The 72,089-nt window shown below is 45.9% G+C and overlaps 1 protein-coding gene across 1 annotated transcript; it reads left to right on the top strand.

Moving 5' to 3' along the window:
* The first annotated feature begins 34,644 nt into the window (after nucleotides 1-34,644).
* Nucleotides 34,645-40,560, top strand: LOC127298878 (extra-large guanine nucleotide-binding protein 1). Its single transcript, XM_051328739.2, has 8 exons — nucleotides 34,645-35,760; nucleotides 37,589-37,726; nucleotides 37,803-37,907; nucleotides 37,995-38,165; nucleotides 38,391-38,568; nucleotides 38,741-38,988; nucleotides 39,167-39,330; nucleotides 39,665-40,560. Exons 1-8 carry the CDS (start codon nucleotides 34,771-34,773, stop codon nucleotides 40,269-40,271), a joined length of 2,601 nt encoding a protein of 866 aa, XP_051184699.1. The 5' UTR covers nucleotides 34,645-34,770; the 3' UTR covers nucleotides 40,272-40,560.
* Nucleotides 40,561-72,089: the final 31,529 nt, after the last annotated feature.

Here is a 72,089-nt window from a genome sequence, read left to right as displayed (position 1 = left end):
TCGGAACATCCTGTTTAGGACTTGCGAACGCCACCCTACGTGCCGCTGGATCCTCCACCCCTTTGTAAGGCCTAACTATTGCAGATATTAAACTAATCCTTGCAGAACAAGGAGCAATCGTAACGGATCAGATCTACTAAATAAAGATCAAGCGGGGTGCCGCCCCCACACCTGAGATAGGTGTGAGGGCGGCTAGACATGCAAGGGTTGCACTACGTAAGCATGTTATACGAAGAACTATGCTAACCCTAACACATCTATGATAACTACGTTGCTCGCCATCAAAGACGCTTCAGTACGAGCAACGCATGAACAACGTGGGGCTTGTGCTGCCTAGATCGCAAGATGCGATCTAGGCAGCATGTCGCTTACCTGATAGAAACCCTCGAGACGAAGGAGTTGGCGATGCGCCGAGATTGGTTTGTTTTGGGTTGAACGTGAGTTGTTGTTTATTTCATAAACCCTAGATACATATTTATAGTCCAGGGGACTTTCTAATTCGGACGTGCACCTAACCGTGCACGAGTAAAACTCTAACTTCTAACTTAAGATACGATCTAATAAATTACAGATACACGGGCAAACTAGCCCAAATTCTCCGTGCAAGGCCGCTTCAGAGATCTTCCACGTGTAGTCTCCCAAGCCCATCTCTCTTACGGCCCACCTCTGGATTTGTCCAAAATCTGGTGATAACACCTACTGCTAGTCTAGCTACCTAGGAGGCCAGCGGCCTCCCGGCGACTCGCCGTCAGGGTCGTGGATTTCACTCAACACGGCGGTTTGTACGCGTGAGGATTCCACTCCAGCTTACCAGCTGGGTGGTGCGGCGGCGGCCTTCTTGCGGCATTCCTCCGTGGCCGCCCTCCTCCTTTCCGTCCTCGCAGCTTGGGCGCGCTCCGCCTCTTGCGGTGTGAGGATCCGCTTCCCGCACAACGCGAGCTCGCGCGCGGCGGCACATTCCACAACATCTCGTGCCTCCGGGTGGACGCGGCCGGCGTGCTGGGCCTCATGGTTCTCCTGCCGACGACGCAGGCGCTCTTGGCTACACCTGGGCAAAGTTCGGGCCGGGCCGGGTTTCGGGCCGGGCTTAAAAAGCCCGCGGGTAAAAAGTCAGGCCCGAGCCCGGCCCAACCGCCGGGCCTGTAAATTAAGCTCGAGCCCGGCCCGAACGAGCAAAAAGCCCGGCCTGGCCCGAACGAGCAAAAAGCCTGGCCCGGCTCGAGAAGCCCGGCCCGACCAGGCTAAAATGCACAAAAATGAAGGCCCAAACCCGGCCCGGCCCGACGTTCGGGCTCAGATTTCAAGCCCAAACCTGGCCGGAAGTGCAAGCCCGACCTGGCCCGACCCGGGATTTTCGGGCCGGGTCGGGCCGGGCCGTCCGGGCCGGGCTGCCCATGCCCAGATGTACTCTTGGCGGCCGCGCTCCGCCGACGCAGCATCCTCCCGGGCGCGCCGCTCGGGCGAGGGCAGCTGGAGGAGGTGGCGGGCTACTTGCAAAAGCGAGGAGCTCGTTCTTCCGGCCGATGAGGTCGCCTAAATGGAGGCGACCGGCCCGGACGGAGGCCTCGTTCTCCTTCGTCACGTGCGTGAGCTCGGCGAGACGCTCCTCGATGGCGACGTTGAGCTTCACCATCTCGAGGTCGTGGAGGTAATCCTCCGCGTCGACGGCCGCGATGGCATCCGCCTCCTCCGCGGAGGGCTCCGATCCCTCCTCCGCGGCCTCGTACCAGCTATCCACCGCCTCGTGCCAGCTGTCCGCGGCCGCCTCCACCAGCTCTGCGTCCTCTGCCTTCTTCGCCGCCCCATCGGCCGCGATGCGGATTGCCTCGTCGTCAGCGACCCACCGCGCATCCTGCCGCTCCTCCTCCTCCGTTAGCGGGAACCTGCACGGGCGGCGAGGGAGACCTTGACCCACGTGGTATGTAGGGTCCACGGCATGGCGATGGAGGAGGAGAGGGCACCAGAGATGGTAGAGGGGGAGAGGACGGCGGAGCGGGTGAGGTCTGCGAGGCCACGCGTGCCATCTTTTATAGCCGGTGGCCTTGGCGGGAAACTTGGTCCCGAGCGCGCGCCCTTGGCCTTTCCCGCGCGTCTCCCGCTCGCCATTACTGTCCCGTCGAGGCCTGCCATGGCGCAGCGCCGCCCAGGGACGACGAACAACGTGGCGGGTTTTTTGGTCACCGTGTTGGACACAGCGTGCGACCCAAATGGACACACTGACGCGGCCGCTGTCCGCTGTCCGCGTGTCCGCGCAGGCACCCGAACGACCCAAAACGGATAGCCTAGCGCGTCCGTTTAGGTTGCCGCGTTGGAGATACCCTTCAAGTGCACACACAAATGGCTCCCAGGCTACCTCTAGCTTGTTTTTAAATAAATCGAGAATCTCGTACAAAAGTTTCAAAAAGCATGGAACAAAAATTCCAGGTGTAGATAATAATGAACTATACTAGTGTGCCAAGAAACCAATCCGAAATTCATTATATTTTAAGCTCAGAAAAAATGACAAATGTGTGAATCAGGGTGCTATATGAACAGTGCATAAAAAACAGTGCATATTTTCACAACATGGACATTTGTCAAATTTGTAATTTTTGTGTAGTCTAAAATACAAAACGAGTTTTGAATTTAGATTTTGCACGTTGTAGAGTTCAACATTACCTACACCTGGAAAAATATTATAATTTTTTAAAACATAAAGATATTGGTTTAAAAAATTTTAAAAACCCAGGCCACCATGGAGCTCGGGCTCCATTTGTGACTTCCGGTTGCTTACAGAATTATTTTTTTTGAAAAGGGGTGAAAACGCCTCAGCCTATGCATCGTGATGATGCACACGGCCTTTATTAAAAGTTTGAAAGGTCTCACAGAAATATACGATACACCACTCAAGTATCACTCATGAACAATACATCAATCGAACATGAGAATATCATAAAAACTGGCCAACTAAGCATCTTGTAGTTGACTAGTGTGACACCAACCAACCTGGGACAAGATATCCTCTGCAACCGTCTGTAGATGGTTGCATCCAGTATCCATAAACGCCCGCTGGTCTTGAGGAAGGAGTAGCGCCACAGTTACACCCAGTGGACCACCATATGAATAACCTGGATGTTGTTAAAAGAAGTTGAATTGTTAAACACAATATTGTTACGACACCACCATATTGACTAGCATAGAGCGGACACACTAATGCGTATCCGATCCTTTGCTTTTTTGTCTACTCCATTTAACCAATTACCGAACATATTGGTAATATTAGTTGGAGGTGGAAGGTCATAGGCAAAAAACACCATCCGCCAAAGTAATTTTGCAAACGGGCAAAATGTAAATAAATGTTCAATGGATTCTTGAGCACCACAAAAACAACACTTCGTACAACCCTTCCAGTTCCTTTTCGCAAGATTATCTTTAGTTAGCAACACCTTATTATCAAGAAACCACATAAATATTTTTATCTTTAGTGGAATTTTAAGTTTCCATAGATATTTCCGCAAGAAAGGAGTATGATCATTCATTAGGTCTTCATACATATATTTGACAGTGAAAAAGCCTGTGGTAGTTAGGTTCCAAACAAAGCTATCCGTTTGATCTTGAAGGGTAACATTCATGAGACATCGACACAGATGCAACCAATCCATCCATTTATCCCCATGCAAAATCCTTCGAAATTGGATATTCAGAGGAACATGAGCTAACACATCCGCAACCAAGACATTTCTATGATGCGCTATATGATATAAAGATGGATATTGTTGTGCCAACGTTTTATCACGCAACCAAACATCCTCCCAAAATCTAATAGTTGAACCACACCTAACTTAAAGTGTTCACGTGCAAAGAAATCATCTTTCACTTGCATTAGTCCCTTCCAGAAAGGAGAATCAGATGGTTTAGCTTGAACTGGAGAGAGAGTCTTTTGGGATAGATACTTATTATGTAATAACTCTTGCCAAACCCCTTCTTCATTCAATAATTTGAATAACCACTTACTTAGAACGCATATATTTTTTAACTCTAGGACCTCAATATCAAGGCCACTTTGATCTTTTGGTCTACATATAATATTCCATTTTGTTAATCTATACTTCCGCTTTTCTTCATCCCCTTGCCAAAAAATCTAGATCGATAAAAATCAAGTCTCTTTAAAACCCCTTTCGGAATTTGAAGGAAAGACAACATAAACATTGGTAAACTTTTCAACACAGAATTGATCAACACAAGTATATCTCCATAAGATAAGAGCTTACCCTTCCAGCAACCCAATTTGCCTTCAAATCGAGTTTCTACCCGATACCAATCTGAATTTCTAAGAGTTTTGTAGTGAATAGGAACTCCTAGATATCTAAAAGGCAAAGAGCCCACTTCACATCCAAAAATATGTTTATATTGTTGTTCCTCTTCCTTGGCTTTTCCGAAACAAAAAAGTTCACTCTTATGAAAATTTATTTTCAAACCCGATAGTTGTTCGAAGATACAAAGAATGAGTTTCATATTTAATGCCTAAAGAATTATTGACCTTCGTCCCTTGAAGAACGCTCATTTCGGTCTTTCCACCAGGTATGCAAAGGTGCACTATTAGGCATTATATTGTAATTTCCTTGTATACTAACATTTATAGGGTTAGAACTTTGTAATTTGTACATTTGTACATCATGTAAACATCACATGGAGGCCACCTCTTTTGGTAGTGCCCAAATCCCCCTAAATCCCTAACCTCTAATATTGTATCAGCCTAATCAGGACTTCCGTCGCCGCCTCTCCCTACACCTCCGTTGACCTCCTTCGAGCGTCACTTGCTTCCCTCTTCCACGTCCTGATTGACGCCACTGTCTCCATGTGGTGTCCCATCGGCACCTTCTCCATTTGCTCCATGTTCTCGAGCCTCCCATCTTTGTCCAACATTTTGGCCGCCTCTCCTCAACGTCCGCTTTTCCGCCGGCTACAACACTAGCATTGACACCTACCACGGTGCCTGCATTCGCACCGGACCCGGTTCCCATCATTGCATCAGCCAAGGCGTCTGCCTATGCTGATTCTAACTTCATGTTGTTGTCATACGTTGCACCCTATAGTGCGCTGGTTGCATCGGTCACTGCCTCTTTTGGCGAAGCGTTCATTGCATCGGCCATGTATGCGTCGCCTTCTCTTGTTGTCGTTGTGGCACATGATGTTTCTCTTGTTGATGTTATTAGCTCTAAAGTGCATTCGTTCTACTTTGAGCACCTCCTGACTATTCGGCTCTCCGCCGACATTTATTTTGGCGTGCCTAGATTATGCCACTCCTCCGAAGTCACTACCCTCTCGGGTTCGTTGATTGTCCGCTCATGTTCCCCCTTCGATGGTCCATGGCGCACACGGACCTGAACCCAACCCTGCTCACTATGCATGGATGGCTCAAGAGAAGGCGATCATTGTAGGGATTGCATGCATGTAAAAAAATCGTTCTACATGAGAACCCAAGATCTATACTATGTAGATACGATAACAAGATTCTGGCACGGGCGATCCCCGCATCTAGGCGTATCCTCCCAACCGCGAGGACATCTCCACCTTGCTCCAAATAATCGAAGTTACGATTCATCTGTTGGTATCCACGTGTACATAGGTGCAATCCGTGAGGACTTTGCCGTCCAGGGCTTAGCTCTAGCGGCAAGAGTAGTGCAGACTTCCAACATATGTGGAGAAGACAAAAAGAGATTGCCAGCCTCGGTGCCTTTGATCTACATAGAGATTATGGTGCCCTTTTGGAAGAGGGGGCCTCCTCTTATATAGAGGAGAGTATTTCGCATTTGCCACCATTGCCACCTTCCTTGGCACTTGCAGTCGTTGCCCCCTTCCACAAGAAGGTGTGCCCCCCACCCAAAAAAAACCTAGGGCTGGCTGCCCCTTGGGCTGACCTTGGCCGACCCCAAGTGAGTTTCGGAGGCCCTGCCGGCCACCCCCTCTTCAATCTCCCCTCTGAGGTTATCCAGACACTCAGAATTTACGGAAATATGATTTCTCCTATACGAAGTTTCATCAGAACAATTCTAATAATTATCATATGTATATCGTAAATCTGGAGCCTTTCTGATGATATTCTAAATCACTTTCAACAACCTCTAAACAATTCCAATAGTTTCTCTCATATTCAAAAAATGTCCAAACTACTTCCAGAATGTGTCAGAAACTATTCCAAATAATTTCGCTCAACTAAATACCATAAATATTCCTTTTCCCCCGCAAAAATATAAATAAATACCATAAATAGAACTCTCACAACAGATTGTATAACCCTAATCATGTGACCCTGGCAGGTTCGTTAACACGCAGACATGACTCCAAACACATTCAGATCCATAACCAACATTGGGACTGGGACATCTCTGATAGCTCATTTGCATACTCGAATAATTAACGAATGCACCTTCCATGTTATTGCATACGTTAATCTCTTTGTTTCACAATAGGTTGATAACTCGAGGTGAGACTTTTAGGTATCCCCATGAATCAACTCATTGATCACGATACTAGTTAACCTCGATCTGGTATCAAACTTCTTTTCTTGTTTCATTGATGATGTCTTGACAGTAAGTACTTTTACATCAGTGTGGAGTCCAATTTTAACTCAATAGCTATACATTTCTTATTTCATCATAGTTCTAACGATGCATCTCATGAATTGTTCACGCTTATTAAAACACTATGTATGTCTACATTGTTTCATTAGGTAAGCAATTGTGAGAGCCTTCTCATAATCACTATGATATATTCACCAAAAAATCTAATTAACTTGAAGACAATTCAGTTGCTTAAATTAATCCTCAATTAATCATTCACTTCATCTCCGAAACTATGAAAATTTCAACTTAAGTAATTGGTGTGTGAGGCCTGCATGAATGTTGCGCCGCAATCATGTATGTGTAGGAAAATTTTAAACTTCAAAATTAATAAAAGACAAAACTGCAACAATCAAGATTGTCGATCGTTTTATTATTGTGACAGATGCTACAGGGGTAACTTCAATGAGGTGGTTGACGATGGCGACATTGGATCAGTTGGATGAGATTGGTACACGATACGATGTACCTAGGTTCAGCCCCTCACAGTGGAAGTAAAGATCTAATCCTGCTTGCTTGTATTGATGTCTTTATGGATACAAGTGTCGTGAAGGCGTAGATGATTGTTATGAGAGCTATGGAGGCTATGGCGGCTATGGGGCGAATGTTGATCTCCGCTCTACTTTATCCTGGTCAAACCTTATATAGATGACTTGACAAGTAGTGGATACAAACATGTTTCCTCAAGACTAAAATAAAACTTACATGCATCAATAGAAAAGCGATCGTGGAAATGTATAGATGGGTGTGGTTCCCTATATGGTTCGCTAGACTTGTGGACCAGGGCATCAGCGAAACAGATCCGGTGCATGCACTTTAGGAGGTGAAGCGGGTTAGGTGTGGTGCACGAGGAAGTTATCGAGTTATATCTGTTGCGGTGAAGCTACTCTCGTGATGTGGATCAGACTAGAGACCGCGGCTGAATGGCTCCGACCACAACCTACATCCATGCCCCGGTCTTCATGGTATGTACAGTCAGGAGCAAAAAGAATATTGTGTGCAAGAAGGAGCCTATTTGAATAGATTTTTATTTTATTGTCAATCTTACATTCAAGACATCTATGTGAGATATCACTAGTGCCGTACTCGCAACCAATTTAAACTAGCTTGTTCCTCGTAACGCGACAACTTCAAGCTAGGACACAATTTGAAATTTTTCTACAAAATTCCGCTTCTTTCGATGTTCGAAACCCATTGCAACAGTCATGAAACCACAAAAACAACTATCAGTATTTCATGTAGAATTCCACAAGCTAAGGATGGTGCATTAAAGTGATGATGTCACGCACATCTAAGGCCCTAGATAATTGAAACATATGCCATACTTTATTATAAGAGCATCTCCACAGACGCGCTCCAAATAGGCGCCGGCAGCGCTGCCCTCTCAGCGTCGCCTATCACTTGTGAGACTCCTCGTCAGGGCCGTCTCCAGAAATTCGGGGCCCCGGTGCGAAACGCCAAACAGGGCCCTGAATTTCAAAATTTCCACATAAAAATAATAACTAAACCATTTTTCTTTTATTATATAAATGCAATATGCGTTGTTTCACACTAAAGGATACCAATAACTCACCTCATGTTCTACCAAATAGCATTATTAACAATATATGAGCGTCTCCAACTTGAGCCTTGACCTCTGCTGTATTATAATCATGGTCATCATCAATATTACCATGTGGAGATTGATTTTGAGAGCTAACCTGGGAATCCTTCACAATAAATCTATCAACAGTACCTTTTTGAGACTCAGCAGCTGCGTCTAATCTTTTTCTCTTACTACGCTTTGCAGCACCGGAATTAATCCCCATGATTCTTCCCATTTGTAAACAAAAGAATAATCTAAATAATTCCAATTTAGAAACAGCTAAGGATGTAAACGGATCGGATCGGATGGGATAATGCTCTTACCATATCCTTTACCATATTTTTATAACGGATTCGGATCGGAGCGGATAATGGTCGGATGCGGATTCGGATGCGGATTATATCGGATTACGGATATGGAGCGGATTTGGACCGGACTCGGATCGGAAGCGGATTATTAAGAAAATTTACATATAAAAAATTGATGTATGCTTTTTTATGTAAAATATGTTTGTAATTATATACTATAGCTAAATGTACACACTTGTTCGTACAACAAAGCAAATTGTGTTCTAATAGAATACATATTTTGACCATTGAACTAACTATATTGTCTAAATATTAAGGGTTGGGCTAGTTTTCTCGGATTATCCTCTTTGTACACCTCGGATAATCCGCAAAAAATGGCGGATAATGCGTATCCATCGGATAGTATCAATACCATATCCTCTATCGTATCCGCCGGATATCCGCTTGATCACTATCCGCATCCGTATCCATATCCGGCGGATTTCTAAAAATGCATACCATATCCTCAAAAATGGATACGGATGCGGATTCGGAGCGGAAATTATCCGTACCATTTACATCCCTAGAAACAGCAGATGGATTTAACTTCACAATTGTCGAGATAAGTTAGCAGAAGAAACAAGAAAGTACTATGAACCTGAAAGTTGATTGGCCTTGAGTTTGACTGTTTGGTCTGGAAGATTGAAAGGGCAATTCCCAAATTTGAGCGATTGTATTGGGGCACATGGAAACGAGACTGGCGATTTGGCGATTGCGCGAGTGGTCTGATCGCGAACAGGGTCTGGCGCAGTTGAAATCCATCAGAGATTTTTCTTAAGAGAAGAGGATCAGGCGATGAGCCGATTGGAAGTTGGAGCCTGGCTCGAACCAGGACGTGCTACGATGTGAATCACGCTAGCATGGTCGCTCTGATCGACAAAGACGCGCGAATGGGTCCGGTCCAGGAAAAAACGCGCACCAGAAGCTGGTCGGCGGACGTGGAACTTAGTCTGGGCCTAAAGTTGCAGATTAGAATATATAAATATGGGCCATATGCTGGGGAAATGGGCCCCCCCCCGGTTTCGGGGGCCCAGTGCGAGCTGACGGGCCCGCTCCTCGTTCTGGGCGAGCCTCGCTTTCTCGGGGGCGGCCACCTCGGCCTGGCGCTGAGCGTTGAGCTCACGCAGCCTTTGCTGCTTGGCCACAGTGATGAGACGGCTCGCCTCCTCCGTGGCCGCTCTCTTGCTAGAGATCTCTACGGTGTGCTCGAAGTTGGCGCCGTTCATCTCCTGCAAGGAGGCCAAGATCGCAACTTCGGAAGCCTCCGGAAGCCTCCTGCTAGAGATCTCTCACGGAGCCTCCGGAAGCGCTACGCGTTGAAGGAGGCCAAGATCGCAAAGGCTGCTCCTGCCCGTCTCACTCCGTCGCCTCGGCTTCCGTGTTTGCTATTAAACGCCCTCGCTCGACTCGACGAATTGTGGGTCCTCGAAGTTGAAGTCTGGAAGCTCGAACTCGTTGCCGAGCTGCGGCAGGGCGACAGGCTCCGGCCTAGCATGCTGTACGTGGTCGCCAGCTTGGCGGATCAGATGAGAGCGGCTCTATTTTTCATTTACTTTGTTCTTCTTTAAATTTCTTCTATTTTTTATTTTTGCTCTTGTTCGATTACATGAACACACGTGTTACAACACGCGTCAACAGCTTCGAACCAGTAACTAGGACCGACCATTTGTTCACAATATGCATGAGCCTTAATTATTTTTTACATCTGTGAAAATTTGATTTGATAAACATAAGCATGACGCATGAGCATGTACTTCGAATCACATAAACATTTATTTCGCATACATGATGAACACCTACCTGCACCAACGTGAAAATAAATATGTAGCACCCGCTTCTGCCTAAAAGAAAATACTAGTTCGCAGACGTGGAGCCTCAAATAGGGGTTCCCACATGATTGAGTTGTGAGACGCAGCCCAGGCCCGTTCCCAGTCCAGGGCCCGCCAGCATCGAACGGGAATCGCATCCGTAGTCCTTGCAATCTTTGGCTCGCTCCGCCCACCAACCCTGTTGAGTACGGCCGATCCCAGCGCGAGCGAATCATTTCCCGGCCGCTGCGAAAAAAACAATCCCCACAAATATCCGGTTGGCCCGCCTGCCGGGGCGACGTGGTCCCACCTGTCATTGTCCCTCCCGCCGGGTAGGAGCAGGCGAGCCACGCGGGCCTGGTCGGGTCAGGGTGACGGTGAGGACCGGTCTGGTCAGTCCTCCCGCGGGGCCCACGGGGCAGATTCGCCGCGTGCGGGGCCCGCGGTCAATCCAGTCCACAGCCAGCGTAGTCACGCACAGTCCCGTCCGCCTGGGTGGGCGCGGTCCATGGGGCAGCTTAGCTGCTGGGGACCGTTTCACGCCGGGGTTTCGGGTTTTAAAATCAATCTGGGTCGCGGCTGGAAAGCGAAAGCGAGAGAAAAGATAGAGTACTACACGTGACAGGCCGGGCACGGTGCACGGCATGGACTACGAGTCATTTTGTATTCCTTTCGAATACGAGTACGCTCCACTACATTTTAACAACCACTGGATCGACTGCCTACATCAGTTACCGACAAAATTTTCGGAAACAATATTCAATTCCCCATGTTCGCGATTTCAAGTACAGCTGCACCAAATAACTGAAATTCCACACGAGTCGTCGAAGCTTCACAAAAAAAAAAAAAAAAACAGCTCTATAAAGCACAATGCGTCCGTGGTTCCGTTACGAGATCTTCAGTTTATAGCTTGTGCCACCAGAGCGGCAACACAATCAATCAGAAACTCAGTTCGGCTTCCGGATCCCTCTACCGTAAAAACATGTTTTCAAGTGTTAGAAAGTTTTGACAAAAGAATTACGTGTACATCTCCGTAATATAATATATGTGTGTTCATCAAGTTTCACGAAGAAATGGTATTTTTTGAGGAGTCCACGTGAAAAGGAGAAAATGAGAATCTGACATTAGAGACGCCCGCTCCCGTCCCCGTGCGAATGAGCCGAGCTGCACCGGGGCGCCCCAGATCCGGCGAGAGGCCGGCCTCCCCGTCTCCCCCGCCCTCGCCGCCACCGGTGGGCGTCGTCGGGCAAAGCCCTGGCGGCGCGGTGGCGGCGGGCGCCCTCCGGTGCGCGGGATCCGGGCGGCCCGGCTCGGCGTCCTTCTCCGGCGGTTGCGGGCGGCGGCGGCGGAAGGGGCGACGTGGCTGCTGCGCGTGGTGCCTCTTCCGACGGCTTCCTCCGTAGAGGGTGGTGGTGGGTTCCGGGCGGCGGCCCGTGGTGGCGGCCGGCGTGGCCGCGTCGGGCGGTGTTGGAGGTCCTGCTGCTGCCCTCTATCTTCTCCCAAGCCGGCATGCTAGGAGGATCCCTTGAAGACCAGGCGCGCTCGATCTGGAGCGGCCTGCCTCTCTATGCCGGCATTTGGGAGGGATGCTGTGCGGTGCTCCTGCCAGCATGGTGCTGGGCGGAGCTGTCGCCTCCGTTGTGGTTTGCCTCCACATGGTGTGGCGCTTCCGGTTCGGGTCGACGAGTTCTCCAATTCTGGCGGTCCGGTGGTGGTCGGCTTTCGGTCGTCTTGGCGGCGGTATATGCTGGCCACTGCTGGTTGGTGTTGTGGCTGCGAGGGTCGCCTCCTCTTTACTTAGCCATCAACCTGCAGCGGTTCGCCGCTAGGGTTGGCGGGTGCCGTGGTTTCGCAGTGGCGGCCATGGTGGTGACGCGCTCCCCACACGGGGGGTCGTCGTGTCTGGGTGTTGAGCCCCTCTGTCTTGCCATCAGTGGCAGAGGACGCTGCTCCTATCTGTACTGGTGTGCCCCATGGTGATGCAGATGGCGGCCATGGGTGCGGTCTCCTCTCCGATGCGAGGTGAGTCGTGGCAGTGGTGTGATGGCGTGTATTTCACACGTTCGTTGGGCAACCCCAAGAGGAATGTATGATGCGCACAGTTCACTAGAGGTGTCTCTCCCATAAGACGAACAGCATGTTGGGTGAACAAATTACAGTTGGGCAATTGACAAATAAAGAGAGCATGACCATGCACATACATATCATGATGAGTATAGTGAGATTTAATTGGGCATTACGACAAAGTACATAGACCGTCATCCAACTGCATTTATGCCTAAAAAGTCCACCTTCAGGTTATCATCCGAATCCCTTCCAGTATTAAGTTGCTAACAACAGACAATTGCATTAAGTATGGTGCGTAATGTAACTAGTGACTACATCCTTGAACATAGCACTAATATTTTATCCCTAGTGGCAACAGCACAACACAACCTTAGAACTTTCATCCATCGTCCCAGTGTCAATGCAGGCATGAACCCACTATCGAGCATAAGTACTCCCTCTTGGAGTTACAAGCATCTACTTGGCCAGAGCATCTACTAGTAACGGAGAGCATGCAAGATCATAAACAACACATAAGCATAACTTTGATAATCAACATAACAAGTATTCTCTATTCATCGGATCCCAACAAACGCAACATATAGAATTACAGATAGATGATCTTGATCATGTTAGGCAGCTCACAAGATCCGACAATGATAGCACAATGGGGAGAAGACAACCATCTAGCTACTGCTATGGACCCATAGTCCAGGGGTAGACTACTCACACATCACACCGGAGGCGACCATGGCGGCGTAGAGTCCTCCGGGAGATGATTCCCCTCTCCGGCAGGGTGCCGGAGGCGATCTCTGGATCCCCGAGATGGGATCGGCGGCGGCGGCGTCTCTGGAAGGTTTTCCGTATCGTGGTTCTCAGCATCGGGGGTTTCGTCACAGAGACTTTTTATAGGCGGAAGGGCAGGTCAAGAGGCGGCACGGGGCCCCACACTACAGGCCGGCGCGGCCAAGGGGGGGCCGCGCCGCCCTATAGTGTGGCCCCTCCGTGGCCCCTCTTCGTCTCTCCTTCGGACTTACGGAAGCTTCGTGAGAAAATAGGCCCTGGGCTTTGATTTCGTCCAATTCCGAGAATATTTCCTTACTAGGATTTCTGAAACCAAAAACAGCAGAAACAAAGAATCGGCACTTCGGCATCTTGTTAATAGGTTAGTTCCAGAAAATGCACGAATATGACATAAAGTGTGCATAAAACATGTAGATAACATCAATAATGTGGCATGGAACATAAGAAATTATCGATACGTCGGAGACGTATCAGCATCCCCAAGCTTAGTTCTGCTCGTCCCGAGCAGGTAAAACGATAAATACGAGATAATTTCGGAGTGACATGCCATCATAATCTTGATCATACTATTTGTAAAGCATATGTAGTGAATGCAGCGATCGAAACAATGTATATGACATGAGTAAACAAGTGAATCATATAGCAAAGACTTTTCATGAATAGCACTTCAAGACAAGCATCAATAAGTCTTGCATAAGAGTTAACTCATAAAGCAATAATTCAAAGTAGAGATATTGAAGCAACACAAAAGAAGATTAAGTTTCAGCGGTTGCTTTCAACTTGTAACATGTATATCTCATGGATATTGTCAACATAGAGTAATATAATAAGTGCAATATGCAAATATGTAGGAATCAATGCACAATTCACACAAGTGTTTGCTTCTTGAGGTGGAGAGAAATAGGTGAACTGACTCAACATTGAAAGTAAAAGAATGGTCCTCCATAGAGGAAAAGCATCGATTGCTATATTTGTGCTAGAGCTTTGATTTTGAAAACATGAAACAATTTTGTCAACGGCAGTAATAAAGCATATGCATCATGTAAATTATATCTTATAAGTTGCAAGCCTCATGCATAGCGTACTAATAGTGCCCGCACCTTGTCCTAATTAGCTTGGACTACCGGGTCATCACAATGCATTGTTTTTACCAAGTGTCACAAAGGGGTACCTCTATGCCACTTTGTACAAAGGTCTAAGGAGAAAGCTCGCATTGGATTTCTCGCTATTGATTATTCTTCAACTTAGACATCCATACCGGGACAACATAGACAACAGATAATGGACTCCTCTTTTATGCATAAGCATATACCAACAATTAATAATTTTCTCATTTGAGATTTGAGGATTGTTGTCCAAAACTGAAACTTCCACCATGGAGCATGGCTTTAGTTAGCGGCCCGATGTTCTTCTCTAACATATGCATGCTTAACCATATGGTGGTAGATCTCTCTTGCTTCAGACAAGACGAACATGCATAGCAACTCACATGAAATTCAACAATGAAAAGTTGATGGCGTCCCCAGTGAACATGGTTATCGCACAACAAGCAACTTAATAAGAGATAAAGTGCATAATTACATATTCAATACCACAATAGTTTTTAAGCTATTTGTCCCATGAGCTATATATTGCAGAGGTGAATGATGGAATTTTAAAGGTAGCACTCAAGCAATTTACTTTGGAATGGCGGAAAATACCATGTAGTATAGGTAGGTATGGTGGACACAAATGGCATAGTGGTTGGCTCAAGTATTTTGGATGCATGAGAAGTATTCCCTCTCGATACAAGGTTTAGGCTAGCAAGGCTTATTTGAAACAAACACAAGGATGAACCGGTGCAGCAAAACTCACATAAAAGACATATTGAAAACATTATAAGACTCTACACCGTCTTCCTTGTTGTTCAAACTCAATACTAGAAATTATCTAGACCTTAGAGAAACCAAATATGCAAACCAAATTTTAGCATGCTCTATGTATTTCTTCATTAATGGGTGCAAAGCATATGATGCAAGAGCTTAATCATGAGCACAACAATTGCCAAGTATCACATTACCCAAAACATTTATAGCAATTACTACATGTATCATTTTCCAATTCCAACCATATAACAATTTAACGAAGGAGAAACTTCGCCATGAATACTATGAGTAGAAACCAAGGACATACTTGTCCATATGCTACAGCGGAGCGTGTCTCTCTCCCATAAAGTGAATGCTAGGATCCATTTTATTCAAACAAAACAAAAACAAAAACAAACCGACGCTCCAAGAAAAAGCACATAAGATGTGATGGAATAAAAATATAGTTTCAGGGGAGGAACCTGATAATGTTGTCGATGAAGAAGGGGATGCCTTGGGCATCCCCAAGCTTAGACGCTTGAGTCTTCTTGATATATGCAGGGGTGAACCACCGGGTGCATCCCCAAGCTTAGAGCTTTCACTCTCCTTGATCATGTTGCATCATACTCCTCTCTTGATCCTTGAAAACTTCCTCCACACCAAACTCGAAACAACTCATTAGAGGGTTAGTGCACAATATAAATTGACATATTCAGAGGTGACACAATCATTATTAACACTTCTGGACATTGCATAATGCTACTGGACATTAATGGATCAAAGAAATTCATCCAACATAGCGAAAGAGGCAATGCGAAATAAAAGGCAGAATCTGTCAAAACAGAACAGTTCGTATTGACGAATTTTAAAATGGCACCAGACTTGCTCAAATGAAAATGCTCAAATTGAATGAAAGTTGCGTACATATCTGAGGATCATGCACGTAAATTGGCTTAATTTTCTGAGCTACCTACAGGGAGGTGGACCCAGATTCGTGACAGCAAAGAAATCTGGAACTGTGCAGTAATCCAAATCTAGTACTTACTTTTCTATCAACGGCTTAACTTGGCACAACAAAACACAAAACTAAGATAAGGAGAGGTTGCTACAGTAGTAAACAACTTCCAAGACACAAAATAAAAACAAAGTACTGTAGGTAAAAACATGGGTTGTCTCCCATAAGCGCTTTTCTTTAACGCCTTTCAGCTAGGCGCAGAAAGTGTGTATCAAGTATTATCAAGAGACGAAGTGTCAACATCATAATTTGTTCTCATAATAGAATCAAAAGGTACCTTCATTCTCTTTCTAGGGGAGTGTTCCATACCTTTCTTGAGAGGAAATTGATATTTTATATTACCTTCCTTCATATCAATAATAGCACCAACAGTTCGAAGAAAAGGTCTTCCCAATATAATGGGACAAGATGCATTGCATTCAATATTCAAGACAACAAAATCAACGGGAACAAGGTTATTGTTAACGGTAATGCGAACATTATCAACTTTCCCCAAAGGTTTCTTTGTAGAATGATCAGCAAGATTAACATCCAAATAACAATTTTTCAGCGGTGGCAAGTCAAGCATATTATAAATTTTCTTAGGCATAACAGAAATACTTGCACCAAGATCACATAAAGCATTACAATCAAAATCTTTAATCTTCATCTTAATGATGGGCTCCCAACCATCCTCTAGCTTTTTAGGAATAGAGGCTTCGCGCTCTAGTTTCTCTTCTCTAGCTTTTATAAGAGCATTTGTAATATGATGTGTAAAAGCCAAATTTATAGCACTAGCATTAGGACTTTTAGCAAGTTTTTGCAAGAACTTTATAACTTCAGAGATGTGGCAATCATCAAAATTCAAACCATTATAATCTAAAGCAATGGGATCATCATCCCCAATGTTGGAAAAAATTTCAGCAGCTTTATCACAGGCAGTTTCAGCTTTAGCGATTGTGAGCAGTTTTTCGCGCTTTGCATTAGAAGTGGAAACATTGCTAACACCAATTCTTTTATTAGTATAAGTAGGAGGTGCAGCAACATGTGTAGCATTAGCATTACTAGTGGTGGTAATAGTCTAAACTTTAGCTATATTCTTTTCTTTAGCTAGTTTTTCATTTTCTTCTCTATCCCACCTAGCACGCAGTTCAGCCATTAATCTTATATTCTCATTAATTCTAACTTGAATGGCATTTGCTGTAGTAGTAATTTTATTATGATGATTCTCATTAGGCAAAACTTTTGATTTCAAAAGATCAACATCAAGACAAGACTATCGACTTTAGAAGCAAGTATATCAATTTTCCCAAGTTTTTCTTCAACAGATTTGTTAAAAGCAGTTTGTGTACTAATAAATTCTTTAAGCATGGCTTCAAGTCCAGGGGGTGAACTCCTATTATTGTTGTAAGAATTCCCATAAGAATTACCATAGCCGTTGCCATTATTATAAGGATATGGCCTATAGTTGTTACTAGAATTGTTCCTAGAAGCATTGTTGTTGAAATTATTATTTTTAATGAAGTTTACATCAACATGTTCTTCTTGTGCAACCAATGAAGCTAACGGAACATTATTAGGATCAATATTAGTCCTATCATTCACAAGCATAGACATAATAGCATCAATCTTATCACTCAAGGAAGAGGTTTCTTCGACAGAATTTACCTTCTTACCTTGTGGAGCTCTTTTCGTGTGCCATTCAGAGTAGTTGATCATCATATTATCAAGAAGCTTTGTTGCTTCACCAAGAGTGATGGACATAAAGGTACCTCCAGCAGCTGAATCCAATAAATTCCGTGAAGAAAAATTTAGTCCTACATAGAAGGTTTGGATGATCATCCAAGTAGTCAGTCCATGGGTTGGGCAATTTTTAACCAGAGATTTCATTCTTTCCCAAGCTTGAGCAACATGTTCAGTATCTAATTGTTTAAAATTCATTATGCTACTCCTCAAAGATATAATTTTAGCAGGGGGATAATATCTACCAATAAAAGCATCTTTGCATTTAGTCCATGAATCAATACTATTCTTAGGCAGAGATAGCAACCAATCTTTAGCTCTTCCTCTTAATGAGAAAGGGAACAATTTTAATTTAATAATATCACCATCTACATCTTTATATTTTTGCATTTCACATAATTCAACAAAATTATTAAGATGGGCAGCAACATCATCAGAACTAACACCAGAAAATTGCTCTCGCATAACAAGATTCAGTAAAGCAGGTTTAATTTCAAAGAATTCTTTGTAGTAGCAGGTGGAGCAATAGGTGTGCATAAGAAATCATTATTATTTGTGGTTGTGAAGTCACACAACTTAGTGTTTTCAGCGTTGGCCATTTTAGCAACAGTAAATAAAACAAACTAGATAAAGTAAATGCAAGTAAATTAATTTTTTTGTGTTTTAGATATAGCAAACAAGATAGCAAATAAAGTAAAACTAGCAACTAATTTTTTTGTATTTTGATTTAGTGCAGCAAACAAAGTAGTAAATAAAACTAAGCAAGACAAAAACAAAGTAAAGAGATTGAGAAGTGGAGACTCCCTTGCAGCGTGTCTTGATCTCCCGGCAACGGCGCCAGAAAAAGAGCTTGATGGCGTGTATTTCACACGTTCGTTGGGCAACCCCAAGAGGAAGGTATGATGCGCACAGCAGCAAGTTTTCCCTCAGAAAGAAACCAAGGTTTATCGAACCAGGAGGAGCCAAGAAGCACGTTGAAGGTTGATGGCGGCGGGATGTAGTGCGGCGCAACACCAGGGATTCCGGCGCCAACGTGGAACCTGCACAACACAACCAAAGTACTTTGCCCCAACGAAACAGTGAGGTTGTCAATCTCACCGGCTTGCTGTAACAAAGAGTTAACCGTATTGTGTGGAAGATGATTGTTTGCAGAAAACAGTAAATAAGTATTGCAGTAGATTGTATTTCAGTAAAGAGAATTGGACCGGGGTCCACAGTTCACTAGAGGTGTCTCTCCCATAAGACGAACAGCATGTTGGGTGAACAAATTACAGTTGGGCAATTGACAAATAAAGAGAGCATGACCATGCACATACATATCATGATGAGTATAGTGAGATTTAATTGGGCATTACGACAAAGTACATAGACCGTCATCCAACTGCATTTATGCCTAAAAAGTCCACCTTCAGGTTATCATCCGAACCCCTTCCAGTATTAAGTTGCTAACAACAGACAATTGCATTAAGTATGGTGCGTAATGTAACTAGTGACTACATCCTTGAACATAGCACTAATGTTTTATCCCTAGTGGCAACAGCACAACACAACCTTAGAACTTTCTGTCACTGTCCCAGGTGTCAATGCAGGCATGAACCCACTATCGAGCATAAGTACTCCCTCTTGGAGTTACAAGCATCTACTTGGCCAGAGCATCTACTAGTAACGGAGAGCATGCAAGATCATAAACAACACATAAGCATAACTTTGATAATCAACATAACAAGTATTCTCTATTCATCGGATCCCAACAAACGCAACATATAGAATTACAGATAGATGATCTTGATCATGTTAGGCAGCTCACAAGATCCGACAATGATAGCACAATGGGGAGAAGACAACCATCTAGCTACTGCTATGGACCCATAGTCCAGGGGTAGACTACTCACACATCACACCGGAGGCGACCATGGCGGCGTAGAGTCCTCCGGGAGATGATTCCCCTCTCCCGGCGGTGCCGGAGGCGATCTCTGGATCCCCCGAGATGGGATCGGCGGCGGCGGCGTCTGCGGAAGGTTTTCCGTATCGTGGTTCTCGATGCGGGGGTTTCGTCACGGAGACTTTTTATAGGCGGAAGGGCAGGTCAAGAGGCGGCACGGGGGCCCCACACTACAGGCCGGCGCGGCCAAGGGGGGGGCCGCGCCGCCCTATAGTGTGGCCCCTCCGTGGCCCCTCTTCGTCTCTCCTTCGGACTTCTGGAAGCTTCGTGAGAAAATAGGCCCCTGGGCTTTGATTTCGTCCAATTCCGAGAATATTTCCTTACTAGGATTTCTGAAACCAAAAACAGCAGAAACAAAGAATCGGCACTTCGGCATCTTGTTAATAGGTTAGTTCCAGAAAATGCACGAATATGACATAAAGTGTGCATAAAACATGTAGATAACATCAATAATGTGGCATGGAACATAAGAAATTATCGATACGTCGGAGACGTATCATGGTGGTGGTGGCTTCTTCTTGCCGGTTGCTGGGCTCCGGTGTTGGGTCCTTGTCGGAGCTCTTTGGCGTGTCAAGGGTGCTCCATGTGCGAGTGCTCAATGGACGTGTTTCTGCTTTGTGATGCCCTTCGACTCCAGCTGGTGGCACACAGGCGTCGTGGCGTCGTCTCGGCCACGTGCGACCTTTCGGCGGCACCCTCGACACAGGTGGTGTCGGTGCGTAGTGTGGTCTCGGATGCGCGTGGCCCTTCGATTACGTCGATGGTGCAGTGTCGTTGCTGGGTCTCGGCGGACCAAAGCCGTTCGATTACTCCAATGGAGCCTCGAGCTGGGTTGTCCCTCTGGTGTGTCCTCAGGACTCTTCCTTGTGATCGCTGTGCTTGGGTCGCGATGAGTATTCTCATCGGCCAACTGCCCCCAGTATTGTGGGGTGGCCACTTTTCTCTCCTCGGTCTTGTGTGTTGTCGGTGTGTGTTTTTCTTTTTCTTCTCCTCTCTTGTAACCCCCGTGTACTCTGGTTCATTTGAACCTATCTTGTAGAGGCTAAAAAGCTTCATAGGCAACTTGACTGAATATTTGTTCAGGCTGGCTCACGCCCGCCGTAGTTACAGTCAAAAAAAAAGGAGAAAATTTCATCTTGTGACAAGTCTTTGTTTTAGCACCGAATTTATCTTTTTTATACACGACAAGTCGATTTTTCATGAGACCACTTTGTGAGCCCGTAGCACATGAAGATGTACGTGCGTAATTTTTTATTTTAATCTTTTTAATATTTCAAAATATATATAACATGTATTTTAAAACAAAGGCAGCATACGCTCCCATGTGACAAAACATCACTCTCAACGCAATCTCAAAACTTACATGTCATCTTCACGCACAGCGACTTTTTTTTCTTCTAAAGAGCGAGGTGGTTTACCAACTCTCTTTAACTGGTGCTATAATAATGGAGGAGTCAAGGGGCAAGCACTGAAAGGTCAATGCTCGTATACGAACATCCACAAAGCTTGGCCCTTGTTTTTTTCTAGAGAAGCTTGACTCATGCTATGCAACGGGAAAGCGACACTACACTATTTATTAAACAGCCGGCCGATTTGACTAAAATGTATTGAAAAGGTATGAAACGAATACGACAGTACATATTAAGAAAAGACTAATATGTAAGGTGCATTTCATAATTAATCTAATAGAGAACCGGTTTGCTAACCTCGCTAGATACGCCCCCAAGAACACCGCTCTCCCCTTCGTCCTCCCTCTCCGCCCCCACCCCCTCTTCTGCCCGTTGACCCAAGGAGATCGGGCCGAACCTGACCCTTCTCCGATCGGAGATGGGGAAGGGGACGCACTGGTGATGTAGATAGGGCTAGGTTTAGAGTCTTCGATAGGATGTCGTGGTCTTGGAGTCAAGCTCCAGATCTTCTGGGCAAGATCTGGTGCCGATGGTGGTGGCGGCGGCGCGGCAAGGAGCTCCGGCGGTCGGAGACGGCGGCACCCGACCATCCCCCATGGATCTTCGTCAATAAGCCCAAGGTTTGCTCTCTATCTTTGGTCTCCATCTTTACTCTGTGCGTACTCCTCCCACCGGCCGGCCGTGGTGGTGAGGGGTGGGGAAGACAGACGGATGGTGGTGGAGCGCCGGAGAAGAGCAGGGGCTCTCTCTCCCTGGTGTCTTGGTGCGGCACCAGTGATTGGTCGTGGCAGGAGTGTCGTGATTGAGGGCGGGCTAGTCGACATCGAAGGAGTTGGCGAGAGTTCATTTGTATGGGCTTTTCCGAAGCTTGGAAGCAATTTCGGCGAGCTTCATCTCGACGGCTGCGTGCTGTTTGGTAATGCCGGTGAGCTCCGACATCCTATCAACCTCCATCGGAGGCCTAATTCAGGTCAGCGGCCGTGCCCAACGTCGACATTGCAGCAAGTGGTTTTGTCCCGCGGCGGTGCTCGACAGCGGTGTAGCTGACCTCTGGCTCGGCAGAGGAGAGAGGGAGGGACCCGATTGTGAAAGTGCATGGAGCCCCCATGTGTGGTTTTGGTAATTAATGACAATCCCTATGGACTAATGTTTGCATTGAGTTATATTTGTAGGAGTTGTCCATAGGCAATTCTTGAACCATATGTTGGCTTCAAGGTTGCAATAAGAAGAAATTGATGAAGGATATCAAGTGTCAAGTATGTCTTGAAGATGAAGATGAAGTGAGCCCTCAAGCTACTTCAAGACATCAACATGATGAAGAATGAAGAAATGAAGTGCAAGTTCAAGATGAGCCATCTCGAAGAGATCCTTTGCTTGAGTCTTGCCATCCATATGGTGATCATGGATATGTGAAGATGCGCCGAAGAAGAAGCTCTCCCATGGTGGATTATGGGGGAGCAATCCACAAGACTTCGTCAAGCAAGCACAAGCAAGAAAGGCGTTCCATCTTGTTGAGGTCAAGATCGTCGTCATCGAGCTCAAGTGGAATGCGCAAGTATAAGGTTTGCTCTTGATAGGGTTTGTTTCTCACCGGTCTCATAGTGTAGTTGGAGACCGGTTTATAGTTTAGTTGCCGTACTATCAAGAGGGCTCTCGAGTGAGTAACTCGATCGTATCGTTCGGAGAGAGCTCAAACCTTTGCATCCTTGCATCATCTTTCTTGGTTGTTATTTGGACCTTATCCATGTGATGTTTTAGAGCTTGTGCTTATTCTCATGACAAGCTCTAGTTCATCGAAAACGGATTTCGCATAGATCACTTGTTGCGTTTTCGAGTTTGGTTCATCATCTTTCTTGGTTGTTATTTGGACCTTATCCATGTGATGTTTTAGAGCTTGTGCTTATTCTCATGACAAGCTCTAGTTCATCGAAAACGGATTTCGCATAGATCACTTGTTGCGTTTTCGAGTTTGGTTCATCATCTTTCTTGGTTTTATTTGGATCTTATCCATGTGATGTTTTAGAGCTTGTGCTTATTCTCATGACAAGCTCTAGTTCATTGAGAATGGTTTTTCCATGGGCAACTTGTTGCATTTTCAAGATTGGAGGTTTTACCGGTATGTCTTTTTGAGATAGGTCAAACCTTTCTTCATTTGTTTCTATCCTCCTTTGCTGGACTATGATGTTTCTATGCATATTGTTGTAGAGCTCATTGTTGTGATTTCAACGAGCCCAAGATCATCGAAATCGGAGTCCGGATGCAAAAGTTATGCCCGTTTTAGTTTTGGTGTTTCTGCAGTTTTCTTAGGCCGGATATTTTGGAAATATCCGGGCCGGATTATCCGGGCCGGATATTTCGGAAATATCCGGCCCCCGAAATCGTCTAAGGACCGGAAGAAAAGCAGCTCTGGATAGGGGCCGGATTTTTGGCCGGATTTTGTCCAGGTTTTGTCCACTGAGGCCGGATTATCCGGCCCCCGGATAATCCGGCCCCAACTTGGGCCGGAATATCCGGCCCTGTTTTTGCCCAAACGGCTCGATTTTCTTGGGGGGTATAAATACCCCCCTTCTTCCTCCTTGGGCTGTGCTTCTCTCACTCTCTCTCCCCTCCATTGTTGAACTAGAGAAGCTTGCTCCATCTCTCAATCCCTCCATGATTCTTGCCCCCATTTGAGGGAAAAGAGAGAGGAGATCTAGATCTACATTTCTACCAATCAAATCCATCTCTTTGTGAGTGGAACTCTCTAGATCTTGATCTTGGTGTTCTTTGTGAATTCCTTTGTTCTTCCTCTCTTATTCCCCCAATAGCTTTTGTAGCTTTGTTGGAATTTGAGAGAGAAGGACTTGAGCATCTTTGTGGTGTTCTTGCCATTGCATTTGGTGCATCGGTTTGAGTTCTCCACGGTGATTCGTGGTGGTGAAAGCAAGAAGGTTGTTACTCTTGGGTTCTTGGAACCCTAGACGGACTCTAGGCCTTTGTGGCGGTTTGTTGGGAGCCTCCAATTAAGTTGTGGATGTGTGCCCCAATCTTTGTGTAAGGCCCGGTTTCCGCCTCGAAGGAAATCCCTTAGTGGAACCGTGACCTAGGCCTTTGTGGCGAGGGTCACCGGAGATTTAGGTGAGGCGCCTTCGTGGCGTTCGGTGTGTGGTGTGAGTACCGCATCTTGGGGTGAGGCCTTTGTGGCGTTGGTGTGCATCGAGCAACCACACCTCAAGGTGAGCCTCTTGTGGCGTTCGGGAGCACTAAGCAACCGCACCTCTCCACCGGAGATTAGCACTCGCAAGAGTGTGAACTCCGGGATAAATCATCGTCTCCCGCGTGCCTCGGTTATCTCTATACCCGAGCTCTTTACTTATGCACTTTACCTTGTGATAGCCATCGTGCTTGAAGTTATATATATCTTGCTATCACATACTTGCTTGTATTGCTTAGCATAAGTTGTTGGTGCACATAGGTGAACTCTTGCTTAGAATAAGTTGTTGGTGCACATAGGTGAACCATAGTATATAGGCTTTGGGCTTGACAAAGTAAACGCTAGTTTTATTCCGCATTTGTTAAGCCCATCTCGTAAAAGTTTTAAATCGCCTATTCACCCCCCCTCTAGGCGACATCCGTGTCCTTTCAATTGGTATCGAGCAAGGTCTCTCATTCTTAGGCTTCACCGCCTTGAGAGTAAAGATGTCGGTTAGGGGATTAGCGCACAATAACTTGGTTATATTTGATGGCACAAATTATGATCTATGGAAAATTTATGTGCTTAATATTTTGCGGCGTATGTCTCCGGACATGGAGCGATTTCTTGGCATGGGTTTTTCTTCTCCTAAGGATCCTCAAAATTTATCTCTTGAGGAGGAGAAAAACTCTTGCCTCGATGCTCTTGCTTCTCATGTGTTTTCCATTGTTGTGAGCAATGTAGTTACTTCTTCAATCATGCCTTTTGGGAGCGCTCATGAGTTATGGACAAAAATTCAAGATAAATATGATGTGTCCAATATTATTAAGGATGATTGCATTGCTTCCACTTAGGCCGTGATGAGTTCTCATCTTCATCCACTTCACCAAAGTGTGTCAAGACACAAGGTAATGATATGGTGAGTGGTGATGAAAATTGCAATGTTGATATTAAGCTTTCTATTGATGATTCTTCATCTCTATCTCAATGCAATGTTTCATCTACGGACTCAAACACATCTAGCACTAGAAATGATTTACATGCTTGTGTTGATAGTCCTTGCATATCATGTGTAAGTTGCTTGAATAAATCTAATGATGATATGCTTGCTTTGTCTTGTGGCCATGATAAAAATGCTTCTATTTCCTCTAGTTGTTGTGTGACTAACATTGTAGAGGAAACCAAAGATTCTATTGGTCAAGACAAGATCTTGAAAGGAGCCTCAAGTAACTCCTCATCTTTATCTCACGGTTCTCATATGTGCCTTATGGCCAAGGGTTCCACGGTATCTCCTACCATGGAACCTCATACTTCTCGTGGTGATAAGGATGAGGATGTTTATGAAGAAGAGGATTGGGTTGTCTCTCTACGCGATAAGGGTAAGAGTGTATTCAAGATTATTTGCAAAGATAAAATTGCTAGCACTCACTTCTTTGAAATCTTGACTACCGCTATTGAGAGCCAAAAACTTATTTGGATGCATGAGAACACCATTGATAAAAAGGGTGCTCTTGAACGAGAGTATGCCGATGATGTAGCATCTTTAAAGAATGAACTTGAAGAAGAACAAACCATCAAGGAAGCTCTTGAGGAGACCTTTGCTCTAGAATTGTCTAGAGAAAAGGAAAACCATGATAGAGCTCTTGAGATGGCAAATGAACTAAAGCTAAAAAATGATAAGCTTGTGTTTGTTAATGCTAAACTCCTTGAGGATTTTGAGCAACTCAAAAAGGGCTCAAGGGTCATTGAGAGTGCGCTCACCAAACTCACCGAGTCGCATGAGCAACTTAAAGCTTCTTATCTAAAAGTGCATGCCAACTTGCCTTCTCCTATTGCTATTGATAATGATGCTTGTGCTACTAACTCTACTTCTTGTGAAGCATCTACCTTGAAGGAGAATGTTGAGCTAAGGGCTCAACTTGATTTGCTAACTAGCAATTATGGGAAATTGGGAGAAATTCATGGAAAGCTTTCTAGCTCCTATGAGGATCTTCTAGCCTCTCATGATAGGCTAAAGTTAGCTCATGAGGCTATAATATCTAAGGCAACACCTTGTGAGCCTCATGTGGGTACTAGCACTACTACTCAAAATGTTATATTGCCATGTGCTAGTCCTAGTAATTCATCCACTCATAATATTGCTAAATCTTGTGATGAATTATCTTCATTGCCTTGTTGCTCTAACAATGAAGGTTCTACTTCCACTAGTACTTGTGTTGTTACTAACCATGTAGAGGAAATCAAAGAGCTCAAGGCCCAAGTCTCTTCTTTGAAGAACGACTTGGTAAAGGGTCATGAAGGGAAATGCAAACTTGATAAGATGTTAAGTGTGCAACAATCCCCCAATGACAAGAGTGGACTTGGATTCAACTCCAACAACAAGATCAAGTCCAAGAACAACAAGAAGAAGAAGGGCAAAGTACAAGTCAAAGACCCGGCCAAGATCGTTTGCTTCAAGTGCAAAATTGAAGGGCACCATGTTAGATCTTGCCCTTTGAAGAAGAAGCAAAAAGGGAAGCGGCCTCAAGCTCAAACTCATATTCAACCTCAAGTTGAAGAAATGCCACTTCCCAAGAAGAATCAAGCTAATGCTCCCATTGTGGAGAAATCTAGTGAGAAGAAGGAGAAGAAAAGAACTTGCTACATATGCCGTGAGAAGGGTCACATCTCCTCCTTTTGCACTATTGGTACCTCATCCAACTCTATCACCATTGATGATGTTTATTCTCTTCGTAAGGATGAGGGTGGCAATGTGTTTGCCAAATTTGTTGGTGCTCAAAGTGGTGTCAAGAAAAGAACCATTTGGGTTGCCAGGCCTATTGTGACTAACCTCTTAGGACCCAACTTAGTTGGGGACCAACAATCCAAAACTTGATCAATAGGTGCTTGTTGGAGGGCATTGGAGACTTGGCTACATCATGAAGAGTTAAGGGATCTTCATCATTTATACTATCTCAAGCCAAGTCTTTTGGTTATCTTACTTCTATCATACACCCAATGTTCCTCCTTGCGGTAACATGTGCTCAACTCATTTATATTGAAAGTTACTCGCCCCTTTGCATGTGTTAGTTTTGTTCCTAACATGTGTTTGTATATGTTGTGCATCCTACGTGTTTTTCTTGAGAAATCAAGGCTATGTATGTTAGGTTGCACACCATGTATTTGTGCTTGTGTTGGAGCCTCTTTGCATCTTGTTGTATCTTATATGGCTCTTATGAGAGATTATTGGACTATAACATTTTGGGGGAGTGATATGCCTTTAGGAATTTCACAATCCTAACAATGTGTGTACATGAGGAATATCACTTAGAATTGATATTGCAAGATTATCTAGTCTCTATGTGGTATGTCATCTTCATGAGAAATTCAAATTCTAATGTTCATTAATATCTCTAGTTGGATCTTATTTGCCTCTTGTGAAAATAAATTCCTTATCACATTATGGGGGAGTAATAAGCTTTGTGCATATTACAAGCCTAGGAAATGTGAACATTTGAGGTTGTGTCACATAGAATTGATATTGAAGATTATCTCTCCTATGTGGCATGTTTGCTCAAACAAGCTCCAATTTGCTTAAATGGCTTCATTGCTAATATCTTTGTGGATCTTATTTGTGTAAGTTTTTCTTGGCATGGTTTTTCACAACGTGTCCCTCAATACATTTTTGGAAAACCATGTGCTTCAAGTCATACTATTAATTGCTTTGCATGTTGGTATGAATACTATTAATTGCTTTGCATGTTGGTATGAATACTATTAATTGCTTTGCATGTTGGTATGAATACTATTAATTGCCTTGCATGTTGGTATGACTAAATGAAGCTATCAAGAAACTTTCTTTGCATGATGGTTAACTCTTATCTTTTACCATATGCTTTGTTCGTTGTAAATATGATCTTATGTATACTTACAAACTACCACCGGAAATATTTCCTAATACCTCTTGTCCTAGGACAATTGGTAATCAATTATGAGGTAGATATTTATTGATCATATCTACATTGGCTCTTGTGTTTAAATTGCCTTATTTATTGCCATGAATTTGTTGTGCTTTGACTCCCATGTGTCTTCCTTGCATCTTATGGATCTTGTGTTTAAATTGCCTTATTTATTGCCATGAATTTGTTGTGCTTTGACTCCCATGTGTTCTTTTTTCTATTCAAACTTTCTTAGTTTTTTTTTTGTAGATATAGGTAGTGTGATGATCCTAGTTGTGTGCATTTTGTATCCATATTCTAAATCCTAGATAATGCACTAATCTTGGGGGAGCTCTCCTATATTTGTTATATAAACTTCTCTTGATCTTTATCAAAAATTTGGTTTTGGGAGTCATAAATTTTCTTTTTGGTACTGTGTGCCATCATAAAAAGTGTCGAGGGTTTGGTTTATTTGTTGGAACCTTGCTCTCTTGGGAGTTGGTTATCTCATTCCTTTGTGCTTAGGTTTAATTAGCTTCTTATAATGAGATAAGTCTTTGGAGTCAATCTTGTGTTGATTTGATTCTTTGATATAATTTGGACAACCATTGTCTCTTGGTTTATTTGGTGTTTTGTCCAAATTGTATCTTCCTTTGGTTCTTGAAAGTATTGTGCATGCATATTTAATATATGTATATCTTATGGCATGTGTCACTTTCTTTGATCCAATATATAGGGTAAACTCCATCAAATCCTAATTTGGCTAAGATGTGCATGAAATTCAATTTCATATCTATATGCACATAGAATTGTGGAGTTTGTCCTATATGTTGTAGTGTGTCTAACTACTTCGGACCCAATTAGTTTGGGGACCATTTTGTACTTACCTTTGTGTTAGGTACAATGGATATGCATTGAATGCTTGTCTCACTCTTGGAAAGAAGTGGTGACTCAATGGTAACGTGAGGCAAGCTAGGATGATCAACGAACACATATCTACTACATCCACACCAATGCTATCTTGGTAACAAGTATCTTCTCATGCATACTTTTCTTGTATCCAACCTTATGGTTGCATCTTGGCATGAATCTCTTGATTTGCAAATGTTGTGCTTCTTGCAAAAGTCTTAATGAAACCTCTTTATTGTGAATGTGAGTAATTTGAGATGAGTGCATGTGTTGGGAAGTATTTTAAATCATGCTCATGATTCATCCATCCCAACTATGCCTATCTAGCAATTTTGTTGCATATCAATTCCTCAAGGCTCTCACATGTGCAATATAGATGAAAGTGCAAATTTAGTTACTTCTTTTGGTATCCCCGTTTGTGATACTTGTTGCCTTTCTCAAATGCATCCCAACTATCTTCTATCCCTTGTTGATATTTGTGATGTATTTTAGTTGTTTGTGGTTGAAGTTCATGAATGTACAATAAGATAATATTGAGCCTTTGGCCATGCTATTAAGCAAAAATCTTATTGGTATATTGCATGACTTCGTCTTGGATATCATGCTATTTTTCTTGTGTATCTATTTGGTGTGTGCATGTTTCTTTGTGGATAAATATCTTTGTGATATTGTCCACTTAGAGAAACTTATACACATAAGAGATGATACATCTCCATTTGATATCTTTTTTATTTGTTGCATGTTGATTGGTCATGCTAAGAAATATAATTCATTGAAGACTATGATGATGCTTTTTGCTCATCCATATAATAGTCTTATAATATGCTTTATCATGCCTTTCACATATCTTCTTGGTTGAGCCTTTTATTATGGTGCCTCTTACTTTTTGCTCAACTATTTGTTTGTTGCAAGTGTTAAGCTTATTTCTCTATCTATGATCTATTCCAAATGTTTGTGTTTTAAATGGTAATGAGGGAGTGAGGATTCCATGTTATGCATATTGTATTCAAATACAACATTTTAATTTATGCATGTACCTTGGGGAGCTTCCTCATTTGATTTAGAGCACTATCTTGTGGTGATCATTAGAGTTTGATTCACTTGGTATCTTTTGTTTTTGAATGATATTATGGGAGTGATGATTCCATGTTTGTGCACTTTATACTCCAATGCAAATTGTCTAGTTTTGTGCACAAACCTTGGGAGCTTCCTCATATTATTTAGAGCAATCTTCTTGATCTTATCATAATATCTATCTTTCTTTTGGTATCCTCTTTGTGACTCATTTGGTTGCTTGCTTCATTTGTTGAAGCTTCTTGACTTTGTTATCTTTTTGCAATCTTTGATCCTATCTATAGTGTGATTCCTTCCGAATATTCGCCATTGGATATGTGCATTTGATTCCACTCAAATTATGAGAAATGCACACGCTATGGAGGAACTCTCACTATATTAGCCTTTTAAATTTTTCACCCATTTCGGCAATTGGTGCCAATGGGGGAGAAGTTTGGAGGGTTTAAGGGAATTTGGTTATGTCTTTGCTTTGTGCTTAAGCATGTGCCTTTATTGCATTGCATCTTGTTGCTTTGCATAGTTGAATATTTAGAGGAAACTCCACTAGGCTTTGAATGCCAATATATGCAATGAAAGTCAAGATCATTCACACATGCATATATTATGGGGGAGTTTGCTCTATATATTCAACTTATTTGTTACTTAAATTCCTTATATAAACCCTCTCAAAGAGATTGTCATCAATTACCAAAATGGGGAGATTGAAAGTGCATGGAGCCCCCATGTGTGGTTTTGGTAATTAATGACAATCCCTATGGACTAATGTTTGCATTGAGTTATATTTGTAGGAGTTGTCCATAGGCAATTCTTGAACCATATGTTGGCTTCAAGGTTGCAATAAGAAGAAATTGATGAAGGATATCAAGTGTCAAGTATGTCTTGAAGATGAAGATGAAGTGAGCCCTCAAGCTACTTCAAGACATCAACATGATGAAGAATGAAGAAATGAAGTGCAAGTTCAAGATGAGCCATCTCGAAGAGATCCTTTGCTTGAGTCTTGCCATCCATATGGTGATCATGGATATGTGAAGATGCGCCGAAGAAGAAGCTCTCCCATGGTGGATTATGGGGGAGCAATCCACAAGACTTCGTCAAGCAAGCACAAGCAAGAAAGGCGTTCCATCTTGTTGAGGTCAAGATCGTCGTCATCGAGCTCAAGTGGAATGCGCAAGTATAAGGTTTGCTCTTGATAGGGTTTGTTTCTCACCGGTCTCATAGTGTAGTTGGAGACCGGTTTATAGTTTAGTTGCCGTACTATCAAGAGGGCTCTCGAGTGAGTAACTCGATCGTATCGTTCGGAGAGAGCTCAAACCTTTGCATCCTTGCATCATCTTTCTTGGTTGTTATTTGGACCTTATCCATGTGATGTTTTAGAGCTTGTGCTTATTCTCATGACAAGCTCTAGTTCATCGAAACGGATTTCGCATAGATCACTTGTTGCGTTTTCGAGTTTGGTTCATCATCTTTCTTGGTTGTTATTTGGACCTTATCCATGTGATGTTTTAGAGCTTGTGCTTATTCTCATGACAAGCTCTAGTTCATCGAAAACGGATTTCGCATAGATCACTTGTTGCGTTTTCGAGTTTGGTTCATCATCTTTCTTGGTTTTATTTGGATCTTATCCATGTGATGTTTTAGAGCTTGTGCTTATTCTCATGACAAGCTCTAGTTCATTGAGAATGGTTTTTCCATGGGCAACTTGTTGCATTTTCAAGATTGGAGGTTTTACCGGTATGTCTTTTTGAGATAGGTCAAACCTTTCTTCATTTGTTTCTATCCTCCTTTGCTGGACTATGATGTTTCTATGCATATTGTTGTAGAGCTCATTGTTGTGATTTCAACGAGCCCAAGATCATCGAAATCGGAGTCCGGATGCAAAAGTTATGCCCGTTTTAGTTTTGGTGTTTGCAGTTTTCTTAGGCCGGATATTTTGGAAATATCCGGGCCGGATTATCCGGGCCGGATATTTCGGAAATATCCGGCCCCCGAAATCGTCTAAGGACCGGAAGAAAAGCAGCTCTGGATAGGGGCCGGATTTTTGGCCGGATTTTGTCCAGAGTTTTGTCCACGAGGCCGGATTATCCGGCCCCTGATAATCCGGCCCCAACTTGGGCCGGAATATCCGGCCCCGTTTTTGCCCAAACGGCTCGATTTTCTTGGGGGTATAAATACCCCCTTCTTCCTCCTTGGGCTGTGCTTCTCTCACTCTCTCTCCCTCCATTGTTGAACTAGAGAAGCTTGCTCCATCTCTCAATCCCTCCATGATTCTTGCCCCCATTTGAGGGAAAAGAGAGAGGAGATCTAGATCTACATTTCTACCAATCAAATCCATCTCTTTGTGAGTGGAACTCTCTAGATCTTGATCTTGGTGTTCTTTGTGAATTCCTTTGTTCTTCCTCTCTTATTCCCCCAATAGCTTTTGTAGCTTTGTTGGAATTTGAGAGAGAAGGACTTGAGCATCTTTGTGGTGTTCTTGCCATTGCATTTGGTGCATCGGTTTGAGTTCTCCACGGTGATTCGTGGTGGTGAAAGCAAGAAGGTTGTTACTCTTGGGTTCTTGGAACCCTAGACGGACTCTAGGCCTTTGTGGCGGTTTGTTGGGAGCCTCCAATTAAGTTGTGGATGTGTGCCCCAATCTTTGTGTAAGGCCCGGTTTCCGCCTCGAAGGAAATCCCTTAGTGGAACCGTGACCTAGGCCTTTGTGGCGAGGGTCACCGGAGATTTAGGTGAGGCGCCTTCGTGGCGTTCGGTGTGTGGTGTGAGTACCGCATCTTGGGGTGAGGCCTTTGTGGCGTTGGTGTGCATCGAGCAACCACACCTCAAGGTGAGCCTCTTGTGGCGTTCGGGAGCACTAAGCAACCGCACCTCTCCACCGGAGATTAGCACTCGCAAGAGTGTGAACTCCGGGATAAATCATCGTCTCCCGCGTGCCTCGGTTATCTCTATACCCGAGCTCTTTACTTATGCACTTTACCTTGTGATAGCCATCGTGCTTGAAGTTATATATATCTTGCTATCACATACTTGCTTGTATTGCTTAGCATAAGTTGTTGGTGCACATAGGTGAACTCTTGCTTAGAATAAGTTGTTGGTGCACATAGGTGAACCATAGTATATAGGCTTTGGGCTTGACAAAGTAAACGCTAGTTTTATTCCGCATTTGTTAAGCCCATCTCGTAAAAGTTTTAAATCGCCTATTCACCCCCCCCCCTCTAGGCGACATCCGTGTCCTTTCAGATTGCTTTTTACATCTTTCAGTGAGGTCTCCTCCACATATATTGGGAACTCATGTTTTACTTTATCTTTCTTTTCGGGTCCTTTGTAATATTGTATACCTCAACTGTTTGGATATCAATATAAGCTTCCAGGCTCTTCGGGGCTCTTCTTGTTAAAAAAAACCTCGGTAGATACTGCACACCACTAACTGTAGTGTGAGTTTCAGCTTAATGATTACCATATTTTGACTATATCAAGGTTCATGTTGGTTTTTCATAGTAAACTATTGTTGCGTTTCATATGATCCAATTATCTAAAACATAAAATTAGTACTATTAGAATTGTCTTGGCACGTATTTCTATATTATATAAAACTTGAATTATGGATGTTGATATTTTTCGTTACATGTTTGGTCAAACTTTAGAAATTTTGACTTTGACTAAAGCCAAAACGCAGTGTAAATAAAAATAGAGGGAGTAATTTATACTACTCCATCTGTCCCAAAAATAATGTCGCGAATTTATCTTAATCTAAATGTATGTAGACATTATGTAGTGTATAAAATAAATACATTTAAATTTATAAAAATATGCTGCAATTCTTATCAGGACGGAGGGAGTACATGGGATTGGACAGGTATAAAAGACATATGTGAAATCTTAAATATTTTCTCAAGGAGGGTACGTCGAAAGCACACCAAATCTTTATACATGGAGTAATTTTTTTTACAAGGCGCCAAAATTCCGACAACCATCATCTCGTGCATACCCTAGCAAGCAGCCCCCAAAGCTTGGACTCCTCCTTAACGCTCTCAACCAACTGATCCGTACGAAGTTGTCGAGATCTGTTAGCAAAAACCCTCACATCATGTTTGCTTCTAGATAGACCAGGTCGTTGAAGTTGTGAGGGTGTTGAATCGCCTCCTGTCTTTGTCTGTGGTACACGTATGGAGCAACGTCAATTAGAGGTAGTAGTAAAATAAATAAAAGCGGAGTTTATCATTGTAGCACAATGCCAAAATCACCTCACAGTTTTACTAACTCATAGCCGAGAAAAGAATGGCGATCAGGCAATCGTCTCATCCACGCATCCGAAACGTGTCCTTCGGCTGAAAAAAATGGAGAGCCCTTATCATCATCAGTAACGTTGTCACAGTCCAAGCAGCTACGCCTATCGTGATGGTCCACGGTGGACTGGGCGCACGACGAAAGCAGTCTTCCTTCCCCGCGACGCCTTCGTCTCCTTCCCTCGCGCCGCGCATGCTCCAAAAAGCTCCCACCTTTCCCCTCCTCCCACGCCTAGCCTAGCCTCACTCCACCCCATGCCCAAACCCTAGCCCCCCGCCTCCGCCGCCGACATGGCCTCCGCCGTCGCCGCCGACGACTACACCTTCGCCGCCGAGTACGACGGCCCGCCGCTCCCCTACTCCCTCCCGCGCGCCATCCCGCTCGACCTCTCCCGCATCCCGCTCGCCGCCCTCTCCTCCGACTCCTCCGGCCCCTCCGACGACCCCCTCCCCGTCGTGCGGCCCCTCACCCCCTCCTCCCTCTGCTCCGCCATCCACGCCCACCAGCAGCAGGCGGCGCCAGGGGGGCCGCCTCCTCGCTCCTCCTCGGGGCCCGTCGCCGACTCCCCCACCTCCGTCATCGAGAACCACCACGCCGCCGCGCACCACTCCGCCGAGCTCCCCTCCTCACCCTCCGACGCCGCCCCCTCCGACGACGAACACGATGCGGGGACGCCGTCCGTTCCCCACCAGCCCACCGCCTCCTTCGCCGAGACCAGCGGCTCCCTCCTCCAATCCTCCTCCTCCTCCCGCTCCGCCTCCTCCTCCGACGAAGCCCCCTCCTCCCCGCTGCCCCGCCCCACCGCCACCGCCGCCGCCCGGTCCAGCGGCGCCCTCTCCCCGGCCCACCTCGACAACCCCAACCCCCGTGCCGGCTGCTACAGGTGCGGCAAGCGCGGCGGCATCTGGGGGGGCACGGAGGCGTGCCTGGCGTGCGGCGCGCGGTACTGCGCGCGCTGCGTGCTGCGGGCGATGGGGTCCATGCCGGAGGGCCGCAAGTGCCTGCCCTGCATCGGCCGGCCGGTCGCCGAGGCGCGCCGGGGCGCGCTCGGCCGCGGCTCGCGCGTGCTGCGCCGCCTGCTCAGCGCCGCCGAGGTGGACCTCGTCATGCGGAGCGAGCGCCAGTGCAAAGCCAACCAGCTGCGGCCCGAGGACGTCTACGTCAACGGGGCGAGGCTGGTGCCCGAGGAGCTCGCGGCGCTGCAGGGGTGCCCGTGCCCTCCGGCCAGGCTACGGCCGGGGTTCTACTGGTACGACAAGGTCTCCGGCTTCTGGGGAAAGGTACGTCAGCCGTAACATTTTGGTTACCATATGATTACCAGTCTGGTCCGAGATTTTAGGACACCATATATTCGATATGTACTCCCTGTAGTTTGGTGTCACAACTGTGTTTTAGTCACTTATTGTAGATTTATAGATACTACTAGTAGTTTTGGGATTTCCGTTAGTCATTAGCGCCCGCCATCTGCCTTCACCTCTTCTAGGCTTTATCAAGAATAAAGCAGCTTTCATGCAAAACTCCAGGGATTCTGCCCAACCACATTTAATTGCTATTTCACATTCATCTATATTTCAACAACAAATATGTCGAACCTCCATTCCTGAACTTTCAACCCTTTATTCCAACTAACTAATGAACACCGCCCTACAACTAGATAAACTAGGCATGTGTTTGGTTTTTGCCCAACATTGCCCTACCAAATTTTGGTTGAGCCTTTCCTTGCCCACAAGTTGGTCTACATTGGCTAAAAAATTTAAATAGCGTTGGTAGTGGTATGGCATGCCAAAAACTTTTGGGCAAGCAAAGGCTCAAGATTGTGAGAGCCTTTCACATTTACTTGGCTAAAAAGATGAACTAGAGGTTGTAGTGGAGCATTGGCATGCCAAAAACTTGGCAACTATCCAAACAAGAGCCAACCTTTTGGTCATGACCAAAAAATTGGTAGGGCACACACCTTGGTCACAAAGGGCGGTGTCAGCGTCCTTATCGGAAATCCATGCTAGGGTCGATTATTGTAGGTGAGAATGGAAGAAAGGAAGTGCAAGAGACACGAGATACCAGTGTTACCAATTGACTGGAAGGATAAAGCTTTGATTAACAAGGGCAACGAGCCAACGGCGATCTATGTTCCATCTTTCATATCCATAAATGCTAGTACATCTAGTCATTCAACATAATTTTCTAAATTACACCAGATCTCCTGTAAGAACTCGTGACGCGGCCCTCCGCTAACTTATAAAAGGAGATCTGGTGTATTTTGGAATATTCTGTTGGTTGCTTAGATATAGCTCTTTTGGTTATTATAAAGGTGGAAAATAGGTCGTTGGCACTGGGCTTGTTGACCTTGTCAATGCGCAATCTGAAAGCGAGGTATTACTTCTTTAGTGTAGTTACCCGATATGAAATAGCCATATATGTTCTTATTGGATGAAAATCATGAGATTGCATATTTAATTATTCTTGGTGGGAGTCATGAAAGAAAGATCTGGAGGGATAGTGCTGCTGAACTTTGATATTGTCGATGTTTAGTTGACTACGTTGAATATTGATGGGCTTTGTTTGATGAGTAAGTAGAATCATGATATCTTATCATTGTTTGAATGAATTATGAAAGTCCTAAGATTCTTGCTAGTTGGTATTGTGCCTACTTCTCTTATTCTAGTTGAGAATGGTGCACAGTTGCACACCAAGGCTGACACATGATTGGTGTACAACATTACATAGAAACATGATAGCAGGTTTATAAACTACTACTCCCTCCGTCCATAAAATGATGTCGGAGATTCGGCAAAATTCAAATGTATTTATACACGAAAGTGTGTCTAGATGCATCCAAATTTAGACAAACTTATGCCATCCTTTATGGACAGAGGTAGTACAGCATTGTACATAGTAATAGTGTTGACGTGTGCGGTGTCTTGGTGCCATAGCTTATGCTGACTTGTTATTTTGGAGAAGATGAAGTTAGAAATTGTCATGCTTTTATTCAGCAGATGCTATTTGAGAATTTCAATTTTTAAATGATTATTTTGCTTACTTCTTCATATAAATGTTAATGATATATATCATCCACAACTCTGCTTTTAAACTTTTGCTTGGATAATCCAGGAGGGACACAAGCCCCATTGCATAATAAGCCCAAATCTGAGTGTGGGAGGTAATTTAGATGAAAAGGCGAGCAATGGGAACACCGGAATCTTGGTAAATGGACGTGAGATTACAAAATCTGAGCTGCAAATACTTAAGGTTTGGAATTGATATACTCCTACCTAATTTTGAGATTCCTGAGTTGCATTTTACTTACCTATCTCTCTGGTTTCAGTTGGCAGGAGTTCAATGTGCTGGAAAACCTCACTTTTGGCTGAATGCTGATGGGACTTACCAAGAGGAAGGCCAAAAAACTGTGAAAGGGAGGATTTGGGATAAGGTAGTTCTGGAATTCATCTTTCTTAGATGACCTATATTTCGTTATGAGAAATCTGACATAAGTTACATTATTTGCTTTTTTCACCAGCCCATAGTGAAGCTGCTTAGTCCAGTCCTGTCATTGCCAACTCCAAACAAAGCGGCTAATCAATCTGGTGTAGAGGCTGCTAGTTCGGGAAGTCAACCTGAGTACTTGGAGCAAAGGACGATTCAGAAGCTTTTGTTGGTTGGATCAGGGACCAGCACCATACTCAAACAGGTACGGATGTCTATTGACGTCTATTATGCCGCTGTTAATGAACAGATGAGTTTACCAGCTGCATTAAGTTCACCTTCCAGTTACCAGTGTTCACATTGGAACATTTGAATAAAGGTTTACATTCCATATATGCAATGACTAAATATTCTGCAGTGCCAAACGCCATTCTCAATATTAATGTGGGATTGTAGGCTAGCAACTAATTCTGAATCTATCAAATCTCAGGCTAAATTCTCATACAAGAGCAAACCATTTTCGATGGATGAGTGTGAAGATCTCAAACTTATCATACAAAGTAACATATATCGCTACCTTGGTACACTTCTTGAAGGCCGTGAACGGTTTGAAGAGGAAGTTTTAGCTGATAGAAGAAAATTAAACAAAGACGATCCTTCTAGCTCTGGTATGATCTATCCACCATTTGTTCTGCTGCATAATAGTCTTTTTTTCAACTGAACACATAATCTTAGACTCTTAGTATTGAAGGGCTTCTCATTATTTATGTTCGTAAAGCAACTGAACCAAGTGAAAAACTCCTACATTTTGCTAGAACTGACATCCGCTTGTTTTCACAGGGTATTCTGGATCGGAGTTCTGTGCTGAAGTTACTGAGTACTCCATTGTTCCGCGTTTGAAAGCATTCTCTGATTGGATCCTGAAAGCCATGGCAATAGGTAATCTTGAAGACATTTTTCCTGCAGCTAGTCGTGAATATGCGCCACTGGTTGAGGAACTATGGAAAGATCCTGCTATTCAAGCTACATATAGACGAAGAAGTGAACTGCCGTTCCTTCCGTCTGCTGCCAGTTACTTCCTTGACAGGGTACTATTTTTGCTCTATCGATTGTTTTTGTTTGTTAACATGGGTTGATGTTTCGTGTCCACTCCTGTTTCATATTAGATGGGGGACCTCTGTAGTAGTGACTGACCTCTGTAGTAGTGACTGAGTCATGCAATTGTGGTTATTCACCCTTTAACCTTGTGGCATTTGAAATTATCAGGTGGTTGATATTTCTCGAACAGAATATGAGCTCTGTGATATGGATATCCTCTACGCTGATGGAATAACATCATCAGATGGATTAGCATCTACAGATATCTCTTTCCCACAGCTGGCTTTGGATGTGCGGGTTGATGAGTCTGATCCACATGACACAATGTTAAGGTTGGTCTTCTCACAAAAGGCTGCACTGATATGATATTTACTTGTGCTATGTGCAGTTTTTTTTTTTCCATAGGTATCAATATTTCAGTATTACCATTATTACTTAATTAGGTAACAGCAAAGAGCATATGTTTGAGTTCTTGATGTATGTGTATGATCTCATGAGGTGATTTGCATGGTATTTTGATAACCGTCTCAGGAGAGTGAAAACACGCATGTGCATTTTGTATCTTCTGCCTTAAACACCATGTATTTATGTTCTAGGTTTGATGCCTATAATATCTTTACGGACTGTTATAGCAATACCCACAATGAAATTATCTGTTGTTCTCAGATACCAGCTGATCAGAATAAGCAATAAAGGATTGCGGGAGAACAGCAAATGGCTGCAAATGTTCGATGATGTCAGGCTTGTCATATTCTGTGTTGCGGTTAGTGATTATGACGAGTACCACGTGGATGTGAATGACACCATTGTCAACAAGATGGTAGAGAGCAGGCAGCTATTCGAAAGCCTCGCCCTTCACCCGACATTTGAACAGATGGATTTCCTCCTACTCCTGACCAAGTTTGATCTCCTAGAGCAGAAGATTGGCAAGTCCCCACTAACCGCATGTGACTGGTTCAGTGAATTCACCCCGCTGGTAAGCCGCAATCTGATCAATGGAAGCAGCAGCAGAAGCACACGCAGCAGCAGCAACACTGGTGCGACGCTGGCGCAGATGGCTGCGCACTACATTGGCACGAAGTTCAAGCGGCTGTTCCACTCGCTCACGGAGCGGAAGCTGTATGTGTCCTACGTGAATGCCCTGGACCAGGAGTCGGTCTGCTCGGCGATCCGCTACGGCAGGGAGATTGTCAAGTGGGAGGAGGAGAAGCCGGTGTTCAACTCCAGCGAGACAGTGTACAGCGGCGAGGAGCCTAGCTCGTACTCCCACTGACCACGGTGAGCCTTTGCGTGCTTGTGACGAAGACTGTGACGAAGACGAAGATGAGGTGTAAATAGTTGTGCATTTCCCTCCTCTCCCGGCGATGACGACCTTTTGTTAGAGCTTTGCCCATTTTCGTCCTTTTTTTTCCATTTTTTGCCTGATCATTGGCTTGTATTGTATGGTTTGTTTGTTTAGCTGTTCACAAGTAGAATGAGATGCACCAGGGCTGCCTGATTCCGATTCTTGTATGTATTAATTATCATCTGCTTTACATGGTGACCAGATCGCCTGCATGCTCCATTTTTGCATGACAGCATCTGAACAAGTAGGAAAGAAAGAAGGGACGTAGCTACTCCCGTTTGAGTGGTATCCATGTACGCGAGCACGTTTGGGGCTGTCGAGCAGAGGAGGTACAATGTAGTTTGATTGTCTCGACTGCTATACACTGCCCGGTGGCTCTGGCAGTGTTCAGAACTAAGGAGACAAAATGTTGAGGCATTGTTTGTGAGTAGATATTTCCTACCAAGCATGATAAGTATCCACCCTGTCTAACCGTGCTTGAATTTTCTGCAGTGACAGCACCTGTAAAATCTCACTCGCTCAGTAGTCACCACCCCTCATAGAATAAGCCAAGAAATTCTCTCTTACCCTGCAGGTTGCCGCCGACGTGTACCTTTACGCATGAAGGACCCTCGACAGATGCTGCCATGTAGACATAGTACATGTACTAGTACTAGAATAAAGCCCGTTCTTTGCTACGACGTCACATTAAATTAAATGGGCATCTTTTCATATGTCTATATATCTGTGTGTCGGCATCGATTTCAAACATGTAATAGTAAATAGTGTGCTCCATGCATCAATATGTTGTTCCTCCTGTTGTCACCACACATAAATTTAAATTGGTCCTTTTTAAGTGTTAGACATCCTACTCACTACCCAAGCCCCAAGATTTTGAGGACGTGAGCATAGGCCAATGGTTGGGGTCGCAGTGGCGCACCCCAACGACCAAAGTTCGAATCCTGTCAGGAATGAATTTCTGGAAATCTCACGCCGAGGTCCCGCTTCTACTATATCATTTAGTGTCTAGTTCCTCCTAGCACTAATTCATTTTTTTTTCAAGCCCCAAGATTTTGAACGAAAAACGTCGAATTTAACTCCTTATATATCAACTTTTATGACTACCAAGTCAATATAACACAATAGGCCACACACAAAAAATAATAACTCATATAAAAGATAAGAAGTGCCTCACATAAAATCATTAATAATTCAAATATGTAAAGTAATTCATACGACAAACACTGAAAATCTTACTAAAATCTGGAGTAATGAGGAAATTAAAGCTAGACAAAGATCTTGAGAGAGATATATCTTAGAAGGGGATCGTAACACTGCTTATTTCCATTCTGTAGCAAATCAGAGGAGGAGGAAGAAGCAAATCTGTCAGTTACAAGGTGAATCAGGGATGGTAGAGGACAACAAAGGTATGCTAGATATTGCTGTTAAGTATTATAAGGACCTTTTTTTCCAAAGAACCCTGCCTTGATATTGACTTAGTGGATGATTTTTGGGACCCTGAGGATATGGTTTCCCAAGAACACAATGATATGCTTAATGCTGCTTTTTCTGAAAAAGAGGTAAAGGATGCCATCTTTGGCTCATATGCTGAGGGTGCTCCTGGCCCTGATGGTTTTTTCTTTCTTTTTTATCAGTACTTTTGGGAGCTCATTAGAGATGATTTTATGGCTATGGTAAAGGATTGGAATGAGGAAAATCTGGATCTTTTTAGATTAAATTTCTCTTTGCTGACTCTGATCCCAAAAGAGGTTGACGCTGTAACTATACAGAAATTCAGGCCTATCGCATTAACCAACTGTAGCTTTAAGATTTTCTCAAAATGTGCCACTAATAGGCTGGGTGTGATTAGTGAAGAACTTATCTCTCCTAATCAAACAACTTTTATTAAAAGGAGATATATCCTTGAGAGTGTTGTATCTGCACATGAAGTTATCCATGATGCAGTACACAGAGGTCAAACTGGTTTTATTTTCAAACTTGATTATGCAAAAGCCTATGATAGGGTTGACAGAGAATTTCTTCTGAGAATCATGAGGATGAGGGGTTTTAGCCCCAAGTGGATGTCTATTATTGCTGGTCTTTTACACAGTGGGTCTGTTGGTGTTAGGATTAATGACTGCAACAGTCAGTTTTTTCTCACCAGTAGAGGTGTAAGACATGGGGATCCTATATCCCCCATCCTTTTTAACTTTATGGCTAACGTGTTCACCAAGGTTCTGTCCAAAGCTGCTGTCAATGGACAACTAGCTAGGCTTATGCAAGATTTGGGTGGGGGAGGGATCATTAGTATGCAGTATGCTGATGGTACCCTGCTCTTCCTAGAAAATAGCTTACATTCTGCCATAAACTTAAAATAGATGTTAGCCTGTTTTGAGCATATGTCTGGTATGAGGATTAACTTTCATAAATGTGATCTAGTCCCCATTAATGTGGGTGAGAATGATGCACAATATATTGCTCAATCTTTAAGTTGCAAGTTAGGGGATTTCCCCATGCAATATCTAGGAGTTCCCCTACATCATAGTAAACTTAGGAAGGAGGACTTACAACCTGTTGTCGACAAAATCCTCAAAAAAGATGCTGGTTGGAGAGGCAAGCTTCTTAACCATGCTGCTAAGCTAGAACTGGTTAGAAGTGTTCTGGCCAGCATTCCTATCTATTTGCTGAGTGTGATCAAATTCCCCAAGTGGGCTATTACCATTATTAATTCTCAGATGGCTCACTGTCTATGGGACAACTATGAGGGGCATCATAAATACCATCTAGCTAATTGGGGTTTGGTTACTAGAAAAAAAGAGTATGGAGGTTTAGGCATTCCTGATTTATCAGAGATGAACATGTGCCTGTTAGCCTCCTGGATAAAAAGGTATCATTTAAATGAGAATAAGTTATGGAAACAAATAGTAGACAACAAGTATAATGTGAATAACCCTAATTTCTTCTCATGCTCATCTAATGGGGCCTCTCCCTTTTGGAAAGGGGTTATGTGGGCTGCCAAAGCTGCTAAGATGGGCTATCAGTGGAAAGTAGGGGATGGTAGAAGTATTAAGTTTTGGGAAGATCATTGGTTTGGGTCTTGCAGCCTGGCCATTCAATATTAGGAAGTCTACTTCCTAGTGAATGAGCAAGATAAGACCATTGCTGATCTTTGGGATGGGTCTTCTCTGAAAGTAACTTTTAGGAGATGTTTTGACCATAGATTGATGATGCAGTGGCTAGAGATTCAGCAAATTGCATAAATTATTTCCTTGAATAATACAAAGGATGCTCTGATCTGGATGTGGGAAGCAAAAGGGGTTTATAGTGTGAAATCCATGTATGCTATGATTAATTTTGGTGGGATTACGACTGTGGATATTCATTGTGTTTGGAAAATTAAAGTACCCCCAAAAATTCATTTCTTTCTTTGGTTACTTTTCCACAATAAGTTACTTACTAGAGATAACTTGGTCAAGAGACAAAATGTTGATGATTTGACTTGTGTTTTTTGTAATGAGTTAGAATCTTGTCAACATCTTTTCTTTGACTGTGTGGTTGCTTCCAATATTCGGAAAGAAACTGTTTCTGTTTTGATTCTTAATCTTAAGATCTCATGCATGACTGACATTACATCTCTTTGGCATGAAAAGGAAAAGAATATCAAATATAATATGATCTTTGCTGCTGTGTTGAGAACTATCTGGATTACCAGAAATGATCATGTCTTCAATCGTTCTCAATGGTTTGGCATGCAGGGGATGTGGAGGCGCATGGTTTGCAGCTGTGTTCAGTGCGGAATCCTGTTAAAAGAGGAAGGAAGAGAAGAGCTGAAATTACTGCTGAGCAAGATGGAGACTTTGGCTCGGCTGCCACCGCTGCTGTCGTGGCCGGAGCCTGGCTGACGCCTCAGAAGAAGGCTAGATCGACACTAGAAGTATGTGACATGAACAACATGAGAGGCTTTGGGCCGATGCTGATTACGGCTGATGATCTGGCAAGGACCCTAGAGGCAAATGATCTGATCCTGGTGGGTGACGGTGCAGGCTTCAGGGTTTTGGATCGTCCCTGAGGAAAAAGGTGACGTTTGGGGTGCTTTTGCTGTTGGTCTGGAAGCTGTTTTCGTTGTTGTTTAGCGTATGTCGCGTGTCAGTTAAAACTTCTAGTGTTGTGGTATGTGGTTATGGTTCTCGTTTTGCGATGTATGAGGTGCTGTTAGTGGTAGTGTGAGAACAAAAAACCTGAATGCTGTATGCTGGTCGATGTTGGTCAGTGGAGTTTTCAGAATAGCACGTGGACAAAGACCAAGAAAGCTTTAAAAAACATACATTGCTAGTAAAACTGAACCTGATGGAGACAACGGAAACTTAGAGCATCCCCACTCGTCTCCCCGTCAAGGCCCCCGAGCGACGATTTTCCCATCCGGACGGCGTAATTCGGCGCAGTCGCCCCCCCGGTTCCTCGATTTCGTCTGGATTCGGGCCTAAATCCATCCGGCGAACCCGCGCCAACCCCGGTCCCCCGGGGTTCTATCGGGGAGTCCGGACGAGTGAAAAGCGGGGAAGGGCCCGATCTATCGGCGACTCGCCACCGCCCCCTCGCTCAAAATCTCCCCTACCCCTCGTATCTCTCTCGCCGCCGGCACCACCCCGCCGGCTTGTTGCCCAGATTCCACCGTAACTCCTTCCCCACCTGCCTATATTCCGCCGTCTTTCGACGACGGCCTATCTGGCTCCTCCGCCGGCCTGTTTTCCGACGACGGCCTACTCCTCGTCGTTCGCGGCTCGGCTTGCCTCGACCACGCCCGTCGTTTCAGCACTTGTTAAACATTGTACTGATTTTCGCCGAATTTGTTTCAGCAATTTTCTGACTCTTGTTCGCCGAACTTGTTAAATTTTATGTCGAGTTTGTTTGAAATATGTCAAATGGCCGAGGTTGGGGGTGTCATGCCGGGGGGACGGCTGGAACTTCGGCGCTCCCCATGCCAAATTTTCCTCCAATCCGGACGAAAATTTCGCCGGATTTGGGTGTGGGGAGCGCCAACGAGTCTACTTACCACCTAATAAAGTCGAAATTAGACAAACTCATCATCAACTAAACTCCACATCCCCGACAAGGATGAGGCCAGCATGGGACGAGGCCGGCGAGGTCGAGCGCGGGGCTAGTGACGGCACGACGAGGCCGGGCTGCACATGCAGGTGGGCACGCGGCGAGGCGCCCGCGGCTGAGCGCGGAGGGCGGCTGTCAACACCCGGATTTTTAAGTCCAGATGCCTATTATGCCATTCATCGCAATCCCAGGAATAATGTTGTTGCGAGACATAACAGTTGATATCATAAGTCATCATTCATTACAAACCATAATCGTCTTACGAAAGTAGATCACATGATCCAATATTACAACCATAGTTGATCTATTGATCAACGAACATCACCAACATTACAAAGCGGAAGCGTAATAGTAGAAGTGGACTATCTAATCCACAGGGCAACGCTTGACGTCAGAAGAACTCCTAGTTGTTGTAGCCGTCCTGCTGGCCATCATCTTCATACTGCTGCTCCTCTTCATAGTCTGGCCATTTGAATAGCTAGGGACACAGCCGTGAGTACTTTAAAGTACTCGCAAACTAATACTAGTGTAAGTACCAACAATTTTAGTAAGGGGGTGCTAAGCTCTAGGTCTATTTGCATCAAGCCAATTTTAGTTCATAAACCTTTAGTAACAGATTCCTCATTTGCTAACTAACTCAAGTGGGAACATTAGTGTCATTCCCACAACTTAGTTGTGATTCAAGTCAAATCAACATTCAAATCGTCAACCTTTTTCAAGAAAACATCTGACAATGGAACAGTATGGCCTTTCCAACCGTCCGTAACCATGGACACGGCTATTCAAATAGGTTTACACTCTGCAGAGATTGCACACTTGTGCCACAACATTTGATTACATCCGCCAGGGATAACCCTGAATCATCGTAACTCAGTACGCGGATCATCAACCATAACCTTTCACTTACATACCCTAGTATAGGCACCTCTCCCCATAAGCTTGGCCTCCCAGTGAAGACAAACCGTCAGCCTGGGAACTGCACAGGGCTTGGGCCGGACATTCACCTCATTTCACATCATTTCACTTTTAACGGAGGCAGCCTTGGCATAACCCCTATGATGCTTGTTTAGAGGGAACCCATACTAAGATGCATAAACTTCCAGTTAAGCCCTACCCATAATCAGGTATTGTGACGGTGCTAAATAATTGGAAAGGTATCGCATCCAAACCCACCATCAGTTTTTATTCAATTCACCACATCCTTCACCAGTCATATTCACCTTCAAAATCTTTCAATAGAATGACTCATCATTCCAAGGTTTTCAACGTCCTTTCACTTCACCAGTTCCCATCTAGAGTAGTCAATTTTATTTGTTAGCACTAGCCACTAGTCATGAGGGGTGCTAACTAACTTGTAGCTATCTAGGCTAAGTTTGATGCTCTTGTACTATTCTATACTTAGACCAAAGTTAACTATAAAAGTAAGCTTTAAATAACCAAAGTAAAAGCTTGGAAGAATAAAACTTGGGATGGGATCATGAAGCATAAAGTAATAGATAAGTGTGCCTTGCTCGGGTAGAGCTTTGCACTTTGCAAGGATATTAGCTTGCCTTGGTTGGGGAATTGGTCAAAGTGATCTTCTTCTCCTTGGAAGTAGACCTCCTCCTCCTCTTGATACTCCTCGGTACTAGCGTCTAAAATCGAATACGAGGTATACACTCATCATACCAAACTTAAGTACTAGACTAAGCACACACATGAGTCACACAAAATTAGGCTAGCATCACAACATTACTATTAGGTTTAGTTGACTTTGTTTTCTTCTTTAAGAAAAATAATTTCCTCTCATTATAAATACTAATTAAGGTGTTTCTTTCAATTCCTTAGAGAAATAATTTCCTCTCATTATCTTGTTAAGATTTAACTTCCTCCATGAATAATATATGACCTAGGTTGACCAAGGTCAACCTCTTCATACTCATCATTTAAGAAAATGATTTAAATGAGGTGAAGCACCTCATGCAATTTAATACCAACATGGTAATGATTTAATATCATCAAACAATTCCACATGAGATTTAATAGACCATGGTCTCTATCTCATTGGAAGTTATTTGAGACAAGATTTAAATGAGAGCAACACTCCCATACTAATTAATAAATAACTTTGAAAATTTAAAAAGGGCTAGAAATAGCCATATAGCCCTTATTTATTCTAGCCCATGATCATACAAAGTAACCCTGTGATATTTTTACATAAACAATTATAGTATAAGAAATGTGATTTTTGAGAGTTGGAATCAACTCAAAAGCATTTTTGGTTGATTTTTAATAATTGTTTGAAGTTGAAAAAGGCCCCGCCTTGTTATTTTTACCACCTTAAGTCTACCACTAATTTTGGGTTGAGACCAGTGCGGTTGTTTAGATAATTTTCTCAGCTTTCCAAAAATATAAAATTTGTCAAATTTGGTTTAGTGGATATTTTTCTATTAAATTTTGAAGTGGGCAACAATATTCAAATTTGAAATAAACTGAAAATCAAAATTTGAAACGTGGGCTTGGCGGGAACGGCTTAACGGGCCAGCGGGGGCAAAAGGACTGGGCCAGCCCAGCTACGCGTCCAGCGCGAGTGGGCCGCCTGACGAGGTGGGCTCCTCCTGTCAGCGCCACTTAAAACGGCGAAACGGTAAGTTCTATCTGAGACGCACGATTAGGCGACGATCCAACGGCTCACAGCCATCGTCGTCGACGGCGAGAGGGTGGCTCACTGGCGGCACGGGCAGGGGGTCAGGGAGCTCACCGGCGCTCCGGCGATGATCGGCGATGTGCGCAGCGACGTTGTCGAGGACGGCGAACCTCCTGGTACAAGTGGCATCGCTCGAGGTGGCGGCAATCGTCTCCTCCTTCTGCGGCGGCTCCACAGGCTCCGGCGACGAATTGGCTAGCTCCGGTGGCTAATGTGGAGCGGAGAGTGGACGAGGAGAGTCAGGGGTGAGAGGGGAGGCTGAGAGTGTGAAGAAATCGAGAGGGGAGGGGCTGCTTTTATAGCGGCCTCGAGCATTGGCGGGAGGTCACGGTGACGACGGCGATGTCGCTCTCCCGTCGATCAACGGCGTGGGCCAGGGTACGGCAACGTTCAGGAGGGCTCAGGGAACGTCATGGTGGGCTCGGAACAGCTAGCGGTGGTCAAGCACAGTGGGGCGAGTCACGCGTCCGTGGGTACAGTGGCGGACGTCGTCGTCCGTGACGACGACGACAGTGCTCCGGCGTCCACTCGGTGATGTCTTGGAGGTAGAGGGTGACGTGGTGGTGCTACTGGCGGAGAAAGGGGTCAAGGGAGTGACGAGAGTGACGAGGGCAGGCAGTGCTCTGGCGCGCTCCGGTGACGCGAGCGCGCACGCTCTGGCGCGTTCGTGCGTGTCTGGGCGCGTTTGGGCGTGACTCGTTCTAGCCAGTGCGGTGCACGAATTCGTTGAGGCTCGTGTCTAGCAGACTCAGGGGAGTGAGAGGAAGCTACGTGACATGGTGGTGCAGGGCTGAGGTGACCAGAGAGAGGGGTGGCATGGTGAGGGCATGGTGAGCACGGTCATGGTCTTGCCACGGTCATGGTGACCAAGTGGAATGGTGGCAGGGGTTGGCACTGGTGCTGAGGGGTTGAGGTGAGGTTCCAGAACAGCAGAGAGGCCAGGGTTGGACTTGGTCCATGGAAAAATTTCAGTATGGGCTCAATTCCAAACCCTGTCTGCAAGGTGTTTGATAGAATGCCCACAAGAAAAATAATTTTGAATTTTGAAAAGATTTTTGGTGGAGTGTAATCATATATTAATTGAAGTATAATGGTGGTGGTGGTGGTCAAATTTGACTTGGTTTGCAAAATCACAAAATGCATATGATCTTCATTTTGCATTATGGTTCCAACTTTGCTTGATCACCATTTGAGTTTGAGAAAGAATTTGCAGGGGTGGTTTTGGGCAAAGTTGTTCACCTTGATGTTGTCTTGGATGAGGTGCAAAGAGTTGGCAAAGTTTAGTTTGAAAAACTTCCAAACTAGGGGCTCAAAGATGGCATCAGACTAAGATTGTCAATTTTGACCATATTGCATGTGAGTTGGAAATTCAATTTGTTTTCATTTTGATTTGAGTTTCTTTGATTCCAAAAGTGTTTATAAGTGTTTAGTAACCATTTCCAACCAATGGTGCAAGCCAAAATGGTCTAGGTTAAGAATTTGCAAAAATGGCACAAACCATAAGTGAGTGTTGATTTGATTTTTCTCTTTTTATTTTCTCTTTTCTTTTTCCTCTCATTTGGTGATCAAGAGATCATGGATTAGGGTTTTAGTACAATGGTAAACACACAAACAATCATCATGGCAAAATGCACACTAACTTAATTAAAAAGGTGAGTTATATGCATAGCCCTATATGGAGAATTTTTTTTTGTTGGTTCTCAATTTTGCATTTTGGGGAACTCTCTTTCTTTTCTTTATTGAAAATTTGGGATGTTACAAACCCTTCCCCCTTACAAAAGATCTCGTCCCGACATCTTAAAGAAAACTAGGTACTAAAGAGATCTGGGTATTCCTTCTTCATATCTTCTTCTCGCTCCCAGGTGGCCTCTTCTTCGGTATGGTTGCTCCATTGAATCTTCAGGAACTTGATACTCCTGGTGCGAGTGGTTCTGAAAGCTTCTTCCAGGATGCGAATAGGCACTTCGCGATAGGTCAAGTCCTTGTTGATATCCACAGATCTGTGATCGATGTTCTTGAATACTTCCGTCTTCTACGGCACTTCCAGGCACTTCCGAAGTAGTGAGATGTGAAACACATTGTGCACCGCAGACATTTCTTCCGGTAGTTCAAGCTGGTATGAAACTTCTCCTCGGTGACTCAAAACTTTGAAGGGTCCAACATATCTGGGGGCGAGCTTTCCTCTGAGTTGGAATCTCTGCATTCCTTTGAGGGGTGAGACTTTGAGATACACAAAATCTCCGATCTCGAAGGTCATCTCTCGACGTCTCTTGTCGGCATAACTCTTCTGTCTTGACTGGGCAGTCTTGAGGTATTCGCGGATCTTGTGAACCTTCTCTTCGGCTTCTCGGAGAACATCTGGGCTGAAGACTTGGCTCTCTCCGACTTTCGACCAATTCAGAGGGGTACGGCACTTCCTTCCGTACAGGCCTTCAAAGGGGGCCATTTGTAAACTGGCTTGATAACTGTTGTTGTACGAGAATTCTGCGTAAGGCAGGCAGTCTTCCCACTTAGATCCATATTCCAGTACACAGGCTCTCAACATGTCTTCGAGTATCTGGTTGAATCTTTCGATCATCCATCAGTCTGTGGGTGATATGCGGTGCTGAAATTCAGCCGGGTTCCTAGTCCTTCATGTACTTTCTGCCAGAATCTTGAGGTGAATTGGGATCCTCTATCTGACACAATTGACTTCGGGGTTCCATGTAGGGCTCTGGAGATATATAACTCAGCTAACTTGGGGCCTTGATAGGTGGTCTTGACAGGGATAAAATGGGCTACCTTGGTTAATCTATCAACCACTACCCAAATTGAATCATTTCCTTTGCTTGATTTGGGCAAACCAGTGATAAAGTCCATTCCTACTGAATCCCACTTCCATTCTGGAATCTGCAGTGGTTGCAGCAATCCTGCGGGTCGCTGATGTTCTGCTTTGACTCTCTGACAGATATCACACTTGGCGATGTAACTTCCAATTTCTCTCTTCATTCCATGTCACCAGAATTGTTCCTTCAAATCTTGATACATCTTGGTCCCTCCGGGGTGAATGGAGTAAAGGGTGTCATGGGCTTCTTTCAGGATGACTTGCTTCAACTCTGAGTCTGAGGGTACACAAAGGCGTCCGTTGTACCAAAGAACTCCTGCTTCATCTTCAGTGAAACCCGGTGCTTTCCCCGCAGCTATTTGGCTCTTGATTCCATTGATACTAGCATTTCCTTTCTGGGCTTCTTTGATCTGGCTAATCAAGGTAGGCTGGAGCTCTATGCTGGCTAGGAATCCTTCACTAACTAGCTCCAGTCTAAACTGCTCAAACTCTTGAAACAGGCTGGGTTGCTCTATTGCGATCATGGAATTCAACTGACACGGCAGTATACTCAGGGCATCAGCTACCACATTGGCCTTGCCGGGGTGATAGTGGATTTCCATATCATAATCCTTGATCAATTCTATCCATCTTCTTTGCCTCATATTCAACTCCTTCTGGGTAAAAATGTACTTCAGGCTCTTGTGATCTGAATAGATCTCGCATCGATTTCCCACGAGGTAATGACGCCAAACCTTCAAGGCTAAGACTACGGCTGCAAGCTCTAAGTCATGGGTTGGGTAGTTCTGCTCATGTTGCTTCAGTTGCCTTGACAGATATGATATCACCTTGCCTTCTTGCATCAACACGCATCCAAGACCAATCTTGGAGGCGTCACAATACACGTCAAAGGGCTTGGTGATGTCCGGCATGATTAATATTGGGGCTGAGGTCAATCTGCTCTTGAGCTGTTGGAAAATCTCTTCACATTTATCCGTCCAGTCAAACTTCTTGTCCTTCTTCAACAGCTGAGTCATTGGTCTAGCTATGCTCGAAAAGCCTTCCACAAATCTGCGGTAATATCCAGCTAATCCAAGAAAAGCGCGGACCTCGGTCTGGGTGGTTGGGGCTTGCCATTCGGTAACGGTCTTGATCTTAGCGGGATCTACGGCAATACCTCCTGCAGACAAGATATGTCCCAGAAATCCTACTTCCTTCAACCAAAACTCACATTTGCTGAACTTGGCATACAACTGATGCTGTCTAAGGGTTTCTAGGATGATCTCCAAATGTTGCTCATGTTCTTCTTCAGATTTGGAGTAGATTAGGATGTCGTCAATGAATACAACGACAAACTTATCCAAAAAGTCCATAAAGATCTTATTCATGAGATTCATGAAATAAGCGGGGGCATTGGTCAATCCAAATGACATGACATTGTACTCATACAATCCATATCTGGTGGTAAAGGCAGTCTTGGGAATATCGGTGGCACGAATCTTCAGTTGATGGTAACCAGTCCTAAGGTCAATCTTAGAGAACACTTTGGCACCGGCCAACTGGTCAAATAGGTCTTCTATCTTTGGCAGGGGGTACTTGTTCTTGATGGTGACATCGTTAAGCTTACGGTAATCCGTACATAAACGAGTGGCACCGTCCTTCTTATCCACAAACAAAACTGGGGATCTCCAGGGCGAGGCACTTGGTTGGATCAAACCTTTGGCTAGCATATCATCTAGTTGCTTCTTCAGTTCCACTAGCTCTGCCGGGTTCATACTATAGGCTCTCTGGGCTATAGGTCCTGTTCCAGGGATTAACTCGATGATAAACTCGATATCCCGATCTGGGGGCATACCGAGTAGATCATCAGGAAACACATCGGGGTATCGATAGACGACCCTGATCTGATCCAAGGTTGGCTGGGCTATACTCTGGTTGCAGGTAAACTTTCTGGGCAGCCGTTCAGATATGTGCTCTACTAACACACCGGTGCTACTAGTCATGGTGATGGCTTTCTTGGCACAGTCAATCAATCCATGGTGTTTTGACATCCAATCCATACCCAGTACTACTTCCAAACCTTTTGTTCCCAGAACAATCAAATTTGCATAAAAATCTACTTCATGCATTCTGATAGGCACATCTTTGCAAATTTTTCTAGCTTTTGTAGTTGAACCAGGTATTTGAACTATCATGACATGCTTCAAACTGATGGGTTGGATTTTACTGGTGCATGCAAAGTCTTCAGTGACAAATGAATGCGATGCTCCGGAATCAAACAACACTCGTGCAGGTACTGAATTAACAGAAAACATACCCAGCACGACATCCGGCGCTTCTTGGGCTTCCTCAGCATTCATGTGGAAGAGACGGCCGTTGCGGTTGTTGGGGTTGTTGGGGGTGAACTTCTTGCCGGTGGAGACACGGCGTTGCTGCTGAGCTGGTGCAGCGGTGTTGGGGGCAGTCTTGGCTAACCTCTTGGGGCACTCATTGGAGTAGTATCCCACAATTCCACATTCATAACAAGTGATGGTGGACTTGTCCTTGGGGGTGACAGGGATAGCGTTGCTCCCAGTCCTTGGAGCAGTGTTGGTGTTGTTGTTGTTGGGGGCTCTCATCGGGGCGCGGTTGAAGTTGTTGTTGTTGTGGTGGGTGTTGTTGCTGTAGTTGTTGTGGCCGCCTGGCCTGGGGTGTCCTCCACTCCGGTTCTGAAAACCCGGACGTGAAGTCTGCATCTGAGGCTTGTTGTTTCTTGGAGCAAAACCTCCGCTCGAGCTGGGGCGATACTTCTGAGGGTTGTTGGGCCCACTCTGGTGCATCATGCGGCGTTTGCGGTTCTCATTGGCTTGATGGAGCTTTCCCTCCATCTGGATGGCGGAATTCACTAGGGCTTCAAGGTCGGCAAAGGGGATGTTAACTAAGACTGTCTGCATCTCATCGTGCAGACCATTCAGAAACCTTTCCTTCCTCTTCTCAGTGGTGTCAGTTTCATCGGGGGCGTACCTTGACAGGGCGAGGAACCTGTCGCGGTATTCTACCACCGACATTCTACCTTGCTTGAGTTCACGGAACTCGTCCCTCATCTTCTTGATAAGACCCGAGGGTACGTGGTACTTGCTGAACTTGAGCTTGAAATCTGCCCAAGTCATTATCTGTCCTGCATTCATGGCACGGGTGCTTGTCCACCAAGCTCTGGCTGGTCCAGCTAGGTAATGAGTAGCAAACAAGACTTTTTCTGCGGCTTCAACTCCCGCAACTTCCAGATTGTTCTCCATGGTCTGGAGCCAGTCATCTGCATCGAGTGGCTCTTCAGTCTTGCTGAAAACAGGGGGATTGGTGTTCTGGAAATTCTTAAGTTTAGACCTAGGATGATCATGGTTTCCATGGCCTTGATTGTTCTGAGCTAGCTGGTGCAGTGCAGCAAGGTTGGCCTGTCTTTCAGCTCTTTCATTCTCTCGATCTGCCATCAAGGTCTGCAGTAGTTGCATCATGGCATCTTGACTGTTGTTGCTAGTCGGAGGGGCCATCTGAACATGGAGAGAGATCATGAGATAAGAGGGAATTTTCTATGGCTTATTTTGGGTTGAGTGCAAAAATTTAAAACTTGAATTCTCTGGATGTTAAACACAAACACACATTCATTCATTCAAGCATCACATATTACAAGCTACACATCCATGGTTTTAAGAACCATTTACTCGCGCTACAATACAAGGGACGGGATACAAACTCACACCTACACAAGTGATCAAGTGCAACTACTCATCATCCACATCGATCGGGATGAAGTCATCTTCTCCGGCATCCATGAACTCATAGTCTTCCACATCAGTGTTCTCATCCTCCTCGAAGTCGTCATCCTCACTCAGGTAGGCTGCTCCTCCCTGAATGTCTTCACCTTCTTCTTCCAGTTCCCTCAGCTGAGTCTCCTGGGCCTGAACAGTTGCCTCCAGGGATACTATCTTTGCGCGGAGGCGCGCAATGGTAGCGTCCTTCTTGGCACGCTGCTGGCGGAGTGACTTGCGGTCCTTCGCAAGCATCTTGATAGCATCGGCATGTTGAGCCAGGTGAAGGTGAGTCTGGTTGGCGTAGACACGGGAGTTGTCCAGCTCCTTCTGGGTCTCGTGCAGCATATAGTCCAGGTGCTCCACATGGTATTTCAGCAATGGGTGTGCTGACAGTGCCATGGGTCCTCCAATGGTATCGTGCCTTGCAAAGTGAGCAAAGCGAGTCCCCTGGAGCTCAGTCACGTGTTGTCCGCACAGACGGGCAAGTGCTTCCTGCAGAGCACGAGCGAGTCCGTCCAGCCAGTTGCTTTCCCTGATGGAAAAGAGGATCCTCTCAGAGGTAGGAGGCTCCATCTTGCCCCTCAGATCAGCGGTGATAACCCACTGAAGTTCCCCTCCGGGCTGGTTGTTGACTTCAGTTCCGTGGAACTCCGGGTGCGGGCGATCGAGAAGGTCAGACAGGGCGTCCAAATCCCTCTCGAAAACCAAACTCCCACCATTGCCCAGCTGGTAAAACTTGGTGTTGGTTGGCTCCATCTGAAAGTGAATTGGATGAGTAAGTTAAAGAAGTGAACAAGTGTGTCCAAATTTTATGTAGATTCTAAAGAAGAGCATGAATTCTGATTTTCTAAAAAGATTTCAAAGAGAAGAAAGTGACTAAGTTTTTCAGAAATATTCACTTCCTTTGTTTTTGAACTTTAGGTTTTTCAGAACGTCCATTCTAACTAGGGTCTCCTAAGGTCAAACAATGGCTCTGATACCAACTTGTGAACACCCGGATTTTTAAGTCCAGATGCCTATTATGCCATTCATCGCAATCCCAGGAATAATGTTGTTGCGAGACATAACAGTTGATATCATAAGTCATCATTCATTACAAACCATAATCGTCTTACGAAAGTAGATCACATGATCCAATATTACAACCATAGTTGATCTATTGATCAACGAACATCACCAACATTACAAAGCGGAAGCGTAATAGTAGTAGTGGACTATCTAATCCACAGGCCAACGCTTGACGTCAGAAGAACTCCTAGTTGTTGTAGCCGTCCTGCTGGCCATCATCTTCATACTGCTGCTCCTCTTCATAGTCTGGCCATTTGAATAGCCAGGGACACAGCCGTGAGTACTTTAAAGTACTCGCAAACTAATACTAGTGTCAGTACCAACAAATAGGTTTGCTAACTCTAGGTCTATTTGCATCAAGCCAATTTTAGTTCATAAACCTTTAGTAACAGATTCCTCATTTGCTAACTAACTCAAGTGGGAACATAAGTGTCATTCCCACAACTTAGTTGTGATTCAAGTCAAATCAACATTCAAATCATCAACCTTTTTCAAGAAAACATCTGACAATGGAACAGTATGGCCTTTCCAACCGTCCGTAACCGTGGACATGGCTATTCAAATAGGTTTACACTCTACAGAGATTGCACACTTGTGCCACAACATTTGATTACATCCGTCAGGGATAACCCTGAATCATCGTAACTCAGTACGCGGATCATCAACCATAACCTTTCACTTACATACCCTAGTATAGGCACCTCTCCCCATGAGCTTGGCCTCCCAGTGAAGACAAACCGTCAGCCTGGGAACTGCACAGGGCTTGGGCCGGACATTCACCTCATTTTACATCATTTCACTTTTAACGGAGGCAGCCTTGGCATAACCCCTATGATGCTTGTTTAGAGGGAACCCATACTAAGATGCATAAACTTCCAGTTAAGCCCTACCCATAATCAGGTATTGTGGTGGTGCTAAATAATTGGAAAGGTATCGCATCCAAACCCACCATCAGTTTTTATTCAATTCACCACATCCTTCACCAGTCATATTCACCTTCAAAATCTTTCAATAGAATGACTCATCATTCCAAGGTTTTCAACGTCCTTTCACTTCACCAGTTCCCATCTAGAGTAGTCAATTTTATTTGTTAGCACTAGCCACTAGTCATGAGGGGTGCTAACTAACTTGTAGCTATCTAGGCTAAGTTTGATGCTCTTGTACTATTCTATACTTAGACCAAAGTTAACTATAAAAGTAAGCTTTAAATAACCAAAGTAAAAGCTTGGAAGAATAAAACTTGGGATGGGATCATGAAGCATAAAGTAATAGATAAGTGTGCCTTGCTCGGGTAGAGCTTTGCACTTTGCAAGGATATTAGCTTGCCTTGGTTGGGGAATTGGTCAAAGTGATCTTCTTCTCCTTGGAAGTAGACCTCCTCCTCCTCTTGATACTCCTCGGTACTAGCGTCTAAAATCGAATACGAGGTATACACTCATCATACCAAACTTAAGTACTAGACTAAGCACACACATGAGTCACACAAAATTAGGCTAGCATCACAACATTACTATTAGGTTTAGTTGACTTTGTTTTCTTCTTTAAGAAAAATAATTTCCTCTCATTATAAATACTAATTAAGGTGTTTCTTTCAATTCCTTAGAGAAATAATTTCCTCTCATTATCTTGTTAAGATTTAACTTCCTCCATGAATAATATATGACCTAGGTTGACCAAGGTCAACCTCTTCATACTCATCATTTAAGAAAATGATTTAAATGAGGTGAAGCACCTCATGCAATTTAATACCAACATGGTAATGATTTAATATCATCAAACAATTCCACATGAGATTTAATAGACCATGGTCTCTATCTCATTGGAAGTTATTTGAGACAAGATTTAAATGAGAGCAACACTCCCATACTAATTAATAAATAACTTTGAAAATTTAAAAAGGGCTAGAAATAGCCATATAGCCCTTATTTATTCTAGCCCATGATCATACAAAGTAACCCTGTGATATTTTTACATAAACAATTAGAGTATAAGAAATGTGATTTTTGAGAGTTGGAATCAACTCAAAAGCATTTTTGGTTGATTTTCTAATAATTGTTTGAAGTTGAAAAAGGCCCCGCATTGTTATTTTTACCACCTTAATTCTACCACTAATTTTGGGTTGAGACCAGTGCGGTTGTTTAGATAATTTTCTCAGCTTTCCAAAAATATAAAATTTGTCAAATTTGGTTCAGTGGATATTTTTCTATTAAATTTTGAAGTGGGCAACAGTATTCAAATTTGAAATAAACTGAAAATCAAAATTTGAAACGTGGGCTTGGCGGGAACGGCTAAACGGGCCAGTGGGGGAAAAAGGACTGGGCCGGCCCAGCTACGCGTCCAGCGCGAGTGGGCCGCCTGACGAGGTGGGCTCCACCTGTCAGCGCCACTTAAAACGGCGAAACGGTAAGTTCTATCTGAGACGCACGATTAGGCGACGATCCAACGGCTCACAGCCATCGTCGTCGACGGCGAGAGGGTGGCTCACTGGCGGCACGGGCAGGGGGTCGGGGAGCTCACCGGCGCTCCGGCGATGATCGGCGATGTGCGCAGCGACGTTGTCGAGGACGGCGAACCTCCTGGTACAAGTGGCGTCGCTCGAGGTGGCGGCAATCGTCTCCTCCTTCTGCGGCGGCTCCACGGGCTCCGGCGACGAATTGGCTAGCTCCGGTGGCTAATGTGGAGCGGAGAGTGGACGAGGAGAGTCAGGGGTGAGAGGGGAGGCTGAGAGTGTGAAGAAATCGAGAGGGGAGGGGCTGCTTTTATAGCGGCCTCGAGCATCGGCGGGAGGTCACGGTGACGACGGCGATGTCGCTTTCCCGTCGATCAACGGCGTGGGCGAGGGTACGGCAACGTTCAGGAGGGCTCAGGGAACGTCATGGTGGGCTCGGAACAGCTAGCGGTGGTCAAGCACAGTGGGGCGAGTCACGCGTCCGTGGGTACAGTGGCGGACGTCGTCGTCCGTGACGACGACGACAGTGCTCCGGCGTCCACTCGGTGATGTCTTGGAGGTAGAGGGTGACGTGGTGGTGCTACTGGCGGAGAAAGGGGTCAAGGGAGTGACGAGGGCAGGCAGTGCTCTGGCGCGCTCCGGTGACGCGAGCGCGCACGCTCTGGCGCGTTCGTGCGTGTCTGGGCGCGTCTGGGCGTGACTCGTTCTAGCCAGTGCGGTGCACGAATTCGTCGAGGCTCGTGTCTAGCAGACTCAGGGGAGTGAGAGGAAGCTACGTGACATGGTGGTGCAGGGCTGAGGTGACCAGAGAGAGGGGTGGCATGGTGAGGGCATGGTGAGCACGGGCATGGTCTTGCCACGGTCATGGTGACCAAGTGGAATGGTGGCAGGGGTTGGCACTGGTGCTGAGGGTTTGAGGTGAGGTTCCAGAACAGCAGAGAGGCCAGGGTTGGACTTGGTCCATGGAAAAATTTCAGTATGGGCTCAATTCCAAACCCTGCCTGCAAGGTGTTTGATAGAATGCCCGCAAGAAAAATAATTTTGAATTTTGAAAATATTTTTGGTGGAGTGTAATCATATATATATTGAAGTATAATGGTGGTGGTGGTGGTCAAATTTGAGTTGGTTTGCAAAATCACAAAATGCATATGATCTTCATTTTGCATTATGGTTCCAACTTTGCTTGATCACCATTTTAGTTTGAGAAAGAATTTGCAGGGGTGGTTTTGGGCAAAGTTGTTCACCTTGATGTTGTCTTGGATGAGGTGCAAAGAGTTGGCAAAGTTTAGTTTGAAAAACTTCCAAACCAGGGGCTCAAAGATGGCATCAGACTAAGATTGTCAATTTTGACCATATTGCATGTGAGTTGGAAATTCAATTTGTTTTCATTTTGATTTGAGTTTCTTTGATTCCAAAAGTGTTTATAAGTGTTTAGTAACCATTTCCAACCAATGTTGCAAGCTAAAATGGTCTAGGTTAAAAATTTGCAAAAATGGCACAAACCATAAGTTAGTGTTGATTTGATTTTTCTCTTTTTATTTTCTCTTTTCTTTTTCCTCTCATTTGGTGATCAAGAGATCATGGATTAGGGTTTTAGTACAATGGTAAACACACAAACAATCATCATGGCAAAATGCACACTAAATTAATTAAAAAGGTGAGTTATATGCATAGCCCTATATGGAGAATTTTTTTTTTGTTGGTTCTCAATTTTGCATTTTGGGGAACTCTCTTTCTTTTCTTTATTGAAAATTTGGGATGTTACAGCGGCGTGGGGCGGCTCGGGCGCAGGGCAGGGGTGCCGCGGCCGGCGCGGGTGCGGCCATGCACACCATTGCGTGGCATGCCGGCTCGAGCGCGGCAGCACCGCGGCCAGGGGGCGGGCGACTTGGGCGCGGGCGTGGGCGGGCGGACGCGGCCGGCGCAGGCGCGGGCGGACAGGGCCGGCGATGGGGCGGCCAGCGCAGCGCGGCCGGCGCAGCGCGAGGGCAAAGTTCGGCGCGGGCGCGGCGCGCGGCGCGGCGCGGTCGCGGCCAGGTGAGGCCGATGCGGGGGTGGGGCTCGCGCGGCCGGGGACGGCCAGGCCGGGGCGGGGGCTGCCGCGCGGGCGCGGCCAGGTGAAGGCGCGGCCGGCGCGGGCGCGGCCGGGGCGGGGCGGCCGGCGCGGGCGCGCGCGGCCGAGGCGGGGAGCGGCGGGCAGGCCGGCGCGGGCGCGCGCTGCCCGGGCCGGGCTGGCGCGGCCATGGCAAGCACGGCCAGGCCAGGCCGGCGAGGGGGGCGGCCGGGCGCGGCGCGAGGAGAGGCGGCGCTGGGCAGGGTGGGCGCGGGAGCGGCCGTGCTTGCCATGGCGAGGCGCCGGGTTCTAGTGCTTGGGGGACTGCTGCTAGCTCTCGTCGACGCACGCCCATGGCGGAGCTCCTCGCTGTGGCCGGGCCATGGCCGTCGCGGAGGCCGTGGGCATCGTCGAGGAGCTCTTCCCATGGAGCCATGGAGTGGATTAAGGAGAGAGATTAAAGAAGCTCCTAGAAACACATGTTCTGTGGACGTTTCACCTTTTGCATCGCAGGGCCAAAGTTTGCATCAGCGGAGATGGGGATTTGCATCGCCAGGGCCTGTCACTGGAGAAACTGCCATTTCGGGCATTCCTCCAGGGCCTGTCCCAGGGGTGCTTTAAAACCCGTGCCATGCAAGAACGCGGGAGGACCAGGCAACCAAACGTACCAATTTTTTTCTCCACTCATGCAAAAAAGGAGGATGCAGGCTACCAAACGCGCCCCTACTTCCTCAGGTCAGCTGCATGTACACGCGCTGCTTGCTGCACTGCATCCATTGATCTGAGGCTCTGGCTAAGCTTCATGCGTGTCTGTTGGGTGATGAGAAGAGGAGGTGTGTGTGAGGCGCAAGGGATTCGATCAAATCTTTTACAGAATTAAATCCTTTTTTGAATGTACAACATTTTTGGGAGCTCAGCATGTCTGGAAGGAAGCCGTTGAATCCGTTTTATTTAGTTTTTCACTGAGGCATTGCCTTCCTAGAAATAAGCTTTCGTCCCAATATTAATATAGCAATCACACAATACAACTGTAGAAGCATCAATGCAATCACGTCAAAAAGAAAACACAAAAGAAAGAAAAGAGAGAACATCGACAAGATCAGATCGAAAACGAAGATATCCCGCAGCCGTTGCGCCCTCCGAAGAATTCTCACCACACTCCTAGCACTCTGATGCGTCGCCTACCAAGCAGCGTCACGCTGCTGCTCGGACTGATTCTAGGATTTTCCCCAGCAAACACATGGAAGGAGGATGTCTTCACAATGTCCTTCACGAAGGAAGGGTGGCACCCGCGGGCATCACCACCGTTAGCATGCATTGCAGTAATTCGTCACAAATTAAGGACTAATACATAAGCACATACCATGCCAATCAAACTCAGATTTGTACTCGGTCGGGGCACCGGGACTTGCATGGGAAGGAAACCGACCTGAACACAACCTGGCACACGACTTATAAATAAATTCTTACACAAGCCACGCAACGCCAAGTATCTCAAGACACACAACTAAATACTTGGAGGCGATCTATCAATCAAGGATCGGGAGCGAGACCACGCGGCGGCTGCCGGTACAGCTCCATGTCCGACGTCGAGGATCCCGACGGCGGCGTAGTTGTGGAAGCGGAGGCCAGCGAGTGCTGCAGGTGCATGTTCATATGCGTGATTGGGTTCTTCTTCCTCGCGCTAAATGTAATCTGCAGCCTTTTGACGGCCGACGACTTCCACCCGTCGTCGAAAGCGCTGGCTGTCGCCGCGAACGTCGTTTTGCTTCTGGCCATCCTCCCCTCGTTATGGTTCGCCCTCGTTTTCATGATCCTTGTGGCCGAGTGGTACGACGGCAATCCGGAGGGAGAAAGGGTAGTAGATAGCTTGATCCAGTCAGATCGGGGTGTGTTCAAGGAATCGATCCATCAGTTTCTACACCGTATAAGGGGGCCAGATTAAATTTATCCATGTATGTACTCTTTGTTCGGTGGCAGAATAGTTCTAGCAGTACGTGATTTGTGTTACACAAACTACACACAACTCCAACGCAACGAACAAAATCGGACACGAACTGTGGGCTCTCAGAACAATGGCCGGCTAATGTCCGCGCCGTGTATGTAAGAGCATCTCCACCGATGGGTCGCAAATAAAGGCCGGAAGTAAGCTATGGGGCGCTGTCAGTTGCTCCCTTCATTTGGCCTTCATTTGGGAAGCACTGCTCCACACCGTCGACCCCAAACGAGCACCTCAATAGATTTTTTGACCAAAAACAAATGAAATTTGGCAAATAGATATAAAAATTTGAATGAAGATTTGCAAATAGCAATTCAAATACTGGCCAACATCCGGCCACCAACTCGCTGTCATCTCATAGTCCGGCTACCAAACAAAAACTTGGCGAGAGCTGGAGTGGCGGGTGGGAGCTAGATAGGAGGCGGGAGAAATGAAGCGGCGGGAAGGAGGGGAAGGGAATTGGCGAGTAGGATTTTTGGGCTAGTAACTGCCAGGTGGGGCCGAGGGACGAAATACGACATGTCAATAGGTGTTGGTGCGCCTGTTCAGCACCACACAAGTAGGGCCCGGCACGGGGTTACCTAACGGCGCGACACATATCGTTCATACAGGCACAATTTTCTATTTTGACTTTTTTTTTCAATAAAATAATTATACATAGGCTGAAACTAGTAAATAAAATAATTTACATAGATAAATTAAATTAAATCATAGATAAAACTAATTAAAACTTACATAATTCAAATAAACCATAGATATATACTACTCGTCATTGTGGAGGATGATCATCTCTGGTTGTGTCCTTGCCAGCGGTGGCCAGGAAGAATCAGCCGCCGGTGGTGCTCGAACCTCCCACGAAGACGCCCAGCTAGGGGACATAGAGCTCTTCCTTGCATTTCTCCATCTCGGAATTGTCCTCAAGAGGAGTGCATCGTCCTCCTAAAACCACTACTCTAGAGACTTGGCGGTGAAGAACGAGTGCCGCTAGCGGTTGTGCTACCTTTAGAACCACCAGTCCCACTCTAGCGAGTCCTCGACATACGGAGGGTCACGTGACACAGTAGTTGTGTCGATGTATTGTTGAGACATATGCTAGATGGGTAGCTTCAGTGAGGTGGAGAGGGATGGCTACATTGTATGTCCTGGACGAGACTGGCACACAAACGATGTACCTAGGTTCGCCCCCTCGCGGTGAATGTTATATTGATAGATGTACCTTTAGCTGAGCTTTATATAGGTGACTTGGTCTAGGGTTTACAACATACACGCAAGTCACCCAAAACCTAATTCATCTAGCCACCGTTGGATCATTGGCTTGCTCTTCACGTTGATCCTTAGGAGGCCGTTTATGTATTCATGTCTTCCTGGACCTATGCGAGTAAGTCTAGTTGGGAAGCGACTGGATCATGCCCCTAGTCTTGTATAGCGACTTATTCCGATGGGCCTATCCCATTGGATATTCCCTCGTCATTAGTCCCCAAATGCATCAGGGACTTTTGCTCCCGACCTTGGTTATTTGCTTGGAGTCGATTGTCGACTCGACTAGGAGATGAATTGATGGTGGAAATCCTGTGACGCATGGATCCATAAAGGGTACAAAAACTAACTGCACCCACTGCGCCATCGCCCTTCATGCTTCCACTCCAACGTGTTCTCACCCTCCGTGCAACTCCATAACCGAGATGCATATCAAAGGATGCTGGAGCAGCTCACCGGTGATGAGAGGACAACTTCATTTCTTCGAGCAAATGGTCTAATGCCTGCTAATTCTTGGAGGCTTCGAAATTCATCCAAAACCCCATTGTTTTCCACATCACACCCTCCTTTCCTGAATAGCTTGCATGCGGGAGTCAGCAATGGAGACGATGTAGTGGAAAACGACCCTTCTTAGAGAGTGGGACCACTGCGTATAGCCATCAACCCCACGTTGGCCCCTATGCGCAAGATCCAGGTTGGGAGCGCTAGCACTAAAGTCCAAGTAGGATTTCGCTCGTGGGACCCTCTTGGCAGCCGCACACATCCATTCCCCGCCCTCCCGATTCGTCCCCCAACCTGCTATATCGTCATCACCGCCGTCACGGTCGCCTCCCCGTGTTTTCCTCCCAACCACCCACCCGCCCTACCAGAATCTTCGTCGCTGCGGATGCCACCGCCATGATAGGCCATCTCGTGTCGTGGTTTGGCAGGAACATCTGATACGTCTCAAACGTATCTATAATTTCTTATGTTCCATGCTAGTTTTATGACAATACTCACATGTTTTATATACACTTTATATCATTTTGATGCATTTTTCGGCACTAACCTATTAACAAGATGCCGAAGCGCCAGTTCCTGTTTTCTGCTGTTTTTGGTTTCAGAAATCCTACGCAGGAAATATTCTCGGAATTGGACGAAACAAAAGCCCACGGTCTTATTTTCCACGGAGCCTTCCAGAAGTCCGAAGAGGAGACGAAGAGGGGCAACGAGGTGGCCACACCCTAGGGGGGCGCGGCCCCACCCCTGGCCGCGCCACCCTATGGGGTGGGCCCCTCGAGCGTCCCCCGACTCTGCCCCTTCGCCTATATATTCTCTCCATCGCGAAAACCCTAGTACCGAGAGCCACGATACGAGAAAAGTTACGGAGACGCCGCCGCCGTCAATCCCATCTCGGGGGATTCAGGAGATCGTCTCCGGCACCCTGCTGGAGAGGGGAATCATCACCGGAGGGCTCTACATCACCATGCCCGCCTCCGGACTGATGCGTGAGTAGTTCATCCTTGGACTATGGGTCCATAGCAGTAGCTAGATGGTTGTCTTCTCCCCTTGTGCTATCATGTTTAGATCTTGTGAGCTGCCTATCATGATCAAGATCATCTATTTGTAATGCTACATGTTGTGTTTGTTGGGATCCGATGAATATGAAATACTATGTCAAGTTGATTATCGATCTATCATATATGTGTTGTTTATGATCTTGCATGCTCTCCATTGCTAGTAGAGGCTCTGGCCAAGTTGATACTTGTAACTCCAAGAGGGAGTATTTATGCTCGATAGTGGGTTCATGCCTCCATTGAATGGGGATGTGTGACAGAAAGTTCTAAGGTTATGGATGTGCTGTTGCCACTAGGGATAAAACATCAATGCTTTGTCTAAGGATGTTTGTATTGTTTACATAACGCACAGTACTTAATGCAATTGTCTGTTGTTTGCAACTTAATACTGGAAGGGGTGCGGATGCTAACCCGAAGGTGGACTTTTTAGGCATAGATGCATGCTGGATAGCGGTCTATGTTCTTTGTCGTAATGCCCTAAGTAAATCTCATAGTAGTCATCATGATATGTATGTGCATTGTTATGCCCTCTCTATTTGTCAATTGCCCAACTGTAATTTGTTCACCCAACATGCTATTTATCTTATTGGAGAGACACCACTAGTGAACTGTGGACCCCGGTCCATTCTTTTACATCTGAAATACAATCTACTGCAATCATTGTTCTCTGCTGTTCTTTGCAAACAAACATCATTCTCCACACCATACGTTTAATCCTTTGTTTACCGCAAGCCGGTGAGATTGACAACCTCACTGTTAAGTTGGGGGCAAAGTATTTTGATTGTGTTGTGCAGGTTCCATGTTGGCGCCGGAATCCCTGGTGTTGCGCCGCACTACACTCCTCCACCAACAACCTTCACGTGGCCTTCATCTCCTACTGGTTCGATAACCTTGGTTTCTTACTGAGGGAAAACTTGCTGCTGTACGCATCACACCTTCCTCTTGGGGTTCCCAACGGACGTGTGCTTTACCGTCACAAGCAACATCTAATGGTGCTGCCGGTCCCGCCACCGTATTTGTTTGTTCGCCCCGCCACCGTCCGTTTTTGGTAGTTTGCCACAATGGACAACCACGACGAGTCGATGATGCAGATGTTGATTAAAGAGAAGGCTTATCATGCCATTGCCACCCAACGCGGTGTTTCTCTTGATCAACCTCCTCCGCCTTCGATAGCGGATAGATGACGACCCTTGGCATGGTAGATCGATGCCCGGGAATGGAAGAATGGCTTGCTGCCGTAATGTTGCTTGACTCCAACTACTTCAAAGATGATGCAACACATTAACGCTAACGATTTTCTATGACAATTCAGGATGAACAAGGAGTTGTTCATGTGGATTGTGTTCGGCATCAACGAGTACGACACCTAATTCATGTGCAATAAAGATTGCACCGGATTGTAGGGCTTCTCACCAGTTGAGAGGTGCATGGTTGCTCTGCGGTGTCTTACGTATGGAGCTCCTCTAGATGCATAAGACGACTATTTGCGCATGTCGAGTCCACATGCTGCGAGAGTATCTACAAGTTTTGTCGGGCAACCATGACAATGTTTGGGTCATAATATTTGAAAGCAGCAAATGCAAAAGATACAACTCGGAAACTGGCACAAAATGCCACAAGAGGATTTCTTAAGATGCTCGGGATCATCGACTACGTGAACCGTGGTTGGAAGAATTGCCCATTTTATTGGCAAGGGTTGTATACGGGTCATACCGAAGAGTGCAGTGTGATACTTGAAGCTGTGGCAGATTATGACCTCTCAATTTAGCACACTTTATTTGACATTGTAGGGACTCACAATGGTATTAACTTGTTGCATCACTACCCAGTGTTTTCAAGACTAGATGAGGGACATGCTCCAGCCCGTCAATTGGCCACACATACGACAAGGGGTACTATCGAGCCGATGATATTTATCCCTTGTATGCTACATTTGTGAAGATAATCCCTAACCCTGCTACAGAGAAGATAGCTTATTTTTCTCAATGCCATGATGCATGTCGGAAGGATGTTGAGCGAGCTTTTGGTGTGCTCCAATAACATTTTGCCATTGTTCGGTACCCTGCTCTTATTTTGTTGGAGTCTCAAATGTGCAAGGCAAAAATGAACTCTTGTATGATCATGCACAACTTGATCATCTAGAGCGAGCGGAAAGAACCAATGGATGATGACCATCCATTTAATCATCATGTTCCTCTTGCCAAACTTGATCAGGTACCGGCCGAGTCTGCTGCTCCTCTCGCCATGCATCAAGAATCTAAGATGCACAAGTTTATAGTCAACTGTTGCATGACCTAGTTGACCATTTGTGGGAGAGGAAACATCACATGATTATTGAACAAGTTGAATTACATTTTTTTATAAATAATTTAATTTTTATATTGGGATTGTTGTGTATGTAATACTGGTATTTAAAACTATATATGCACAATTTTGTAATCTGATAAAAAAAAAGAAAAACCCCGGATTTTATGGGGACCGATCCTATTAGGTTTGCCGGTGTGAGACGGTCGTCCGTGTACCACTAGACGTTGTGCCGGCCGTCCTATACGCATCTTTAAGACGTGTAGTGGAGATGCTCTTAGCTATAACAGTCCGCCATGTCCAAAACGATCCTCAAACTCAGAAAATGCACCAGTATAGTCCCTAAACTAGCTCTATGTGTCTGCATACGGTCCAAAACTACACTTGCCGTGTATTTTGCTGAAGTGTCGGACCAGCTCACCCGAACCAGCATCGTCTTCTTCAGCAAGCCGTGTCTCTAAAATCGCGTGCTCTAAATTTTTACTCACGCGCGCGGCATATGCCTCCTTCCGCGCCTCAAAATTAACGCTTCTAATCGAGCGTGCGCTATCTCTTTCGCTCCTGCCCGAAGAACCAACCGTCGCGCTAAATTTCCCCACGCCCGCGCTCTCGCTTCCTCATCGATTCCGCGCGGTCGCCAACGTAATTCCGGCGATGGACGGCTCGTCTACATCTCCGCCGACCCCTCCCTACTCTGTCCCCGCCACAGACGGCGGCTGCGTGGTGGTTCCGCCGCCGCCCATGGCAAACCCCAAAGCCGCGGCACCACCGCCGCCACCCGCGCCCTCTTTGTGTCGCCACGGCCGAACGCGCAACCCGGCTTCGCGCCGCCTCCACCAGCGCCAGCGTTTGATCATTGAGATGTTTCATTCATATTGCAAAACATGTCGCGCCGGCTTCCCGTGGAGGACCAGCGGGCGCCGCGCGCTATAACACGATCCAGCGTGCTGCAAATCGATTTTAGCGCGCCGCAATATAGCGCCTCTGCTGGAGATGCTCTAACAAGTTTCCACATGTGCACTAGATGTGACCGGCGTCCGTCACGGCCTCACCCGCCGCCACAAGATCGTGCAGGATGACAACATGGCGCTGGGACGGCGATAGCTCCTGCATGACTGCCACAGGAAAGTCAAGTGGGCCTCTGTTATCGCAGGAGGCGTGGTTCGGGGATGGCGACGACGGGTCGGGGTCAAAGGACATGTGCGCCGGGACGTCGAGCGTGTGAATTCAAAGGGCGAGGAGCACCATCGCGTCCGATGCCCCATGCTCGCGGCCAAGCGGTGTCGCCCCTGCTCACACTCTTGCACTCAGTGCTCTCTCGTGTGCATTGTGTCAAGCATTGAGTGTGCGTCGACCAGCTTGTCCGCTTGTGCCCGCCGGCAGAGCCGAATTGACCAGACCGATGCCTTGTGTCACCTCCCCTACTCCATCCGTGCCATTGCTGGCGGGACCGCACAACACGAGTGCCTAAAGTGGTGCGCACGGACTCGTGGTAGCAACGTCCCCGCTCGGCGATGCGGTGGGGCGAGGAACAGCCGTGTGGGGTACAAGTAGTGTGGATCCCTATAGGGGCCAGCAGGGTACACACGACCCCGCGAAATTTTGGTTTTCTTTGTAATAGTACAGATTTTCACCATGTGTGCACCTTCAAACAAATATTTTCATCTGTTGTGGCACCATGTGTGCACCATAGTCGGCTCTGCTCTAGCTCCGCCGCTAGATACAAGTGTGCACCGTCGCTTGAGATCCTGGTACACGGCATGACGACAATGTTCATGAACCACTTCGGGTGGAGCTCGGCAGTGGAGGTGCTGAGCCACGAGATGGCCATCCCGGCGTGGCCGGTGCACTACGACCAGCCATTGGACGCAAAGCTCGTGTGCAAGTACCTCAGGGCTGGGTTCCTTGTGCGGCCTTGAGACGTCATGACGTCACACTGATGGCCACCATCCGAGGGACCATCGACCTTGCCGGCGGCCAGCAGTTCATCGATGGGGGAGGACAACATGTGATGGAGAACACCATTTTTACGGATTGTCTAACAGTGAGCAACGATGATGTGAGCCCTATATAGTGCCACGTCATCAAAATACGTACTTTGAACCGTATGTTGACATGTAGAGCAAGATCAGGGACCGGTTTAATGCATTTTCTGAGTTCAAGGACTGTTTTGGACATGACCAACAAGTTCAGGGATTACACATGCATTTCACTCGCTATAACACTATTAGGTAGCATGCATTACAATAGCTTGTCACGGAGTAAGGACTAAGGAGTATAACATAAGTACATACCATGGCAATCAAACTCAGATTTGTACTCGACCGGGACACCGGGCTTTGCATCGGAATTCGGAAGGAAACCGACCCGAACATAACCTGGCACACGACTTATAAATAAATTCTTGCCAAGCCACGCGACGCGAAGTATGTCAAGGCACACGACTAAATACTACGAGGCGATCTATCAATCAAGGATCGGGAGCTGGACCACGAGGCGGCGGCTGCCGGTCCAGCTCCATCTCCATGGCCGACGTTGAGGATCCCGGCGGCGGCGTAGTGGTTGAGGCGGAGCCCACCGAGTGCTGCAGGTGCATGTTCATATGCGTGATGGGGTTCTTCCTCCTCGCGCTAATGACCATCTGCACCCTGTTGACGGCCGACGACTTCCAGCCGTCGTCGAAAGCGATGGATGTCGCCGCGAACGTCGTGGTGTTTCTGGCCCTCGTCGCTGCGGGCTGGTTCGGCAGCGTCTTGATGATCCTTGTGGCCGAGTGGTATGATGGCAATCTGTCACGCCTTAGACGAAGGCAGCGCCACCTAGGGACTAAAGTGTAATAAAGGTGGCGCAGGAGGGTGTGTGTGTTAAGTTAACTTGTGGGTCCAGTGGGCCAGCCAGGAGGCGTGTGTGGGCGTGGGTGCTGTGCGGTTATAAGCAGCGTGTGTGTGTAAGGAGAAAGGCAAGTTGGAAGAAATAGATGAACAAAGCAAATTCCCCTTCTCTCTCTGCTTTGGCTTTCTGTTGATTCTTTCTTCCTTTGCAAGTCATATTGCATCGTAGATCCGATCGGCAATCATACCGATAGGGAGATATTACACTTGGTATCAGATTTGGGATCGAATTCCTCGGGCGCGCTATCGTGGTTAAATTTCTTCTCCGGATTTGGGTTTCGTAATTCCAGGGTCGGGTTGAGGTTGAGTTCTTCGATTTCGATCGGAGAGCTCGATCGCGCTAAATCCTCGCCTCGGTAGGCCCGATCCAGAAGTGGATCACCACGGCACCGTCCAAGGCATCGGCGCAGACCCGCGCGATCATCGCCGCGATGGGGGAAAAGGCGGACGAGACAGCCGCCACGCTCAAGCAACTACAAGCAAGTCTCGATCTGCTTCATGGCGTGGTGGGTGGTGTCGACACGAAGCAGCAGCAGCTGCGCGCGCAGCTGGACCTCCAGGCCACGGCGATCGCGGACAGCACCGCCAGGCATGAGGACACGGCGAAGATTCTGCACGCGTTGATGGTTCGCCTGAAGATCCCAGAGCCAGATCCCGGCGACCCAGGGCTCCAAGACGAGGAAGAGGAGCCTGAGCGCTATGAGATCGACCCTGCGGATCACGGCAAGGCGACGCACAATTACTCGCCATGGCTCGGGAACACGCCGGGCGCGTCGACAAGTGCGGCGGGCGCGGGACCAACCGGTGGCGGTGGGGGCGGAAGACCAGCCAGCTCAACCGCCGAAGTGCTTCTCGACGGAGGCGGAGGCGGCGGACGAGGAGGCACTGGTGGAGGGAGAACGAGCACGCCAGGCCAGGAACAAGGCGGACGATCGCATATGCCCAAGATGTCATTTCCTCGTTTCTCCGGCGAGCATCCTCGGGTATGGCGTGATCAGTGCCTCGACTACTTTCGTGTTTTCAATATTACCCCATCCTTGTGGTATACCACTGCTTCGCTCCACCTGGAGGGCAACGCAGCAATCTGGTTGCAATCTTACAAGCAACGACACACGATCAGAGGCTGGCCGCAGTTCATCACCGCAGTGGAAAGTGAGTTCGGGGCAGATGACCAAAGGAAATCCATGAAATCGCTGTTGCAGTTGAGGCAAACAGAAGCAGTGCAGGCATACATAGTGGAGTTCCAGTCCTTGATGTACCAGGTACTCATGTTCAACCCTAACTATGACGAGCAGTTCTTCTTGTCACAGTTCATCAAGGGTCTCAAATCAGAAATGCGAGCCGCAGTGGAGTCGCAGGTTCCTGACACACTTGAGCGAGCTTTCCTCATCGCTCGAGTTCAGCAGGAGGTCCAAGAGGACACACGTACCAGAAGCACCAAAACATACAACCGTCCTGAACAAGCGCAACAGCGAGAGGTCCTTAAACCAGCTATGAAATTTGCTACAGGGGAGTTGTGGAAAGACAGGCAACTCAGAGAATACAGGAAGCTCCACAATCAGTGTTATCGATGCGGTGAACCGTACAACCCGGCTCACAAATGTGGCCAAAAGCCAGTTGCCGCTCTAAATGCAATTGAAGCTCCAGTGGAGGAAGAGTGTCCTATCCTCCTGTCAGAAGAGGTGCTCAATTTCTTGGAACTGCAGGATGTGGCTATTGCTGAACAATTGAGTCTGTCTCTGCATGCTATGGCGGGTTCGGAAGGAACTGAAACTCTCAGACTCAGGGCATTGGTGGGTGACCAGGC

Source organism: Lolium perenne, chromosome 5 (assembly GCF_019359855.2).
Source record: "Lolium perenne isolate Kyuss_39 chromosome 5, Kyuss_2.0, whole genome shotgun sequence".
NCBI lineage: Eukaryota > Viridiplantae > Streptophyta > Magnoliopsida > Poales > Poaceae > Lolium > Lolium perenne.
Note: the sequence above shows the minus strand (reverse complement) of the source record. Positions and strands in the feature narration are given on the sequence as shown.

Excerpts from the sequence above, each read along its gene's own strand:
- LOC127298878 (XM_051328739.2), top strand. The coding sequence starts at position 34,771 with ATGGCCTCCGCCGTCGCCGCCGACGACTACACCTTCGCCGCCGAGTAC. Across the intron at positions 37,908-37,994 it reads AAGGGAGGATTTGGGATAAG|CCCATAGTGAAGCTGCTTAG; the intron begins GTAGTTCTGGAA and ends TTTTTTCACCAG. Across the intron at positions 38,166-38,390 it reads CCAGCACCATACTCAAACAG|GCTAAATTCTCATACAAGAG; the intron begins GTACGGATGTCT and ends ATCAAATCTCAG.